We start from the raw sequence: 72089 nt of genomic DNA, 5'->3' as shown, positions 1-72089 counted from the left end.
TATTTTTCCGTTTGAGAGGTGAATTGAACATCATTGATGCTTGAAACTTGGAGTAGAAACTCCATTTGGATATATGCAAGGCATGAGCCTTTGACTAATCCTTGATATTTCTCTTATGATGATGATCATATGTCTTGGATCTATACTTGTACCCTTGCATGCTATCTAACCCTTGTAGGTACTTCGATGAATCTAAATCTAGGAGATTGCAACTCAATCACATCTTGAGCAATCTCTACATCACCAAGTCTCTACAAATCGGTGGTTGAAGACAAGGAAGCATGAATCCTTTCAACATATCCTTTGACAATTTCTATATATCAAATTTCAATTGGTATCAAACTTCATGCTTGTCATTTTGGATACACAAGTGCTCTTCCTTGCAAGACTAACCCGTGTAGGTAGATGAACTCAAACTACAAGTGGTGCTCCCAACTCATTGATGAGCTACATCTACCTTGAGCATCCTACACAAGTTCAACTACATGACCAAGATCAACACCACCACCCAAGGTATGTCATTCCATCTTAGAGAAGCTTTTACCCCAAGTCATGGGTCAAAGCAGCTCAACAAGATGTGAATACATCAAAATGCTTAAACGAAAAATGACAACACCATTTTGAGCTTAAACGATGAGTATGACCTACGATCAAGTGTTCTTACTTGACTCCTCAGTCAATATACTCTAACATAGGTGACTTTGTCGCCGACCAATTCTAGATGAAGTTCTCTAGTGTTTTTTTGTGTTCTTGCATTTGTCTCTTGCATGTTTATTCCCCTTTTCAAAAAAACTTCATCTAGATTTCTTTTCTTTTCTCTGTAATGTTCTGCATTCCCTGCATCCAATTCATTGCAAATCTTTGAGTTAATTCCTTGCAAATCTTTGTGAGATCTTATTTGCCTAAGTGAGCTGAGATGAACATTGTTTTCTCTCTGTGTTGAATTCGGCCTCACCGGTTTGTTTCCTTCGACTAAACCGAAACAACTTGGTGCCACCGAAGCAAAAGACTCGGTGTTACTGATTTCAATACTGAGAAAACACTTTGCCATTTGCATCCTGCATATTTGTTCCAGCTCCACTCGATGATTCTTGTCCTCTACGAGCATCTTAAATTACATGTTGCTTTGTAATGTGACTCAAGGACCAAACCTACTTGACTCATGCTCCAGAAGATCCCTTCTTGGAAATTGATGTCAAAGGGGGAGAGAGAGCACATCAAAGTTTATCACATAAGAGAGAATGCACACCTTAAGCTTCTCTAGATGCTTATTATCCATAGAGGAGAGAAGTCACATGTCTTCAAGAGGGGAAAGACATGTTAGTATGTGTTATAATTGTTGTTATGATTGTTTTGCTCTGATATTCTTTTACCCTATCTTCTCCCATTATCCAATATAAGATTCAGGGGGAGAAAGACATTTAAGGGGAAGGAAATCTTTGAGTTCATTGCATATCTTTAATCCTTGGGGACATGTCTATATCCAATAGAGTGCTAAGTACTCACTCACTACATGTCATCCCAATCTTGGTACTCTTGTGGTTTAACCTTGTTTACTTGCTTTGTCTGGTAGGTGTTCGTGTGTTATCTAACCTTGTTTACTCAGGTTCATCTCTTCCAAAGCCAGCTCAAGGCCACAAGGTAAGTATATGCATCACATTCATGTGCATGATGATTTCTTGCTACTGTACATATTGTTTGCAAGGAGGAATCATGAACATGGAGGTACATTCCCTACAGTCACATCATTTGCTCTGATGCATATAACCAAGAAACATGTAACTCATTGCTTGCTATGACATGCTTATGCATTCACATGCTCTTATATTCTATATTCACATGATTGCATACATGTAGGGGGATCCTATACATGTTACATGTCCTTCCAAATCTTTACTTGTTATTCTTCATATCTTTATCTAAAGCTTTGATGTATGTTGTCATCAATTACCAAAAAGGGGGAGATTGAAAGCACAAGTGCTCCCTGGGTGATTTTGGTAATTAATGTCAACATATCTCTTGTTGGACTAATATTTTCATCTAGTATATTTCAGATAAGTTCAACATTGGAGTAGCAGGACAAGAGGATGTGGAACCCCTTCAAGATGCTAAGGACAAACGTTGGCAAAAGCTCAAGACTCTACATTTTCATTTTAGTGGTCCAAGACCACACTGAGTCCATAGGAAAAGCCAATACCATTAAAAGGGGATGAGGTGTTGCTTAATGGCTTTTTTTGCGCATAATGTTGCTTAATGGCTTGCTTGCTCAAAGTGCTTAGTGATATGCTCCAAAGCCCTCAACCACTTTCTCATTTCCACATATGTCCTAAACCTAAAGTCAAACTCGGCCCCACCGATTTGATCCATCCAGCGCCACAGAGTTCACTTGACATAGCCACTGCCAGAAACCCTAATCAGTTCGGCCTCACCGATGGGATCTTGGTCTCACCGAGATGGGCTTGCAAACTCTCTGTTGCTTATTGCAATTATTTTGGTCTCACCGAGATATGCAGTCGGTCCCACCGAGTTTGCTTGACCAACTCTCTGTTTGCTTATTACCAAAATCAGTCTCACCAAGTTTGTGTAATCAGTCAAACCGAGTTGAGGTTTTACCCTAACCCAAGCACATCGGTCCCACCGAGTTGATCATGTCGGTCCCACCTAAATCTCTAACGTTCACATTTTGAACCATATCGGTCTGACCGAGTTTCACTATTTGGTCCCACCGAGTTTGGTAAATTGTGTGTAACAGTTAGATTTTGTGTCGAGACTATATATACCCCTTCACCCATCCTCCATTCATGGAGAGAGCCATCAGAACGTGCCTACACTTCCAGCATTCATTTTCTGAGAGAGAACCACCTACTCATGTGTTGAAACCAAGACATTCCAATCCAACCACAAGAATCTTGATCTCTAGCCTTCCCCAAGTTTCTTTCCACTCAAATCATCTTTCCACCATATTCAAATCTATGAGAGAGAGAGAGTTGAGTGTTGGGGAGACTATCATTGGAAGCACAAGAGCAAGGAGTTCATTGTCAACACACCATCCATTACCTTTTGGAGAGTGGTGTCTCCTAGATTGGTTAGGTGTCACTTGGGAGCCTCCGTCAAGATTGTGGAGTTGAACCAAGGAGTTTGTAAGGGCAAGGAGACCGCCTACTTCATGAAGATCTACCCAAGTGAGGCAAGTCCTTCGTGGGCGATGGCCATGGTGCGATAGACAAGGTTGCTTCTTCGTGGACCCTTCATGGGTGGAGCCCTCCGTGGACTCCCGCAACCGTTACCCTTCGTGGGTTGAAGTTTCCACCAACATGGATGTACGATAGCACTACCTATCGGAACCACACTAATAACCCATAGTATAGCGGATCAATTGTAGCCTTTTTCGATAAATAAGAGTTTCGAACCCAACGAGGAGCTAAAGGCAGAACAAATATTCCCTCAAGTTCTATCGACCACCGATACAACTCTACGCACACTTGATGTTTGCTTTACAGGAAACAAGTATGAAACTATTTTGTAGGTGTGATGCTAGAACTACTTTGCAAGAATAAAAGTAGAAGTACTTTGCAAGATAATAAAAGTTAGGTGTTTAGTAAAAGGGTTTGTGTCAACAAGAAAGTTATTTGTCCCTAGGCAATCGATAACAAGTACCAGTAATCATTCTTGACATTTTATATGAGGGAGAGGCATGAGCTAACATACTTTCTCTACTTGGATCATATGCACTTATTATTGGACCCCTAGCAAGCATCCGCAGCTACTAAAGATCATTAAGGTCGTGAAACCCAACCATAGCATTAAGTATCAAGTCCTCTTTACTCCCATACGTCATACCCCACTTACTCGGGTTTAAGCTTCTGTCACTCTCACAACCCACCATAAGTGAACCATGAACATATTGCAACACCCTACAGCAGGGGGCCCTCACGTTTGCGCGAGAACGGAGGGCACCGTAGGACAGCACCGTAAATAAAATATACAATCATACCAACCAAGATCACGATTAACCCACAGGACAAAATGGATCTACTCAAACATCATAGGATAACCATAGATCATTGGGAAATAATATATGGAGTTGAGAACCATGTTTAAGTAGAGATTACAGCAGGGGGAAGAGGTGTTACACCGGTGCATAGAGGGGGAGAAAGTTGGTGTTGATGGTAGGAAGATTGTTGATGTAGATCGTCGTCCTGATCGTTGCCCGGTGGCACTCTGGCGCCACCGGAAGCGAGGGGGAGAGAGCCCCCCTCCTTCTTCTTCTTCCTTTGCCTTCCCCTAGATGGGAGGTGAGTTCCCCCTCTAGTCCTTGGTCTCCATGGTGGCGGAGGGGCGGGAGCCCCTCCGAGATTGGATCTCCCTCTCTGTTCTCTTCTATTTCGCATTCCCAGCTCTGGCCGAAAACCATTTCTTATATTCCCGGAGATCCGTAACTCCGATTGCGCTGAGATTTTAACACGATTTTTTTCCGGATATAAGCTTCCTTGCGCCCGAAGTAGAGCTCCAACCGACGTTCGAGGAGGGCACAACCCACCACCACGCGCCAGGGGCCTCTGGCGCGCCCTGGTGTCTTGTGGGCTGTGTGGGCCTCCGTTTGCAATGATTCCAACTCCCAAAAATCACATATATTCCAAAATAATTCTTCGTTAAATTTTATTGCATTTGGACTTCATTTGATATGGATACTCTACGATACAAAAAACATGCAGAAAACAGGAACTGGCACTGGGCACTGGATCAATAAGTTAGTCCAACAAATCATATAAAAAGTTGCCAAAAGTATGTAAAAGTTGTATAATATTGGCATGAAACAATCAAAAATTATAGATACGACGGAGACGTATCAACATCCCCAAGCTTAATTCATGCTCGTCCTCGAGTAGGTAAATGATAAAAAAGATAATTTTTGATGTGGAATGCTACCTAGCATAAACTTGATCATATATCTAATCATGGCATGAATATTAAGACATAAGTGATTTAAAGCAATAGTCTATAATTTGACAAAAAGATATCAATACTCAGGCATCCCAACAAACAATCATGTCTTTCAAAATATCAACGCTAAAGAAATCTATCCCTACAAAATCATATAGTCTTGTCATGCTCTATCTTCTTAACACAAAGTATTTATCATGCACAACCCCGATGACAAGTCGAGCAATTGGTTCATACTTTTTAATGCACTTCAGCTTTTTCAACCCTCACGCAATACATGAGCGCAAGCCATGGATATAACACTACGGGTGGAATAGAGTATGATGATAGGGGTAAATATAAAGAATACAAAAAAGTAAGAAAGTCTCACACCGACGCGGCTAACCAACGGGCTATGGAGATGCCCATCAATTGATATCAACGTGAGTAGTAGGGATTGCCATGCAACGAATGCACTAAGAGCTATAAGTGTATGAAAGCTCAGTATGAAAACTAAGTGGGTGTGCATTCATGTCTACTACACAACCTTCTTCTTGTATACGTTGTTGGGCCTCCAAGTGCAGAGGTTTGTAGGACAGTAGCAAATTTCCCTCAAGTGGATGACCTAAGGTTTATCAATCCATGGGAGGCGTAGGATGAAGATGGTCTCTCTCAAACAACCCTGCAACCGAATAACAAAGAGTCTCTTGTGTCCCCAACACACCCAATACTATGGTAAATTGTATAGGTGCACTAGTTCGGCGAAGAGATGGTGATACAAGTGCAATATGGATGGTAGATATAGGTTTTTGTAATCTGAAAATATAAAAACAGCAAGGTAACTAATGATAAAAGTGAGCGTAAACGGTATTGCAATGTGTTGAACAAGGCCTAGGGTTCATACTTTCACTAGCAAGTTCTCTCAAAAATAATAACATAATTGGATCATATAACTATCCCTCAACATGCAATAAAGAGTCACTCCAAAGTCACTAATAGCGGGGAACAAAAGAAGAGATTATGGTAGGGTACTAAACCACCTCAAAGTTATCCTTCCTGATCGATCTATTCAAGAGTCCGTAGTAAAATAACACGAAGTTATTCTTTCCGTTCGATCTATCATAGAGTTCGTACTAGAATAACACCTTAAGACACAAATCAACCAAAACCCTAATGTCACCTAGATACTCCAATGTCACCTCAAGTATCCGTGGGTATGATTATACGATATGCATCACACAATCTCAGATTCATCTATTCAACCAACACAAAGAACTTCAAAGAGTGCCCCAAAGTTTCTACCGGTGAGTCAAGACGAAAATGTGTGCCAACCCCTATGCATAAGTTCATGAGGTCACGGAACCCGCAAGTTGATCACCAAAACATACATCAAGTAGATCACGTGAATATCCCATTGTCACCACAGATAAGCACATGCAAGACATACATCAAGTGTTCTCAAATCCTTAAAGACTCAATCCAATAAGATAACTCCAAAGGGAAAACTTAATCCATTACAAGAGAGTAGAGGGGGAGAAACATCATAAGATCCAACTATAATAGCAAAGCTCGCGATACATCAAGATCGTGCCAAATCAAGAACACGAGAGAGAGAGATCAAACACATAGCTACTGGTACATACATACCCTCAGCCCCGAGGGTGAACTACTCCCTCCTCGTCATGGAGAGCGCCGGGATGATGAAGATGGCCACCGGTGAGGCATCCCCCCTCCGGCAGGGTGCCGAAATAGGGCCCCGATTGGTTTTTTGTGGCTATAGAGGCTTGCGGCGGCAGAACTCTCGATCTAGGTTATTTTCTGGAGGTTTCTGTATTTATAGGAATTTTTGGCGTAGGTCTCATGTCAGGGGGGTCTCCGAGCCGTCCACGAGATAGGGGAGCGCACCCAGGGGGTAGGGTGCGCCCCCACCCTCGTGGGCAGCCCGGGACTCTTCTGGCCCAACTCTTTTTCTCCGGGGGCTTCTTTTGGTCCATAAAAAATCATCAAAAATTGGCACGTCAATTGGACTCCGTTTGGTATTCCTTTTCTGTAAAACTCAAAAACAAGGAAAAACAGAAACTGGCACTGGGCTCTAGGTTAATAGGTTAGTCCCAAAAATCATATAAAATAGCATATAAATGCATATAAAACATCCTAGATGTATAATATAAAAGCATGGAGCAATAAAAAATTATAGATACGTTGGAGACGTATCAAGCACCCCCAAGCTTAATTCTTGCTCGTCCTCGAGTAGGTAAATGATAAAAATAGAATTTTTGATGTGGAATGCTACTTAACATATTTATCAATGTAATCTTCTTTATTGTGGCAAGAATATTCAGATCCATAAGATTCAAAACAAAATTTTAATATTGACATGAAAACAATAATACTTCAAGCATACTAACAAAGCAATCATGTCTTCTCAAAATAACATGGCCAAAACAAGCTATCCCTACAAAATCATATAGTCTGGCTATGCTCTATCTTCATCACACAAAATATTTAAATCATGCACAACCCCGATGACAAGCCAAGCAATTGTTTCATAGTTTTGATGTTCTCAAACTTTTTCAATCTTCATGCAATACATGAGCGTGAGCGATGGACATAACACTGTAGGTGGAATAGAATGGTGGTTCTGGAGAAGACAAAAAGGAGGAGACAGTCTCACATCAACTAGGCGTATCAACGGGCTATGGAGATGCCCATCAATAGATATCAATGTGAGTGAGTAGGGATTGCCATGCTACGCATGCACTAGAGCTATAAGTGTATGAAAGTTCAAAAAGAAACTAAGTGGGTGTGCATCCAACTCGCTTGCTCACAAAGACCTAGGGCATTTTGAGGAAGCCCATCATTGGAATATACAAGCCAAGTTCTATAATGAAAGATTCCCACTAGTATATGAAAGTGACAACATAGGAGACTCTCTATCATGAAGATCATGGTGCTACTTTGAAGCACAAGTGTGGTAAAAGGATAGTAGCATTGCCCCTTCTCTCTTTTTCTCTTTTTTTGGGCCTTTTTTTTATGGCCTCTTTTTCTATTTTTTTATTTTATGTCCGGAGTCTCATCCCGACTTGTGGGGGAATCATAGTCTCCATCATCCTTTCCTCACTGGGACAATGCTCTAATAATGATGATCATCACACTTTTATTTACTTACAACTCAAGAATTACAACTCGATACTTAGAACAAATATGACTCTTTGTGAATGCCTCCGGCGGTGTACCGGGATATGCAATGAATCAAGAGTGACATGTATGAATGATGAATGGTGGCCTTGCCACAAATACGATGTCAACTACATGATTATGCAAAGCAATATGACAGTGATGGAGCGTGTCATAATAAACGGAACGGTGGAAAGTTGCATGGCAATATATCTCGGAGTGGCTATGGAAATGCCATAATAGGTAGGTATGGTGGCTGTTTTGAGGAAGGTAATGGTGGGTGTTATGGTACCGGCGAAAGTTGCGTGGTATTAAAGAGGCTAGCAATGGTGGAAGGGTGAGAGTGCGTATAATCCATGGACTCAACATTAGTCGTAAAGAACTCACATACTTATTGCAAAAATCTATTAGTTATCGAAACGAAGTACTACGCGCATGCTCCTAGGGGGATAGATTGGTAGGAAAAGACCATCTCGTCCCCGACCGCCACTCATAAGGAAGACAATCAATAAATAAATCATGCTTCGACTTCATCACATAACGGTTCACCATACATGCATGCTACGGGAATCACAAACTTTAACACAAGTATTTCTCAAATTCATAACTACCCAACTAGCATGACTCTAATATCACCATCTTCATATCTCAAAACAATCATAAAGAATCAAACTTCTCATAGTATTCAATGCATTTTATATGAATTTTTTCATTATATCCCTCTTGGATGCCCATCATATTAGGACTAAATTCATAACCAAAGCAAATTACCATGCTGTTATAAAGACTCTCAAAATAATATAAGTGAAGCATGAGAGTTCATCTATTTCTTCAAAATAAAACCACCGTCGTGCTCTAAAAAGATATAAGTGAAGCACTAGAGCAAATGACAAACTACTCCAAGAGATATAAGTGAAGATCAATGAGTAGTCGAATAATTATGTAACTATGTGAAGACTCTCTAACATTTAAGAATTTCAGATATTGGTATATTATTCAAACAGCAAGCAAAAAAAATAAAAAAAATGACGCTCCAAGCAAAACACATATCATGTGGTGAATAAAAATATAGCTCCAAGTAAACTTACCGATGAACGAAGACGAAAGAGGGGATGCCATCCGGGGCATCCCCAAGCTTAGGCTCTTGGTTGTCCTTGAATATTACCTTGGGGTGCCTTGGGCAGATAATTATGTAACTATGTGAAGACTCTCTAACATTTAAGAATTTCAGATCTTGGTATATTATTCAAACAGCAAGCAAAACAAAATAAAATAAAATGATGCTCCAAGCAAAACACATATCATGTGGTGAATAAAAATATAGCTCCAAGTTACCGATGAGCGAAGACGAAAGAGGGGATGCCATCCGGGGCATCCCCAAGCTTAGGCTCTTGGTTTTCCTTGAATATTACCTTGGGGTGCCTTGGGCATCCCCAAGCTTAGGCTCTTGCCACTCCTTATTCTATAGTTTTTCGAAGCTTTACCCAAAACTTGAAAACTTCACAACAGAAAACTCGTAAGCTCCGTTAGTATAAGAAAATAAATCACCACTTAGGTACTGTTGTGAACTCATTCTAAATTCATATTGGTGTAATATCTACTGTATTCCAACTTCTCTATGGTTCATACCCCCCGATGCTACTCATAGATTCATCAAAATATGCAAACAACACAATGAAAACAGAATCTGTCAAAAACAGAACAGTCTGTAGTAATCTGTATCATTCGAATACTTCTGTAACTCCATCAATTCTGAAATAAATTGGTGGACCTGAGTAATTTGTCTATTAATCATATGAAAAAATAATCAACCTAAAAGCACTCTCCAGTAAAAAATGGCAGCTAATCTCGTGAGCGCAAAATTTTCTGTTTTTTACAGCAAGATAGCAAAGACTTCACCCAAGTCTTCCTGGCACAAACACTAATTAAAACATAAAACCACATCTAACAAGAGGCTAGATGAATTATTTATTAATAGGCAGGAGCAAAAATCAAAGAACAAAAATAAAATTGGGTTGCCTCCCAACAGGCGCTATTGTTTAACGCCCCTAGCTAGGCATGATGATTTCAATGATGCTCACGTAAAAGATAAGAATTGAAACATAAAGAGAGCATCATGAAGAATATGACTAGCACATTTAAGTCTAACCCACTTCCTATGCATAGGGATTTTGTGAGCAAACAATTTATGGGAACAATAATCAACTAGCATAGGAAGTCAAAACAAGCATAAATTTAAAACTTTAAGCACATAGAGAGGAAACTTGATATTATTGCAATATGTAGAAGCATATGATCCTCTCTCATAATAATTTTCAGTAGCATCATGAATGAATTAAACCATATAACCAGCACATAAAGCATTCTTTTCATGATCTACTTGCATAGAAATTCTGCTACTCTCCACATAAGCAAATTTATTCTCATCAATAGTAGTGGCAGCAAACTCAACAAAATAACTATCATGTGAAGCATAATCCAATTGAAAATTAAAGTCATGATAACAAGTTTCATGGTTATCTTTATTCTTTATAGCATACGTGTCATCATAATAATCATCGTAAATAGGAGGCATGCTTTCATCATAATAAATTTGATCATCAAAACTTGGGGGACTAAACATATCATCTTCATCAAACATAGCATCCCCAGGCTTGTGGCTTTGAATATCATTAGCATCATGGGTATTCAAGGAATCCATACTAACAACATTGCAATCATGCTCATCATTCACATATTATATGCCAAGCATTCTATGTAATTCTTCTTCTAGTACTTGAGCACAATTTTCCTTCCCATCATTTTCACGAAAGACATTAAAAAGATAAAGCATATGAGGCAACCTTAATTCCATTTTTTTGTAGTTTTCTTGTATAAACTAAACTAGTGATAAAACAAGAAACTAAACGATTCGATTGCAAGATCTAAAGATATACCTTCAAGCACTAACCTCCCCGGCAACGGCGCCAGAAACTGCTTGATGTCTACTACACAACCTTCTTCTTGTAGACGTTGTTGGGCCTCCAAGTGCAGAGGTTTGTAGGACAGTAGAAAATTTCCCTCAAGTGGATGACCTAAGGTTTATCAATCCGTGGGAGGCGTAGGATGAAGATGGTCTCTCTCAAACAACCCTGCAACCAAATAACAAAGAGTCTCTTGTGTCCCCAACACACCCAGTACAATGGTAAATTGTATAGGTGCACTAGTTCGGCGAAGAGATGGTGATACAAGTGCAATATGGATGGTAGATATAGGTTTTTGCAATCTGAAAATATAAAAACAGCAAGGTAACTAATGATAAAAGTGAGCGTAAACGGTATTGCAATGCGTTGAAACAAGGCCTAGGGTTCATACTTTCACTAGTGCAAGATCTCTAAAAAATAATAACATAATTGGATCATATAACTATCCCACAACATGCAAAAAGGAGTCACTCCAAAGTCACTAATAGCGGGGAACAAACTAAGAGATTATGGTAGGGTACGAAACCACCTCAAAGTTATCCTTCCTGATCGATCTATTCAAGAGTCCGTAGTAAAATAACACGAAGTTATTCTTTCCGTTCGATCTATTATAGAGTTCGTACTAGAATAACACCTTAAGACACAAATCAACCAAAACCCTAATGTCACCTAGATACTCCAATGTCACCTCAAGTATCCGTGGGTATGATTATACGATATGCATCACACAATCTCAGATTAATCTATTCAACCAACACAAAGAACTTCATAGAGTGCCCCAAAGTTTCTACCGGAGAGTCAAGACGAAAACGTGTGCCAACCCCTATGCATAAGTTCACGAGGTCACGGAACCCGCAAGTGGATCACCAAAACATACATCAAGTAGATCACGTGAATATCCCATTGTCACCACATGCAAGACATACATCAAGTGTTCTCAAATCCTTAAAGACTCAATCCGATAAGATAACTTCAAAGGGAAAACTCAATCCATTACAAGAGAGTAGAGGAGGAGAAACATCATAAGATCCAACTATAATAGCAAAGCTCGCGATACATCAAGATCGTGCAAAATCAAGAACACGAGAGAGAGAGAGAGAGATCAAACACATAGCTACTGGTACATAACCTCAGCCCCGAGGTGAACTACTCCCTCCTCATCATGGAGAGCACTGGGATGATGAAGATGGCCACAGGTGAGGGATCCCCACTCCGGCAGGGTGCCGGAACAGGGTCCTGATTGGTTTTTGGTGGCTGCAGAGGCTTGCGGCAGCGGAACTCCTGATCTAGGTTATTTTCTGGAGGTTTCTGTATTTATAGGAATTTTTGGTGTAGGTCTCACGTCAGGGGGGTCTCCGAGCCGTCCACGAGATAGGGGGGCGCGCCCAGGGGGTAGGGCGCGCCCCCACCCTCGTGGGCAGCCCGGGACTCTTCTGGACCAACTCTTTTACTCCGGGGGCTTCTTTTGGTCCATAAAAAATCATCAAAAATTGGCACGTCAATTAGACTCCGTTTGGTATTCCTTTTCTGTAAAACTCAACAACAAGGAAAAAAACAAAAACTGGCACTGGGCTCTAGGTTAATAGGTTAGTCCCAAAAATCATATAAAAAGCATATAAATGCATATAAAACATCCAAGATGTATAATATAAAAGCATGGAACAATAAAAATTATAGATACGTTGGAGACGTATCATGCATCTAATCCTATAATGAAAAATTCCCACTAGTATATGAAAGTGACAACATAGGAGACTCTCCATATGAAAAACAGGGTGCTACTTTGAAGCACAAGTATGGTAAAGGATACTAACAATGCCCCTTCTCTCTTTGTTTTTTCTTTTTTTCTTTTTTCTTTTTTCCTTTTCTTTTTTCTTTTCTTTTTTTTTCCTTTTCTTTTTCTCTCATTGTCCGGAGCCTCATCCCGACTTGTGGGGGAATCATAGTCTCCATCATCCTTTCCTCACTGGGGCACTGCTCTAAAAATGAATAATGATGATCATCACACTTCTACTTACTTATAACTCAGAAAGGAATAAAAATTACAACTCGATACCTATGACAAAGTATGACTCTATATGATTGCCTCTGGCAATGTACCAGGATATGCAATGATCTAGCGTAACATGTATGAAAAATGATGAACGGTGGCTGAGCCAGAAATACTATGACAACTATATGATCATTCAAAGCAATATGACAATGAATGCTCAAGTCATCAAACGGAAGCGGTGGAAGTTGCATGGCAATATATCTCGGAATGGCCATGGAAAAGCCATAATAGGTAGGTATGGTGGCTGTTTTGAGGAAGATATAATAAGGCTTATGTGTGATAGAGCATATCATATCACGGGGTTTGGATGCACCGGCAAAGTTTGCACCGAGTCTCAATGTGAGAAAGGGCAATGCACGGTACCGTAGAGGCTAGCAAATTGCGGAAAGCTAATAGTGCGTATAATCCATGGTCTCACATTAGTCATAATGAAGTCATATACTTATTGCAAAAGTTTATTAGCCCTCGAAGCAAAGTACTACTACGCATGCCCCTAGGGGATAGATTGGTAGGAAAAGACCATCGCTCGTCCCCGACCGCCACTGATAAGGAAGACAATCAATAATAAATCATGCTCCAACATCATAGCATAACGAGAGACTATATGTGCATGCTTCGGGAATCACAAACCTTAACACCAATATTCTTACTAACCACAACCGTTTACTAGTACCTCCCACATATTCCATCTCTATATCGCAAAACTATCGCAAGGAATCAAACATATCATATTCAGTGATCCATAAGTTTTATGTAGCATTTTATGACTAACCATGCAATTGACCGATTCCTGTTGACTCTCTAAATAGATATAAGTGAAGCATGAGAGTTTAATTCTTTTTACAAAAGACCATGCTCTAATGAATATAAGTGAAGCAAAAGAGCATTCTACAAACAACGGTTTTCTATGTGAAGAGAAATAGGCAATCCAAACTTCAAAGGATATAGGTGAAGCACATGAAGCATTCTATAAAGCCACACTCAAAAGATATAGGTGAAGTGCAATGAGCATTCTATAAATCAACCATGGACTATCTCATACTAGCATGGTGCATAAAAGAAAAATGAAAAATAAATACAAAAGATGCTCCAAGATTTGCACATATCACATGAACGAAACGAAGATGAAAACATACCGATACTTGTTGAAGAAAGATGGGATGCCTTCCGGGCATCCCCAAGCTTAGACGCTTGAGTCTCCTTGAATATTTACTTGGGGTGCCTTGGGCATCCCCAAGCTTGAGCTCTTTCCTCTCCTCCTTCTCCTCATATCGAGACCTCCTCGATCTCTGATCACTTCATCCACACAAAACTCAATAGAACTTTTAGTGGCGGGGTTAGTGAATATGGCAGGCCAATCCCATCATGTACTGCTATAAAATTATTGTATAATTATAATCAAAGATTACCCATTGTATGTTATCACAATTCTATGGCCCCAAGTCAAGGAGGCTTCAACAAGAATTTAAACATAGGCAAATAATGAAGCTATAACAACAATCTGTGAAAACATGACAGTCTGTAAAGATTTGAACATCCAACATACTTCTGTAACTCTAAAAATTCTGAAAAATTAGGAAAAATAAACAATTTGTATAGAAAGACAGTACAAAAAGTTTCAAAATCGTTTGACGTTCCAGTAAAAAATGTAAAATCGTGCACTATAGCCAAAGTTTTTGTTTTGCACCGCACAAACCAACAAGCAATCTAAACATCCTAAAGGCAAACCTTGGCACATTATTTTTATAATACAATGGAATTTTACAAGGTGATAATTTTTTTTTGAAAAGTTTCTGTAATTAAGATTCACAAAGTTTCCGTGAGCATGAACAAAGTTCAAGGAGCTCCCCCACTTCAACAATGCTTGTCTCTCTCACTTCCACTTTCCTTTTTGAAAAGTTTTGTGTTCCCCTCTATATTTTTTTTGTTTTTGAACTTTATAAAAGCACTCAACAGAAATAAATGACTCTCTAAAACTTTCGGGTTGTCTCCCTGGCAGCGCTTTCTTTAAAGCCATTAAGCTAGGCATAAAGTGCTCAAGTAATGAATCCACCCGGATCCCAAGGTATATCAAAGCCAATTTGAATCAACGATGATTTAGCATTTAGTAGTGAGCACAAAGCAACATATATCATGCAATGACGAAGTCTAACTCTCTTCATATGCATTAGTATGTCATACAAGAACAATTCATGCACATCAAGTAAAGGCCAATACATAGCATAAGCAGTTTATTGCAATTTTATCGTGTTGGAAACATAGAGAGGTGGAGACATAGTTCCTCTCTCATAATAATTGCAAGTAGGAGCAGAAAGCACATGCATATTATATTCATCAAAATCATCATGTGCAACGGTAAAAGGCAACCCACCAATATAATCCTTAACAAGAGCAACTTCTCCGATATAGTGTAGTTGGGAGAATTCAAAAAGATAATAGGACTATCATGTGTGGGTGCAATAGCAACAATGTCATTCTTAACATAAGGACTATAGCAAGTTCATCTCCATAAGCATAATTCATATTGGCATCTTGGCCACAAGCATAACAAGCATCAAGTTCAGCAAAAAGGGATATTTCAAATGAATCAACGAGATCATAGCAATTATCATATCATTCATCCTTCGGTAAGAATGAAGGGGCATTAAATAATGTATGAGTTGAAGAGTTACTCTCATTAGAAGGTGGGCACGGGTAGTTAATCTGCTCTTCCTCCGTTTGTTCTTCGCTCTCCTCATCATCTTTTTCATCCAATGAGCTCGCAGTTTCATGAATTTCTTCTTCCATAAACTCCTGCAAAATATTAGTCTCTTTTGGACATCAGAGTTATTCTCAATAAATACATCAATATCGTAATTGTATTTATAATTATCATATCAATATTTAAGGATAGAAAAATATTCAGGTCTGTAAACTGAATCATCAAAATCTTCAAACTTTTTAAACAAAGATTCAATTTCACAAGCACCCTTAAAAGCAACAAATTCTTCAATTCATTCCACATCGTAGTAATCATATATACCATTAGCATAAGAAGCTAATGTTTCATTATCATTAAATTTGCATGAAAAGGGAAGATGTGGAGCATTCATCCTAGACCAACAAGTATAATCATATCTAGAGCATAGATTCCAAGCATACCACTTCAATATATGAATTTGATCCCATAACAATTTCCCTTTATGAGTCAAGCGATAATCCCTAAACTATTCACGTTGATCCAACGTTACTCCCATTATATAGTTGAATGGGGTTTTCTCAGGATTATCAAAGTAGTGCATAATATCTTTCACATATCGAGCATCGAGGGTTTTAGGAGGTTCCCCATCTCCATGAGTAGCAGGTACAACTAATTTTTTTGGTGTTTCATGTTCCATATCCATAACTAAAGATAGAGAACAACTTAGAACAAGAAATAAAACTACTTGGTGATAAAGAAAACAAGCACACAAGAGAATATTCACCCCACGCTATTGCTCCTTGGCAACCGCGCCAGAAAAAGGTCTTGATAGCCCACAAGTATAGGGGATCGTTTGTAGCCTTTTTCGATAAATAAGAGTGTCGAACCCAACGAGGAGCTAAAGGCAGAACAAATATCCCCTCAAGTTCTATTGACCACTGATACAACTCTACGCACACTTGACGTTTGCTTTACCGGAAACAAGTATGAAACTATTTTGTAGGTGTGATGCTAGAACTACTTTGCAATAATAAAACTAGAAGTACTTTGCAAGATAATAAATCTAGGTGTTTAGTAAAAGGGTTTGTGTCAACAAGAAAGTTATTTATCCCTAGGCAATCGATAACAAGTACCGGTAATCATTCTTGCAATTTTATATGAGAGAGGCATGAGCTAACATACTTTCTCTACTTGGATCATATGCACTTATGATTGGACCCCTAGCAAGCATCCGCAACTACTAAAGATCATTAAGGTCGTGAAACCCAACCATATCATTAAGTATCAAGTCCTCTTTACTCCCATACGCCATACCCAACTTACTCGGGTTTAAGCTCCTGTCACTCTCACAACCCACCATAAGCGAACCATGAACATATTGCAACACCCTACAACGGGGGCCCATCACGTTTGCGCGAGAATGATGGGCACCATAGGACAACACCATAAATAAAATATACAATCATACCAACCAAGATCACCATTAACCCACAGGACAAAACGGATCTCCTCAAACATCATAGGATAACCATAGATCATTGGGAAATAATATATGGAGTTGAGCACCATGTTTAAGTAGAGATTACAGCAGGGGAAGAGGTGTTACACCACTGCATAGAGGGGGAGAAAGTTGGTGTTGACGGTAGCAAGATTGTTGATGTAGATCGCCGTCCCGATCATTGCCCCGGTGGCATCCCGGCGCCATCGAAGCTAGGGGAGAGAGCCCCCCTCCTTCTTCTTCTTCCTTGGCCTCCCCCCTAGATGGGAAGAGAGTTCCCACTCTGGTCCTTGGTCTCCATGGTGGCGAACATAAGAGGGTTTTGCCCTGATGTGTTATCGTGGAACTAAAAAGAATGTTTGTGTTACCATGTAAAAAATTTATGTGTTGCAATGTTTTTTTGTTAATTTAATAGATACGTTTTGTCATGGCAACTGGAAACTTATGTTCGCTATGTAATTCTGGTTGTTTGAAACATATGTGTTTTCTCATGGCAACTAGAAGCTTATAATTGCCATGTCATTATGTTCTGTATTTGCCATGGCAACTAAATGCCTATTGAAGGAAATATGCCCTAGAGGCAATAATAAAGTTGTTATTTTATATTTCCTTATATCATGATAAATGTTTATTATTCATGCTAGAATTGTATTAACCGAAAACTTGATACATGTGTGGATACTTAGACAGAACACAGTGTCCCTAGTAAGCCTCTACTAGACTAGCTCGTTAATCAAAGATGGTTAAGTCTCCTAACCATAGACATGTGTTGTCATTTTATGAACGGGATCACATCATTAGGAGAATGATGTGATGGACAAGACCCATACGTTAGATTAGCATAATGATTGTTAAGTTTTATTGCTATTGCTTTCTTCATGACTTATACATATTCCTCTCACTATGAGATTATGCAACTCCCGAATACCGGAGGAACACCTTGTGTGCTATCAAACTTCACAACGTAACTGGGTGATTATAAAGATGCTCTACAGGTGTCTCCGAAGGTGTTTGTTGGTTTGGCATAGATCGAGATTAGGATTTGTCACTCCGAGTATCGGAGAGGTATCTCTGGGCCCTCTCGGTAATGCACATCATGATAAGCCTTGCAAGCAATATGACTAATGAGTTAGTTACGGGATGATGCATTACAGAACGAGTAAAGAGACTTGCCGGTAACGATATTGAACTAGGTATGATGATATCAACGATCGAATCTCGGGCAAGTAACATACCGATGACAAAGGAAATAATGTATGTTGTCATTGCGGTTTGACCGATAAAGATCTTCATAGAATATGTAGGAACCAATATGAGAATCTAGGTTCCGTTGTTGGTTATTGATCGGAGATGTGTCTCGGTCATGTCTACATAGTTCTCGAACCCGTAGGGTCCGCACGCTTAACGTTCGATGACAATTTGTATTATGAGTTATGTGTTTTGGTGACCGAAGATTGTTCGGAGTCCCGGATGAGATCACGGACATGACGAGGAGTCTCTAAATAGTCGAGAGGTAAAGATTGATATATTGGAAGATGGTATTCGGACACTGGAATGGTTTCGTAGTGGTTCGGGTATTTTTCGGAGTACCGAGGGGTTACCGGAACCCCCCGGGGAAGTATTGGGCTACATGGGCCATAGGGGAGAGAGAGGGGAGCCCGCAAGGGGTGGCGCGCGCCCTCCTCCAAGGGAGTCCGAATTGGACAAGGAGGAGGGGGCGCGGCCCCCCTTTCCTTCTCCCTCTCCCTCTCCTTCCCTTTCCCCCCTCCGAAAGAAAGGAAAGGGGGCCGACTAGGATTGGGGGTCCTAGTCGGTTTCCCCCCACTTGGGAGCGCCCTAGGGCCGGCCTCATCCCCTCCTCCTTTATATACGGGGGCAGGGGCACCCCAAAGCACAACAGTTGTTTCTTAGCCGTGTGCGGTGCCCCCCTCCACAGTTTACTCCTCCGGTCATAGCGTCATAGTGCTTATGCGAAGCCCTGCGCGGATCACATCACCATCACCGTCACCACGTCGTCGTGCTGACGAAACTCTCCCTCGACCCTCTGCTGGATCAAGAGTTCGAGGGACGCCATCGAGCTGAACGTGTGCTGAACTCGGAGGTGTCGTGCGTTCGGTACTTGATCGGTTGGATCGCGAAGACGTTCGACTATATCAACCGCGTTAACCTAACGCTTCCGCTTTCGCTCTACGAGGGTACGTGGACACACTCTTCCCCTCTCATTGCTATGCATCTCCTAAATAGATCTTGCGTAATCGTAGGAATTTTTTTGAAATTGCATGCTACGTTCCTCTACACCTATGTCGTCATTTTATTCTGTTGTTATTAAATAGATGTGTTTTTGCCATGGCAACTAAAAGCTTATGTTTGCCATGTAATTCTGTTATGTGTTTGCCATGGCCACTAGATGCTTATGTTGCCATGACCACAACATTCGTTGAGCCTTTTTTCCCACGCACTGATCGACATACTGGCGGGGACGCATTGATCGGCAATCTTTTTCGCCATTGCAACATTCTTCGGGAGTGGGCGACCCCTGCCATGGCAATTTTACATTTTTGTGAAATTAGCATGCATGTTGTCCTGGCCTTTTACAATTCTCTTTGTTTTCGGAGTTAGATGTATTACTCATGTTTTGATCTGGTATATATTGAGTACAACATGGCATTTTTTTAGAAAAATATTGCACATGACAATTCAGTAGAACTTGATATTGACTACAACATGGCAAATTATTGAACATTAGTAGATGTCCCATACGAGTTCACTGAATTATTTGTTTATTGCAAATGTTTATCTGGAACATGGAAGATTTTGATCCCTCCCCTACACCTCAGCTCGAGCTCGACCACCACAGCTTCACACTATACAAGGGCCGGCTTTGATCCCTCCCCTGCAGGTAGCATCCTTCTCAACCCTTTCTTTGCTACCCGCTCAACCCCTTTTATTTTATTTTCAGTTAATTATCTTCAAAATTGCCATGTATTCACCCAGTATAGGCACAATAGAGTTTTGTAACTATATAGTATCACTTTTAGCCACAATCAAAACTGACTGAAACAAGTTGTTCTTACCATGCGCATCTTAGTTTATGTAACACATTATTTTGCCATATTATTTAAAAAAATATGGCATTTTTTCTGAAATCGTTAGTTGATTTGTTCCATGGCTTTTAAGTAAGAGCAAATGCTGCTCTTCGTCTGATATGGCAATTTTTAGAAGGCTTATATGGCAAATTTCAGAACTTCTAGTGTGTTTTGAAGAATGATATTTCTTAGTTAAAATTTTATTCTTTCTATCACATGGCAATTTTTTGAAAATTCATATGGCAATTTTCTCTCAAATGACATGGCAATTTGAGAACAGTTTTGTTTACTCACGAATTTTCCATGTGTCCTGTATACTCAAATCCCTAGAACTACTAGCCATGACAATTTTACTTTTCAGTTGTTGTGGCAAAATTCTACTTTTTATTGCAAGAACAATTAAGTTTTGGCCGTTTTTTATTGCGATGTGTAGAATGGTAAATTTTATCATTTTTTTGCCATGCATAGTAACATGAGCATAAAATAAATTTGTTCTAAGACATGGCATACTTAGTTTACAAAAAAGATCACATGGTCCCAGACCTCATCCTCCGACATAAACTAGTTGTCCACTGACGGTGACTCGTTCAACATGAGCATAAACTAAGTTGCCATGATTTTGTAGTTAGCAACAATCAAAACCGACCAAAACTAGGTGTTCTAGGGATGAGTAAAATTTTGCCATGTGTCCTTTGTTTCTATGTTTCTCCATGTACCCATGGCAAAATGTTACTATGCATCGGATTATTGTGGCACAACACGATGACAAATGATCATGTGTTTTTTTCCTTTTTTTGTCATGACATTTTCATTGTTCATAGAACGACACATTTATTTGAGCATTCCATGCCAAAAAAATGTTTGTATGTACCACTCCAAAATTACTAGTAGGCTTAAACTTTCTTTTGTTATCATTTATGGGCATACGATAAGTTATAGTTTACAGTGTGCACCTACAAGTTCTAGATCTACAACTTTTTTGCGGATTGGTATTATGGCAATTTTCTACAAAAACAATATGTCTCATACATCATAGAAAAATTTGAAACATCTTTTTTTGGAAAATACACACAACAAATGTATGAGAAAAATGATATTCATAACATTTTTACCTTTTAAGAAGATGGCAAGTTTACTCCATGGCATGGTAAATTTACTTTTATAGCCATGACAATTTTACTTTACTATCGTGGCAATTTTTTTTGGCCATGGCAAATTTACCTTTTTATTGCCATGGCAGATATACTTTATTAGTGCTGCAAGTTTTTATTTCTTATTTTTTCCATGAGAATTTTAGTTTTATTGTCATGGTAAATATATTTATACATGCATGGCAATTTTTACATAACACACATGGTAATTTTTACTTTTCACTAAATCACGAACCATCGCAAACTCTTTCTCCATATCATGCAACACTTCCTCATGCTCTATCGCAATTTACTAAAAAATCATTTTGTGTATTTTTTTTAATTTTATCTAACATGGAAAAATTAGTTTATAGACCATGGCAAGTTTAATTCAACTACCATGGCAATTTTATTTTTGTGGCATGGCAAAACAATAAGTGGCAACTTTCCTTGTACAAAGCATGACAATTTTAATAACAATACCATGTCATGGCAAAAAAAATCTTTTTAAATATGCCCCTACAAGTTCTAGTTCTTTGAGCATATCATTGCAAAAAACTGTGTGCATTTGGACGAATGGGGGAAATTTTAAATTTTTGTCTCGTACATCATATCAAAATTTGAAACATTTTTTTTGAATAGTCACACGATAATGGATGAAAAAAATTCATCATAACATTTTAAATTTTAAAAACATGGCTAATTTTACTTTCTATCATGGTAACTTTTTACTTTATTGGCATGGCAAAATTGAGTTTTTTTTTCACGGCAAATTTGCCTTTATTTGACATGGCAAATATACATATATTACCATGGCAAAAACTTTACTTTTATTTCCATGTTATTTTTCACTCTTCTATTTGTCATGGCAAAATCACCAATATTGCCATGCCAAAATCACCAAAATTACCATGAGTTTTTAGTAATGTTGTAGGCATTGGCAATTTCTTGTATACAACATGGCACTAAATTTGGTACCCTTTCATGGCAACAATTACCATATTTGTCAATTGAGATTTTCTATTTTTCTTTATTAAATAGTTTTGGACAATATTTTACATTTTGGTTTAATTTTTGTGCAAAAGGAAATTGTGTTGGGTTAGGAGGCATAGAGAAAGGCCTAGCTGACCTGGAGGCTACGTGAAGGCCAAAGTTGGGCCAGAGGAGGATTTCGCTCAAAAATAAAATTGGGCCAAAGGATAGCGCAAGGAGGGGGTTTACATCGAACGAAAGCGTTCGTGGGGGTTGGTCCCTCGTACAAAATGCTACCTTTGATCTAGGGAGCTCCTAGACCGAATGTTCGTGTGTTATCAGTGTTCTTTTTTAGCAAAGCGATGGTACTCGGATGAAGGAAAGACCTCGTGTGGCCCTACCCGGGCAGAGCTTGGCCGACATGAGACGGTCCTCCGGGGTCTTTCCCATTACCCTCCTATTGGGATGAACTAACGCGGAGCTATCTCTCGCAATAAGCGCGGGAGCTATATCTCGCTCAATGCGAGTTGGAAGAACGTCTCGCTTGAAGGATTTCCTGCGAGCTACACAGTTGGGCCAACCCATATTCGTTGTTGCTCGATGTTGGTATTTTGTTTCTTCACCGTTTTTTTTCATCGGGTTTTTTTGGTGTTTTCTTTCCTTTCTTTTTCTCCTTTTTCTTTTTTTTGTTTCTTTCTCAGTTTTCTATGATTTTGTCCTTCATTTCCTATTTATTTTTTTCTTGGTTTTTATTGATTTTCTTCGTTTGTCTTGCCTGTTTCACTGGTTTCATTCTTTTGCCATGCTTTTAATTGGTTTTCTTTGTTTTGTTCTTTCTTTTGTCGGTTTTCATTGGGCTTTTTTCTCCTTCTATCCAGAAGAGAAATGTATTTTTATAAATATTAATATTATTTCCAATTACATGAAACATTTTCATATACATCAAAATCTTTTTTTGTACAGGTTGAACCTTTTCATATACATGATTAACATCTTTTTAAAATTTTAATTTGGTGTCATCCTTTTACATACACATTCAACATTTTTTGTATACACCAGGAACATTTTGCATATACAAGTTGAACATTTTTAATCAATACGCATTATACATTTTTTGTAACTATATTTATTTTTATGTCTAACTTTTTCCATACATATTATAATTGTTTTGTAACACTTTTAAAATATATAATAACATATTTTTAACATATGTTTTTTATGTCAACTTTTTTCCATACACATTTGACTCTTTTTTTGTACACAAGAAACATTTTTTATATACACATTTATCATTTTTCCAAATACATGATTAACATTTCTGAGAACAAGTAATTTTGTGCCTACTTTTTACGGACATGTTGTTCTATTTTTGCATACATCGGGAACTATTTTTGTACACAAGAATCACGCATTAACATTCTTCAAATATATTATTAACATTTTCTAAAACATAGATTTTTTTATTTCTACATTTCGCATTAATATTATACATTTTTAATACATCAGCAACATTTCTTATACACATATTTAATATTTTCAAATAAATAATTTGTTCTGCATACATGTTAAACATTTTGAAATAAAAATTGAACAAATTCTTAATGGAACGAAACATTTTACACTTTGTATTTTTTTTCCAAAGTCACAATCATATTTTACACTTGTTTAAGCGTCTCAAACATTCTTTTTAATGGTACGAGTATCCTTTAAAATTACATGAACATTTTTTACATTTGATAAAAAACATGGTACCGCAAATATTTTATTTGAAACCTATGAACATTTTTTTAAATGCGATGGACATTATCAATATTTTCTAATGTTGTACGAACATTGTTTTACAGCAAGTACACATTTAAAAATATGCGATGAATATTTTAAATTTTGAGTAAAGAAATTTTTGAAGTATAAATAAAAGTAAAAAAACGCATACGTAAGTTCCTACCGGGCCAGCCCTTTTAGAGGGTTCCTGCAGATGATACATGCTTCTTTATCGCCGCGGGCAAGACAAAGTCGCACCCTTGAAGTAATGCGCCTTGGTGTAACCCTCCACCTCTGTGGGCCCGGCTAAGCAATATTGTGCACTCTGCTAGGGGAAAGAGGAGGCTCACGGAGCTCTTTTTTTCCTAGGCCACTTACATTCTTGCCCATAGTTGAAACCTATCCGTGGGTTTTGCCCTTACTTTTTGACTCTTGGTTTTTTCCTTATATTTGTCTCACAGGTCGCTCGAATGCCCTTCCATCATGGCTCCGTGTGGTGAACGCCGTTTAGCCATGTTTAACCGAGAGGGCCATCATTTTGGACACTTTTGCCTCTAGTGGCGGGGATGAGGACCGTACGGTATAAAAAATATATTTGGCTATCACTTATAGGTGGGACCATATCAGCGAGGAATACAAGGATATTTGTACATCTATATGTCTATTAGTGATTAGCGGGCAAGTTGAAGGGCAAACACAAAGGTATCTTATGTTATTTGTTTCTAAACAAGAGTAAAAAGGAGTGTAAAAACCACTCATCAACGGTGCATGCCAAGGCCATCACGCACTAGATCGCATAAGATGAGCGATGTTGCGCCGAGGAGCACAAGGTAACCAATGAGGCGGCCTTGGCCGATAACGAGGAGGAGGAACGCTACTACATCGCCATTTTGTCACACAAGGATAACTAGGATTTGGTTCAATTATGTTTGTTGTGTGTTGTTATCTATAGTTTCTATTTCTTTGAGCATGTTTTTAGTTTTATTAGTCAACTAGGAGGAGTCTTATGTACTTAAATCAATCCAATCTATCCAACTCTATTATGTAGTAATGTTTCAGTATCTTGTTTAAATCTCTTGAAATTGATCCTATCTATCCAACTATGTATTCAAACCTCGAGAACGATAATTATTGCAAATGAAAAATGACAATCACATTCATGTTAAATTGAACATCACTAAATTCATTCAGAATGATCACATTTAGTAAACTGATATAGATCCTCCTACTAACTGCATTACATTGCTACTGCTTCTCAACCTGAATACAATACAGTGGCAGACATAACCCTCCTACCGCAAACATAATGGCACACAAGTCAAAAAACATGAAAATGACAAACAGTAACATCCTATCTCTACACATCATCCGATCCTTGTTAATCTTTGCGATCATCTTCTTCTGCACTATGTCCTATCCTTATGAGCCTGCTTCTACGCCTCCTTCTCTTTATTTATTTTTCAGCATCATGTTCCACCTTGCCAACTCACAAATGTCAATCCTTGCCCTCCAATCCCATTATGGGTCAGTTCACTTCAAATATGCATAAGCTCTAGAATCATGTACATGTCAACGACACATTACTCCGTTATGAACTTCATGTTGTAAGTGAGGGTGCTAATATACCTCACATTGGCACCTCAAAAACCTTATGCCTAGGTCACTCTTGTCTTTTGGCCACACAACGAGCAGGGTCAAGCATGTGACCACACTTCTGTGTACTCCGCTCAACTCTATTGAACTGGGCATCGAACTCGTAATATGGTAGCCCATTGTCAAATTTTGGCAACTCATCCTCCTAAAAAATCAAATCTTTCCTCTTCAGTTGTGAGTACCCATGCATATATGAGTAAGAAAATTTGAGGAATGAGAACTTTTGGAAGGTAGTCTTTGTCGGTGTACGAAAGTAGGGGCACTCCTTTTTCACCCCTTTACTTGTGCACGGGCAGTCGGAGTTGCGCCCACGGCCACACTAAGTAGGGCATAAGAGGGAAGCCGGAGCACAAGGCAACCAAAGCAATGCCAAGACCAGAGACACGAAGAGCCAGAGGGCGAGGCGGACTCCTCCGGCAAGACCCTTGCCGGGGAAACTTGCCCAACACCAGCGGAGCAAGCCACCCTTGAGCCCGAGGGTTCCAACACCACCAACAACCACATTGGAACCAAGGCTCGGGAGGCACCTCTGTGGTGGCATGCAGATCTTTGTCAAGATCATAAACACACAAGATCAGATGAGGACCAGAAGACGACGATCCTCGGCAGGATCCTAGCCGAAGAAATCCATGAGACCCCCGGCAAGACCCTTGCCAGCGACGACCACGATGCCGCGGCAAGACCCTTGCTGGGGCCCCGGCAAGGCCCTTGCCGAAGACACCTACGGGGCCGCAGCCAGGCCCGCGTCTGCCAAGGCTCCACCGCCGTTCTCATGTAGCTGCCAGCCCGACCAGCTGGGCAGGCAACTGCGTGGCAACAGGCAGCTTCCAGGCCAGCTCAGCAAGCACCTACGTGGTGGCATGCAAATCTTCGTGAAGACCCTACCACCACGCCATCTAGCAGCCTGCCAGCTTACATGGCGCTGCATGCATCGCTGGCCTGGACGCGTGTCGGAGCAAGGTAAAGCGGCGATGGATGTGACGGGCCCCGTTGCTATCCCCAGTAAAGGACCGGGACACCTAAGGGGGCGCATTAAATGCGTCTTGTCCCGTAATGACAGGCGATAAGCTTGTGTACTGTACACCTTTCCACCTCCTGTGTGCCACTGTGGCAACCCCTTTTGCCTATAAAAGGAGGCCCGAGGCGACTAGGAGAGGGATTCAGATCTTTTGGGCTAGACACACACCGTAGCTAGTTCAAGAACTCAAGAACACTCAAATACATACACCAAAGCAGGACTAGGGTTTTACGCATCCTCGCGGCCCGAACCTGGGTAAACGATCTTTGTGCTGGCTCCTAGACCTGCTCTTTGCACAACCCCGCGCCCGCCAACCGTAGAAGGGATCCCAATGGTCGCATAGGTGTCGTTCCCACTGACATCTTTGGCGCGCCAGGTAGGGGAGCGCGGTTGTGAGAATCTGGTCTGGCAGTTAGTCTAGCAGTTCTTAATCACCATGGCTCCTCACGGCAATCGGTTCGTCGGGAGCCGAACGGCCCGTACCAGTGCGGGCGAGTGGCGAGGCGGTCGCGGACGGAAGCCGAGGCGCGGTCCGCGAACACCCGCATCACTCCGGCAGTCAAAGCCGGGCGAGCGGCGTCGTACGTGCGCAAGACGACGGTCCGCACGCCGCCAAATCCAAAGACGGAGCCGGGCCCCCTGCATGCGGCGCGGGGCCCTCCAGGGGCGGTGTCGTGCCACCTACGGGCGGCGCGGCGACCTCCAAGATGCCTACGCCGGCGCCCATGACGCGCTCCTCACAGGTTGCGCGCGATGAGCAGCGTCACCACGCCGGTGACCATGGGCGCCGCCGCGGGAAGAGTCCTGCGCTTCATGCGCGGGACGTAGAAGGCTAGCATGCACGCTGAGACGCTGGCGAAAATGGCGCACAGCCGCCAGGCCATGATAGAGCTCCTTCTAACGTGGTTAGAAGTCGGAGCGCGTCACGGTCCACGCAGCTTTCGCCGCCACCCACGCCGACCGAAGCTTTGGCGCGCGCGCAGTTGCTCCTCGACTTTCCCCCTACTGCAGAAAAGCTTGACGAGTGGAGAGCCACCATCCGGAGCCTCGTCGGCGTTGCCAACAAAGATGAGCCACGACCAGCAGGGCCCTCTGGCCGGCGCTCCGTCGAGCCACCGCATGCCAGTGATGGAAGGACCAGAGGTGCTGCGGCCACGGTGCACTCACCTCCACCACGCCAGCCACCGCGGGTGCCGGTCCGTCGTGATGACGCTTGTGACAACATTTCCATAGCGTCGTCCTACCCACGGACCCACCGCGATCAGCGCCAAGTTCTTCGGGAGCGAGCCCATGAAGACGCTCGAACCACCATCGAGCGCCGGCGCGATGCGCGCCACCAGTCAGATAGGCGGGCGGGGCCCACTATGGACCACCCAGCGCCAGGGGGTTCTGGCGGCCTACCCTACGAGGTGGGTTGCCCAGCCTTTACCTGTGAGCTGCGGCAGTTCCAGTGGTCCTCCCACCGCACGTTCAAGCCCGACGTCAGCGAGAAGTACAATGGCAAGACCCATCCGTCGGAGTTCCTCAGCATCTACACCATCCCCATGCAAGCTGCTGGGGCTTGCGACGACAAGGTGCTTTCCAATTACTTCCCGTTGGCACTTAAACCCAATGTCATGTCATGGTTGATGCACTTGCCAGTAGATTCCATTTCTTCCTGGTCGGATTTGTGCCATGAGTTTGTTGGCGCCTTTACGGGAGGCCACCAAGCTCATGGCCAGGCAAGCGATTTGCATATCATCCCCCAGAAAGAAGGTGAAACCCTGCACAAGTACATACACAGATTCAGCCAGGTGCAGTATAACATCCCGGATGTTCATCCTGCCGCCGTGATCAGCGCATTCCACCAGAATGTGCGCAACTGCAAGATGCGTGAAGAGCTGGCGATCAACAAGGTCAAAGACGTAGCCGAACTTTATGTCCTGGCCGATAGGTGCGCTCGGGCTGGAAGGGAGAAAGTACCCCGGCGAGGACGCCGGTGCGAAAACCGACTCCACAGACGAGGGCACAGCCACCCCGACGAAGAAGGGCCGACGCCGCAACAGGAAACACAAGGGCAAGACTGTGCTTGCCGTCGAGGGATCCGAGGACACCGGCACTGCCAAGAAGGCCAAGGCAGACGACCCCGACAAGGAAATTGCCCGGTGTGCCGCTTGCCGGGCCTTGGCGGCTGCCGACAAGCCAGGAGGCTCCGACAAGCAGTACTGCAAGATCCACCGCACCAAGGGGCATGACCTCCAGAACTGCCGACAAGTTGAGCTGCTTGCTGAAAAGCAAAAAGCTGAGTATGAGAGGAGAGACAAGGAGAAGGGCCAGGATGGTGCCGAAGGATCCGGCAAGAAGCGTGGCGGCCAAGGGGGTCGCCACGGCAAGGATAGCTAGAAAGAAGACGACGATCATGACGAGGACGACGAGTCCGGCGAGCAGGAGTTTTAGAAAGCTACGGAGGCTATGTGCGTCGACGGTGGCGCCTCGCTGCACACTTCTCACCGCCAGCTCAAGCAGTGGGCGCATGAGATCACATCGGTGGAGCCATCATTCGATGCTCAAAAGCCACTGAAGTGGTCCAGCATGCCTATCATTTTTACGACGAGGACCACCCTGATCGCACAACTGCGGTCGGGGTGCTTGCCGTTGTTGGTTTCGCCAACGATATGCAACCTCAAGGTGACAAAAATGCTAGTTGACAGCGGGGCCGGTCTGAACTTGATCTCGCCTGTTGTGATCAAAAGGCTGCAGATTCCTGATGGAGACCTCGAAGAGACGGGCACGTTTCAAGGGGTCAACCCGGGAAGGAACCAGCCGAAGGGTAAGGTCATGCTGCCCGTGACGTTTGGAGGCGAGTTGAACTACAGGACGGAGAGGATTGTTTTCTATGTAGCCGAGATCCCCTTGCCCTACAACGGGATTCTCGGCCGCCCGGCACTAGCTAAGTTCATGGTGGCGTCACATTACGCCTACAACACGCTGAAGATGCCTGGGCCGATGACCATCATCACCGTCCCCTGCGACAAGAAAGATGCGCTGATTTGCGCTGACCAACTCTACCGGGAGGCAGTTGCAGCGACTGTCGCCAAGGCACTTGCTCCTGCCGCCGAAGCCCCGGGAGGGAAGAAGACCGACAAGGCCTCTCGCGCCCACTCCGGCAAGCGCACCTCTTCGGAGTGTTGTGCTCCCATCGAGGACGTGCCAGAGAGCTCCGCCGGCAAGAGCAAGAAATCCAGAGCTGCGCCACCAGAGACCAAGAGGGTGTCCGTCAAGGAGGATGGCACGGGAGGGGCTTTCACTGTAAGCTCCTCCCTTGACAGCAAATAGGAAAGCGCGCTTGTCACCTTCCTGCGGGCGAATGTCGATGTGTTTGCATGGCAAGCATCCGACATCCCCGGCGTTCCCAGGGAGGTGATTGAGCACCATCTTGCTGTCTGTCCTCACGCGCGACCCGTCAAGCAGAAGGTCAGGAAGCAAGCTTTTGAGCCGCAGGAGTTCATCACGGAGGAAATCAGGAAGTTAGAAGCGGCAGACTTGGTGAGGGGAGTACTCCATCCGACGTGGTTGGCCAATCCAGTGGTGGTGCGCAAGGCAAATGGGAAGTGGTGGCTGTGTATTGATTACACATACATCAATAAGGCTTGTCCAAAAGACCCTTTCCCGTTGCCACGCATTGACCAGATTGTTGACTCCACGGCCGGGTGCGACTTGTTATCGTTCCTCGACGCCTACTCAGGATACCACCAGATCTTCATGACAAGAGAAGATGAGGAAAAGACAGCATTCATCACCCCATGCAGTACATTTTGCTTTTTGCGAATGCCTTTCGGGTTGAAGAGTGTTGGCTCAACGTTTGCAAGGGCAGTCCAAATTGGTTTTGAGCCCCAACTACATAGAAATATGGAAGCTTATATGGATGACATAGTGGTCAAAAGCAAGGATAAGGCAACACTCGTGCAAGATTTAGAAGAGACGTTTGCAAACTTGCGCAAGATCAACCTCAAGTTGAACCCTGAGAAGTGTGTCTTCGGTGTTCCGTCGGGCAAACTTCCCGGGTTCTTTGTGTCATAGCGCGGGATAGAGGCGAATCCAGATAAGATCAAGGCCATTGAGCAAATTGAGGCACCTAAGCGGATCAAGGATGTGCGCCGGCTCACTGGCTGTGTTGCCGCCATGAGCAGGTTCATTTCCAAGTCTGCCGAGCGTGCCCTCCCCTTCTTCAAAATCTTGAAGAAGGCAGGCCCAATAGAGTGGACCCTAGAGGCCGAAGCAGCGCAGCAGGATTTGAAGAAATACCTCTCCTCTACACTGATACTGGTTGCGCCTAAACCACAAGAGCCATTGCTGTTGTATCTAGCGGCAACGAATCAAGTGGTCAGCGCCGCGCTAGTGGCACAGAGGGAGGTCGACGAAGAGGCAGTAGCAACGGCAGGATTGGCGGATGGCGAGCCAGAGCTCCCCCCGGCAGGGCCTGGTGCCGGCAAGGCAAGGCCCCCGGCAGAGCCTGACACCATCAGGACGGGGCCCGCGCAACCAAATGAAGTGGTGCAGAAGAAGAAAATGATGCAGCACCCAGTTTACTTTGTCAGCTCCCTCTTGCAGGGGGCTAGGTCAAGGTACTCCGGTGTGCATAAATTGCTCTTCGGCCTCCTTATGGCCTCGAGGAAGCTGCGTCATTACTTCCAAGCCCACGAAATCACCGTCGTCACCCGCCTCCCATTGCAACGGATACTGCATAACCCAGACGCGACCGGGAGGATCGTGGACTGGGCCTTGGAACTGTCGAGCTTTGGTTTGAAGTATGAAAGTACTTCGACAATCCAGAGCAGAGTCTTGGGCAGAGTTCATTGCGGAGTGGACCTCAACGCCAGATGAAGAGATCCAGGAGACCACTCTCCCCGGCAAGGAAACAAGTCACAACTGGATTATGTACTTTGACGGGGCTTTCTCGCTGCAAGGCGCCGGTGCTAGTGTGCTACTCGTGGCACCCACCGGAGAGCACCTCGAGTATGTAGTCCAAATGCACTTTCCCAGAGAGATGTCGACGAACAACACTGCTGAGTACGAGGGGTTGCTTGCCGGTCTCAGGATCGCGGCAGACCTTGGAATCAAGAAGCTCATCGTCAGGGGTGATTCGCAGCTTGTCATCAAGAAAGTATCAAGAAGCTCATCGTCAGGGGTGATTCGCAGCTTGTCATCAAGAAAGTTAACAAAGACTATCAAAGCCCGTTGATGGAGGCCTACGTGAATGAGCTGAGGAAGCTGGAGGAGCGTTTTGACAGTATACAAGCGGAGCATGTTCCCCGAGTGGAGAACGACACCGCCGATTACCTGTCAAAGCGCCCTGCACTCAAACTACCTGTGGAACCAGGTACTTTTGTGCTTCGGTTAACTCAACCATCCGTTGAACCATCAACAGAGCAGAACAAGCGCAGGAAATCAGGCCCCGGCAAGTACTTTTCCGCCGAGCTCCAAGGAGCCGCTGGCAAGGACGATGCCGCGGACACCGAGCCTGCCATGGGGCCACAGACTTCGGCAGGCCGTCAAGCCCTGGCCATAGAGACAGCCGCTCCCATGGCAGAGGAAATGCCTTTAGTCCTTGTCGTCGAGCCCCGGGCTCCGGCATGGGCACAACATACCGTCCGGTTCCTCCAAACCGGGGAACTCCCTGAGGAGGAGGAAGAAGCGGAGAAAGTAGCCCGTCGGTCTGCCATGTATCAGTTCGTCGACGACGTCCTGTACAGGAAAAGACCGAACGGTGTGAAATTGAAGTGCATTCCCCGGGAGGAAGGACTGGAGCTGTTGACAGAGGTACACGGAGGCACATGTGGTTCCCACATAGGGTCGAGGGCCCTTGCCGGCAAGGCATTCCGGCAAGGTTTCTTCTGGCCCACTGCCCTCTAGGATGCAGAGTGTGGAGCGTGTCAGTTCCATTCGAAGAAGCCTCATCAACCAGCTCAAGCCCTTCAAACAATTCCTCTCTCCTGGCCATTTTCGGTCTGGGGGCTCGACATACTGGGCCCTTCCCCCCGCGCTGTCGGGGGCTTTGAGTACTTGTACGTTGCAATCGACAAGTTCACAAAGTGGCCGAAGGTGGAAGTAGTAAGGAAGGTGACAGCGCAGTCAGCCGTGAAGTTCTTCAAGGGGCTAGTCTGCCGTTTTGGTGTGCCAAACAGAGTCATCACCGACAACGGCATGCAGTTCACAAGCCACTCCTTCATGCAATACATCCAAGACCTCGGCAACAAGGTCTGTTTTGCTTCCGTGGCGCACCCACGGAGCAACGGCCAGACGGAGAGGGCAAATGCTGAAGTACTACGAGGCCTGAGGACAAAGACTTTTGACAGGCTGCACAAGAGCGGAAGGCGCTGGATTGATGAGTTGCCGATGGTACTTTGGTCGATCAGAATGACGCCAAATCGAGCCACCGACCAGACACCCTTTGCCCTCATAGACGGGGCAGAAGCAGTTCTCCCCACGGAACTCACATATGGGTCACCTCGAGTGCTCGCTTATGACGAGCTTGAGCAAGAGCAATTGCGGCAAGATGACACAACGCTCCTTGAGGAAGATCGTCTTCGAGCGGCTGTGAGAGCAGCGTGCTATCAGCAAGCCTTGCGCCGCTACCATAGCCTCAAGGTTCATGCCTGAAGCTTTGAGGAAGGCGACCTTGTTCTTCGGCGCGTTCAATCAGCCAAGAATTCCAACAAGTTGACGCTGAAGTGGGAAGGCCCTTATCGGGTAATACGAGTCACCAGGCCCGGCGCAGTCCGCCTGGAGACCGAAGATGTTATTCCAGTGAGCAACTCCTGGAACATTGAACATCTTCGCAAGTTTTACCCATAAGGCGCGGTTGCCGGCCCCCCGGCAAACCACCTTTTGTACAAGCCTTGCCGGCAAGGCATGTAACCCTCTGTACAAAGCCATGCGCAGACCCTGAGCATAAAAAATGAAGTGCTGGCGCCCTAAGTTTTAGCATGCATGCTAGGTCAAGTCTCTCCCTTGGTTAGGGTTGATAGTGCTTAGCGGCGACTAACCCCTAGCATAGAGGTCGAGTGTGCGTCTCTCTGTTCCTTTCCGTCCTCTTTGGTTCGCAGGGTACACAGACGTTTCTGCTGAGCTGTTTGGAAGAAAGAGAACAAGCCGGCACAACGGCCCCGGCAACCCAAGGTTGCCGGGGGCTGCAGACACAAGAATCCAACCACGGCAAGACAAGGCTGCCGGGGGGCTGCAGATCCAGATAAGTCTTTTATCCCCTATTGTGCATTCCCGTATGGAGTTGAGATGTATGAAACCTCGTTTTATTCCTAGGCCACTGTGCTCCCCCCTTTTCCTGTACCCGAGAACTATTCCCTGGGTTAGAACTGGGTCGTAGTTGTGGTGGCAGGGAAATAAACGAAGGGCCTAACTATACTTCGCCCTGCCTCCGCCAAGAGCGTGAGAATGGTTGAATGAAGTAAGGGGACGACAAGGCCTATTGCCGGGCGACGATGTTTATCTTAAAAATAACAAGGATTCACTCCTTGGCATGGGCCTCGCTCACGCACAAAGAACCCGGCAAGCACCTTTTTTCATTAAAAATGTCCCGTATAGGTACAGTTCATACGGAATGAAAAACATGAGCAAGGGGATTACAAGTTCTAAATTTAACAAATGCCCGCAGGCTTACAAACTAAAAACAGATAAGATGCCCGTATCCCTTTCTTATCCCTCTCCTCAGAAGATGGAACAAGATAACAGGAGGGCAAAAAGAAAGCCTAGGCGAGGTATGAGCAGCAGAAGACGCCGGGAGAGGGGCCAAAAGATGAGGCAGCGGGCCGGCAATACGCGACGAAGGCGTCGGTGTCCGCGTACTCCGACTTGACGGCCCGCCACCCACCTTCTCCGGCCTTCCTACGCCAGCCACCCAAGGAGGCGACGAGGAATGCGCCGATGGAGAGCTTGATGAGGAAGGCCCTCGGCAGGGCGCGTGGCCGAGGGAGGGGCGACGCGGTCAGTCGGAGTCGAGGTCGGCGTCCCCCCGCTTGACCCCCTCGTCGTCGCTGTCGCTGTCCTCCTCGTCGCTCCCGCTTGAGGAGGAGTCTTTATCATCGGAGGAGCTCTCCACGTAGCACTTTAGGCGAGTTCCAAGGTCCCCAAAGACCTTGACGGAGAGCAGGCCGTTCTCCATTAATTTGAAGTAAAGAACGAGCCCCGCCATCAGGCTATGGACACGAGCGAAAGTCTTCCATCCACGACGAAGGTACATAACGTGAGGAGCGGGAAAGTCGACGTCGACCCGCGTGCCGCCATTCCCGCAGCCCCTTATATGCAACCTGAGGGTCTGTGGCGGGTCGAGCTCCATCTCCCGAGTGAATGGAGTGGGGAGACAAAGACGACGACGCGGTGGCCGGCGCAGCCTGATGAAGAACTCACGGGGCTGGTCCCCGACTTGGCCCTCCATTGGGGGAGGCATCGCCGGCGGAGGCAAGGCCGGTGCGCCGCCCCGTCCCCCTCTTCCCCGAGCACTACGGCGACCTCGGCCTCGCCCCCTCCCCCTTCCTCTCGTGGCCGGCTCCGCCGCCACAAGCTCTTGGGAAGGAGGGATGCGCTGTCGAGTAGAGACCCTCGCCGCCACCGTCGAAGGGCCGGCGCCTCCTCTCGCCGCAGATGGAAGGAAGGAGACGAGGTGGAAGGAGATGGATGATGATAGAACGCGGGATGCCATCCCCTCCCCCCTCTTATAAAGGGGCGGGATTGGGGCTCGGCCGCCCTACTCAACCAATCCGGCCGTCGGGGCGCAGGGAATCGAGACCGACCCGCTGCTCCAATCAGCGACGGCCCGGTTTCCCGCCTCCACCGCCTGCCACCTTAGGGGCGTGGGGGACACACGGTGAGCAAGCAGAAATTGAGGGGACAGCTGAGGCAACCATTCTCCACCCCGTGATCGTGGGGCGCGGACGCCTTGAAGACCATGACCCGAGTCCACTCAGTAAATGAGCCGCGCCTCTGCGTTTCCCTCTTTTTATGGGGAAGGCGCGAGCCGCCTCTTTACTGCGATGTGACGCATGAGGGCAGCGGTCGCCCCACGCATGCCCCCCACGTCACGCACGACCCTCCACGATGTGCATTCAACGCGGGTCGTGGGGAAGCGCAAGGAGCGAAGAAATTACTGCGGTAAAAATCCCGCCCCACCTGCCCGCGCACCGTTCTGGGCCCGGCCCAACAACGCGTTGCGCTTATGTGTGGCCCAGGCCCGGGGGCTCCTGTCGGTGTACGAAAGTAGGGGCACTCCTTTTTACCCCTTTACTTGTGCACGGGCAGTCGGAGCCGCGCCCACGGCCACACTAAGTAGGGCAGAAGAGGGAAGCCGGAGCACAAGGCAACCAAAGCAACGCCAAGACCAGAGACACGAAGAGCGAGAGGGCAAGGCGGACTCCCCCGGCAAGACCCTTGCCGGGGCGGCCTCCGCAGCCCCGGCAAGAGCCTTGCCGGGGCAACTTGCCCAACGCCAGCGGAGCAAGCCACCCTTGAGACCGAGGGTCCCAACACCACCAACAACCACATTGGAACCAAGGCTCGGGAGGCACCTCTGTGGTGGCATGCAGATCTTTGTCAAGATCATAAATACACAAGACCAGATGAGGACCAGAAGACGACGATCCTCGGCGGGATCCTAGCCGAGGAAATCCACGAGACCCCCGGCAAGACCCTTGCCGGGGACGACCACGATGCCACGGCAAGACCCTTGCCGGGGCCCCGGCAAGGCCCTTGCCGAAGATTCCTACGGGGCCGCAGCCAGGCCCGCGTCTGCCAAGGCTCCACCGCCGTTCTCATGCAGCTGCCAGCCCGACCAGCTGGGCAGGCACCTGCGTGGCAACAGGCAGCTTCTAGGCCAGCTCAGCAAGCACCTACGTGGTGGCATGCAAATCTTCGTGAAGACCCTACCACCACGCCATCTCAGCAGCCTGCCAGCTTACATGGCGCTGCATGCATCACTGGCCTGGACGCGTGTCGGAGCAAGGCAAAGCGGCGATGGATGTGACGGTCCCCGTTGCTATCCCCAGTAAAGGAACGGGACACCTAAGGGGGTGCATTAAATGCGTCTTGTCCCGTAATGACAGGCGATAAGCTTGTGTACTGTATACCTTTCCACCTCCTGTGTGCCACTGTGGCAACCCCTTTTGCCTATAAAAGGAGGCCCGAGGCGACCAGGAGAGGGATTCGGATCTTTTGGGCTAGACACGCACCGTAGCTAGTTCAAGAACTCAAGAACACTCAAATACATACACCAAAGCAAGACTAGGGTTTTACGCATCCTCGCGGCCCGAACCTAGGTAAACGATCTTTGTGCTGGCTCCTAGACCTGCTCTTTGCACAACCCCGCACCCGCCAACCGTAGAAGGGATCCTAGTGGTCCCATAGGTGTCGTTCCCACCGACAGTCTTCAACCCCCAATAGTAAACAGGCTTCACCTTCCATTGTCGCTCCTCGAGCTTCTATCCATTAGCACCGCGCGTATCACCATAGAGCAGAGAGACAACAAGGAGAGAGATGTCAGCGTTGTCAGCCTACTATTTGGTCACGGCTCGCCAACGGTGGGCCACATAAGAACCTATACACAATAACAATGAACTTTTGTTTTTGAGGATACGACAATAGAGAACTGACGTCATATTCGAACGTTAACACAAGTTTATGCACTCAAACTATGTATTTTACAAGTTTTAGCTATACTATTAATGGGGAGTTGGTGGTCGTATGTCCGTTGGTGAAGCCTCCCCTCCTCCACGTCTTGTATTAACTAAATCGAATCAAATCTTTTTGCAGTGTCCTCATTAGTGGGTGTAAAGTGATATCAATTAATCAATCAAATCAAATGATTCTAGCTGTATGTCGGACATGATCAATCAAATCTTGCGCATTAACTCAATCAAATCAATTCAAATCACTTGCATTAAAATACGACGGTTTTAAGATACAAGTCAGACATTATTAATGTTGAACCATTAGAAGATACATGCCCCGTTACAACACATTCAGGCTGGGCATAAAACCTGATACCTGAAGCCTGAACCCGAAAAACTTAAACCCGAGCACATTCTCAGGTAGCAATTTTGAAAACCCGAATTATATTTAGAAAATTCAGGTTTACACTCATAGAATCCAAACTACCCGAAGTAATAGGAGCCCCGTAATTTTTTCTTCCAAAGGCCCAAATGGCCAGCCTAGCCAAAATTAGGGCATCTCCAAGGCGGACCCGCAAAATGCTCGCATCCGTCTGGACCGCGCTTTCCAGACCGCCGAAGCCATCCAACGCGGGCTTGTCTTGGTCCGCGGTGCGGTCTGAGCGCGTTTTCTTTCGCAAACTGGAGACAAATATGGGGGAGCTTTGCAGGAGTCCGCACACCAGACACGTAGGACTCCGACACCCCTAGCCCCGCCCAACACCTTTCTCAGACTTTGCGCCTCTATCCTCCCCATTTCCTCTTCTTCCTTCTTTCTCTCTTGTCATCGCCGCTGCTCCACCACCCCGGCCGCCACGCCACACCCCTTCTGAAACTCTATGTCTCCGTCATCTTCAACGTACCAACACGGCTCCTGTTGGGAAATGTAGCATGCAATTTCAAAAAAATTCCTACGCTCACGCAAGATCTATCTAGGAGATGCATAGTAACGAGAGGGGGAGAGTGTGTCCACGTACCCTCGTAGACCGAAAGCGGAAGTGTTTGACAATGCGGTTGATGTAGTCGAACTTCTTCTCGTTCCAACTGATCAAGCACCGAACGTACGACACCTCCGAGTTCTCCTAATCTAACAGGTGGGTCTTGTCCATCACGTCATTTTCCTAATGATGTGATCCCGTTCATCAAATGACAACACATGTCTATGGTTAGGAAACTTAACCATCTTTGATTAACGAGCTAGTCTAGTAGAGGCTTACTAGGGACATGGTGTTTCATCTATGTATCCACACATGTATCAAGTTTCCAATTAGTACAATTCTAGCATGAATAATAAACATTTATCATGATACAAGGAAATATAAAATAACAACTTTATTATTGCCTCTAGGGCATATTTCCTTCAGCTCGACCCAGCTTCTCCTCCGTCGCCGTTCAACCGCTATCCTTCGACCGCCCCGCCAGGTACCATCTGCTACTACTACACTCACCATGTCCAGTAACTGTTCGAGAATCACCAGAGCTAGAAATACTTTTCCCTTCTTCTTTCTAGCAATGGATTCCGACTTGGAGTACATATATGAGCAGTATGTCGAGTCGTCCGACGGCTCATCGAACGAGAAGGAGTACTCCGATGAGACAGTGATGATGCAGGTAGTCCTTGAAGACATGGAGTGTGCGGAGGAGCATGTTCTCAATTTCAAGGGCTCGATCAAGGGTCATCGAGTACTCAACCGCAACAGGGCACGCAACCATTTGACACTGATGACCGACTACTTTGCCCCTGATGCATTCTTCGCTGACCATTTTCGCCGGCGTTTTCAGATGCGCAAGACTATCTTCGATCGTTTGTACCATGGCGTCCGGTCCTATAATGACTACTTCATCCTAAAGAAGGACGATGTGGGAGCGATTGGGTTCTCTGTTTACGAGAAGTGCATGGTCGCACTCTAGATGCTTGCATATGGCATGGCTGCTGATTCGTGGGACAAGTACCTATGGATGTCTGAGAGGACATGCGGACATGCCATGGTCAGGTTTGCAACTGCCATGGTCGAGGTGTTTGGATCTCAATACCTGAGAGAACCAACTATGGCAGACACTGAGAGGCTCTTGGCAATCTCAAAAGCAAGAGGGTGGCCAGGTTTGCTTGGATCTCTTGATTGCATGCATTGGAAGTGGAAGAACTGCCTGAAGGCTTTACAAGGGCAATATCAGGGTCATGTTAAGAAGCCCACCATAATTCTTGAAGCAGTTGCATCACAAGATCTTTTGATTTGGCACACTTTCTTTGGCATGCCCGAATCTCACAATGACATCAATGTGCTGCAGCGATCACCATTGTTTGTGAACTGATTGAAGGAAAGCTCCTCCTTGCCACTATACTATCAATTGACATGAGTACAACATGGGCTATTATCTGGCTGACGGTATCTATCCTCCGTGGGCTACCTTTGTCAGCACCATCTCTAACCCACTTGGCCAGAAAAAGGCTCACTTTGCGCAAAGACAAGAAGCAGTTAGAAAGGATGTCGAGAGGGCATTTGGAGTTCTACAGGCCCGTTTTGCAGCTGTTTGTGGAACTGCTAAACAATGGGATCCGGAGACCTTGTGGGAGGTGATGACATGTTGTGTGATCAAGCACAACATGATCATCGAAGATGAGGGTGACGTTGTTGCTGCAGTTCTAGAATATGAGAACATGGGTGATCCTATCCAACTTCAAGACCAGAATTCGGCCACATTTGAAGAGTTTATTCAAATGCATAACAAATCCGGCATCAACCAACTCACGAGCAGCTGAAAGAAGATCTGATTCAGCATTGGTGTATGGTTGAAGGGGAAAATAATGACGGGATGTAATATTGGAACTTTTTAAATTTGAACTGCTGCTGGATGGAGCTATTTGATTGTCCATGCCCTATGTATGCGGTCATTTGATCGTGCAGACTTAAAAAAATGATGAAGGTCGGATGTATGTGGCTACGGTTGGATGGCTGATGACCCACAAGTATAGGGGATAAATTGTAGCTCTTTTCGATAAGTAAGAGTGTCGAACCCAACGAGGAGCGGAAGGAAATGACAAGTGGTTTTCAGCAAGGTAATGTGTGCAAGTGCTGAAATTATAAGCAACGGAGTAGTTTGATAGCAAGATAATTTGTAACGAGCAAGTAACGATAATAGTAACAAAAGTGCAGCAAGGTAACCCAATCCTTTTGAGGCAAAGGACAGGCCAAAATAGTCTCTTATAGTAGGCAAAGCGTTCTTGAGGGTACACGGGAATTTCATCTGGTCACTTTCACCATGTTGATTCAATTTGTGTTCGCTACTTTGATAATTTGATATGTGGGTGGACCGGTGCTTAGGTGTTGTTCTTACTTGAACAAACCTCCTACTTATGATTAACCCTCTCGCAAGCATCGGCAACTACGAGAAAAGTATTAATAATAAATTCTAACCATAGCATTAAAATTTTGGATCCAATCGGCCCCTTACGGAATAGCGCATAAATTAGGGTTTAAGCTTCTGTCACTCTCGCAACCCATCATCTAATAACTACTCCACAATGCATTCCCTTAGGCCCAAATATGGTGAAGTGTCATGTAGTCGACATTCAGATGACACCACTAAGGGAATCACAACATACATACTATCATAATATCGAACACATATCAAGTTCACATGATTACTTGCAACATGATTTCTCCCGTGACCTCAAGAACAAAAGTAACCACTCACAAATGATAATCATGCTCAAGATCAGAGGGGTTTTAAATAGCATATTGGATCCGAACATATAATCTTCCACCAAATAAACCATATAGTAATCAACTAGATGTAATCAACACTGCCAGTCACTCATAAGCACCAATCTATAGTTCCAGTAACAAGATTGAACATAAGAGATGAACTAGGGTTTGAGATGAGATGGTACTGTTGAAGATGTTGATGAAGATTGCCCTCCCCAAGATGCGAGAGTTGTTGGTGATGACGATGACGATGATTTCCCCCACCGGGAGGGAAGTTCCCCGGCGGAATCGCTCCGCTGGAGGGCAAAAGTGCTCCTGCCCAAGTTCCGCCTCGAAAGCGCTCGGTCCGGAAAGTCCTCTCTTTATTTTTTAAGGTAAAAATGACCTATGAAACATATGAACACCGCTGCACTACCCGCCATTCTGGAGGCTTTGCGCGCGCTCAGCTTCCTCATCCGTTGGATTTTTTAACCGTTCCCTGATTTTACTTGCTGGCATTTGGTCAGCCGTTGGTCCTTCTGTACATCAGTAGCAGCTTCACAGGTCAATGCCAGGTGGGGCTCGTTACCTGTGGGGTCAAGAGAATCATGTGAGGTTGCCTTGGTTTTGCGTGAGTGAATTGGGGCGATTGATTTCACCGCGGTGGGAGGATAGGAACGTGCGGTCCCCGTCCTCCCCACCAATCCCCCATTCTCCTCAAGCCCCGCACACCCACGTCGGGCTGCCGCCGTTTCTCCATAGCCCTCTCTTCTCGGTCTGCTCGAGGAGAGGAGGAATAACACCCCCCCGCATCTCATCCGAAGAGGTCGGCCATGAGGAGGTTCACCAGTCTGTTTCGTCGTCCTCGTCCCTAGGCGTCTGTTGCTGGAGAGAAGGACGCCAAGGCCCAGCAGTTTGTGACGGCCCCAACGGACGACGGACCCGGCGGGAGCGGGCTCTAGCTTTCTCTCCCTTCTTCTTCATCTGGACAGAGAATGGTGAGATCCTACGTACTACATCATGTTGATTTTGTCTTCTTGTTCATGGCTAGGATTTGCAGTGTAATTTGGTGGTTATTCTTTTGCTGGGACTCTCCTGCAAAGACTCTGCTCAGATGCATAGTCAGGCAACTCACCGGACAGAGCTAGGATGGAGGCGACTCTGAGGAAGATGAAGGCCAAGAGCGGTGCCGCCGCCGGGGAGAGGAGGGCGGTGTTGTCGAGGATGATACTGCTCCTCTGCGCATGCAGCTTTGTCCTTGGCGTGCTCTTCACCGACCGGTGAGCCCTCTCCTCTCCCCCTAGATTCGTTTTCGCTTGACCCTCTTCCTAGCAGAGTCATTGCTCTCCCCGCTTTCCTTTTCTTGGATTCGTTTGAAAGCTCGTCGATGGAGTGCTCTGCTTGCCGTAGGCCTAGCTGATACGTGTTCTATGGCGATGGTTTGGTCAGGTTCAGATCAATGCCGGATTTAAGGAGCCGGGTGGTGGCGCAACTGCGGTGACAAGAAGAGAAGCTACAGATCGTTTCTGAAGATTCTGTTGCCAAGATGGTATGCAAGGGCGTCTGACTAATCAATCAACCTTATTAGCCTGCTGCTCTCCTACTTATTTTCTGCTGCATTTAAAAAAACTATTACATGTTTGTAAACTTTGACATCATTAATTTTATCAATGTAGAAACGACTGTAAACACCCATTGATACTTCGATCGACAGCATCCGTTTTTTGGCTCCTGGTTTATATCAGAAAAAGAACAAAAGAGGTTTTTGAAGATAATATAAAATTATTTTTTACAAGAGTGAGTTACGGAGTGAAAATGGATATTTTAATAAGAAGATAATCCTGATGTTCTTCATTTTCCTCTTTGGTTTGTAATTTTGTGAACATCCTTTGATGGGGAAGTGGCAAAGACTCATGAGGCCATACAATACGTCAACTTGAATATTGAAAAATAATTTGAATTTGTTTGCATTTTTTGCATTATATATCTATTGGGGGACTAATTGGAATATATCATAATTGTGTCTACATATTTAGACAAGTCGATAGCCACGCTGCAGATGGAGCTGGCAGCGCGGCGCAGCAAGCATGAGCTGCTTGAGAGTGCGGATGGCAAGGCAGGAAAGGAAAAAGGCTCTTGTGGTGATCGGGATCAATACCGCCTTCAGCAGCAAGAAGCGCCATGATTCTGTCAGGGAGAGATGGATGCGTCAAGGTTCATTACTTTGCAATGTTGTCTCCCTTGTTTTGGCTATTTTGGCCTAGCTGTTGCTTTCTGCATTTCTTGTTCTTAGTTAGACGATGCAGAGGAATGTGTATTTAATCAACTAGGGTTATGACGTGCAGATAGCAAGGAAATAACAGAGAAATGTGCAAGTACGAAATCAAGGGATCAAATAGGATCATCTATCGTCCCGGCAAATAGAATCAACTAAATGTGATTTTTTATCATCATAACAACTAGAATAATCACATAGGTTTATTTAACATCATAGCTGCCTTGGGTCATGCAGTTTGTTTGTTGCCTGCATAGTTTCTGCTAAGAGTTGAGCTATTTGGATTGGGGTGGATAATTTAGTTGTCTGACATTTATTTTTATTTCACCACATATATCTCGTCGTTGTTTATCAGATGAGATACTCAAGAAATTGGAAGAGGAAAAGGGAGTCGTCATTAGATTTATGATTGGGCATAGGTAAGGTTACTGCCGCTAAGGTTCAATATTTAATAACTTGTTTGTTGAAAAGAAAATCATAAGATGAGGTCCCGTAAAAGACAAATCATAACATAGAATACATATATTGTAAATATCTCCATGGAAATCTTACATATTTTAGACAAGAAAAGGATCCGGTAAAGCCTCAATGTTATAAACAGGTGCAGATGGGGTTTCCCTAATTCCCTATCTTTAAACAAGACACCACTTGTCTAATTGCTACAGAGTTAGAAAGTAATTGGACAGTAAGTAGATAAGGACATAAATCTGCTATGAGTCAAGTGTGCATGAACTGAAAAGGGAAGATTGAACAAGTTCTGAGCTGTTATGTGGAACCATAAGTATGCAAGTTTTACAAAATAGTTTGGATGAAAAAGCAAAACAATACAAGGAGCCTGCGTAGATGCACATATTTTTGATGAATAACACTCATTTTAGTGTTAAATATGTAAGCTTGTATGTCAGTAAGTGTGTAAATTTAGTCTAACACTCGCTTTTCTTTTTCCTCAGATCAAAAGCCATGGATTTGTTGGGTGATAGCTTGATTCTAAGGCATTTATAGATTTACCACAGTTCCAAAAACTTACTGGCATTTTGTATTATATTTATTCAAGTCGCTGATTGAGTCTTGACCATCACTTGATCAACTATATTGATTTTCTAATACAAAGCCACTTCGCTAATTATCTTATGACTGATGCAGGGTTTAGAATGTGAGTATGATGTGCGTGGAGAGATTGCCATCCATGCTCAGGAATTTCAAGTGACCAACAAGTGTTATTTCAGTAATTTGAAATCTCATGTATTCAGAGTTTAGTCAACTCTTAGTCGTGTTCTTTAATAATCACTAGGTCTAATAAAATTTTAGTACGATGCACTATTTTTCTGAATTTTGACAAGCAAGTGCATCTTTGGTTGAGCCGATCGGATCGGATTCGATGCGTACATTGGTATTGATGGATTGCTGACCACTTCATCTGGTGTTTCCTCTGTCGGTTGAGGTGCATGTTGTTTTGAGAGATTGAAGCAAGCAGAAAGCTGATGGAGGGTCTTAGGGATGACGAAAGCGTCAGTGACGACATCAGGCGAGAGAGGTATCGAGACTGCAAATCGCTTTCCTGTTTCTGCATTTCTTATTGTATATGTAACTTTGTCAGTATTCAGATCGTATAGCCTATGGGGAGCAGTTGAAAACATAATTTGTTGATGCTTAAAATTTGGAGTGATATGTTTGATACATCTGCACTGTTGACACGGTCTTCTTTAATGAATAACAAGGTAGACAAGTAGAATTGTAACTTTAGAGCCCTACAAATTGTCTTTGCAAATTTTGATCCTGGTTTATAGAACTAAATTTGTGGTGTGCCTGTATTTTATCTTAGTTGTAGGTTTCTCGGAAGCTTTATTGTGGACTGTGTTACTTGCCAAACAAGTTCTAAGCACAAGTCAGATCCTTTCATGGCTTCCCTTATAAGATGATATACAAGGAAGTTTATTGCTTAGTGTAATTAGACAAGTGCTTGGATTATTCTGTAGTGTAAATAATGTGATTTTCCATCTTCTTTATGTTCTTAGATGAGCTCACCTTAGGCCTTAGCCATACAAAGTAATGTGTGAAGATATATGTTCCTTAATTTGATCTCACCTTCCCTGCTTAAACATATGTCATTGCTCGATTTGATTATTGTATTAGTGTCTCTTAAGTTTGCTGGAACGCTTGATGTTTCCTTTGAATTTAGAAGAAGAGGTTCCAGCCATAAGATTCTTAAGTTCGCTGGCTCTGCGGCCGCATCATGGCAAGACGGCCACAAGGCAGTTGTTGCTTCCAGGCGCACAAAGGCCACTGATCGGATCAGCGTGAAGAAACACGTTCAGATCGCCGCTGCAAGCCTCGCCTCATCAACAGATCAACCTCTGCACCTACATCCACTTCGACAGGCCGTCAGTCAAAGCAGGTCCATTTTACCCTCCTTCATGCAGATGAGTCTGATCAAGTTTATTTCAAATTCCAATCTAGAGTAGTTACACTTTTTTGCCTCTGCGTGCCTGCTTCTTCTAGCAGAGTTGCATTTCTCTGATTTTCACAGCTTCAAATAACTACCTACAAATTGTGTACGTGATTCATCATCGTTCAATTGCCCTGTACCCTATGTGAATTATATTCTGAAGTACAAGTTGACAACAACCTGCTAGTTGTACATACTTTTCTAGCTGGTACACAGTAAAAAGAAAGGGCATGATTAAACCAAATAACAACATGGAATTTCCTTGCAGAAAATGCATGATGTTATCTGCATCAATGATGATAGCGGATCTTCTGAATCACTTCCTCAGCTTAACAACTTAAGCTCACTCCAGCAACACAGGAAATACAAACCAGCTGTTATCAACATCGGTGATGGTAATGATAAGTGCAACCTGCTAATTTTCCCTTTTTAACCTCCTACTTATATTCACCTTTTAGGCATCTTACTGTCCATAACTACATAGGCCCTTCACATCATCGCAAGAAAGCCAACAAAGACAAGCAAAAGAAGCACACATCCGTTGGTACAGAACCATCTACCTGTGCCACTGTAATACCATTAGGCCTTATTTAATTTGTCTTCCTATAGATGCTAATATTTCATAAACCTCCTAGTAATTATAAACATCAGCACCTGCAGTTTAGCCCATAATCCCTACGTGCAAACAATGTTTTCATTTGATCTTCTAATACCAGTACATACTTATGCTTACACCAGCCATTTTAAAAATCATTCATAGGGGAACCCGCTTGGAAGCTTTGATGATCATTGCACATGGGGTAACAAAGTGAAGCTTTACAAAGATCAAGTCAGAAAATTGAAGCGTCTCATCGCTGCGGAAAAATTACACATCAATTGTCACATTTTCCACATGAGCCTTCAAGTACCTATGGAAGTATACCATGCAAGCATTATGCCACAATGACACTCTACTTATTCGTACGTTCACACCTTCTGAAAACCAGTCAGACTAACAAGATGACTAAATAAGCTTTACAACTGTCTATGTATGTGTTTCTGTAAAACGATCTACCTCACTCTACTATCTATGATAAATTCACATTGCATTATGTTTGTAGCTACATCCCCTACATATTCACTACTAACATTGCTACTAACTGGCTTCTTGCGCCATTGGTGCAACCGGGTCATCAGTATACCAGAAGATGGGCACCGGAGGTGGGCCTGGGTGAGCACAACTCATCAGGGCGCGCCTGCGCTCCCTGACGCGCCCAGGTGGGTTGTTCCTACTTGGTGGGCCTCCTCTGGTATTTATTGGCTTCATTATTCCTTAAATATTTCATAAAAAATCTCCGTGAAGTTTCAGCTTGTTTGGAGTTGTGCAGAATCGGTAGCCGAATCGGTAGCCTGACGTAGCTTTTCCAGGCCCAGATTTCTAGCTGCCGGAATTCTTTCTCTTTATGTGTACCTTGCAAATTATAAGAGAAAAGGCATTAGAATTACTCCAAAAAGCATTATTATGGATAAAAACATCGTAAATAATAGTAGGAAAATATGATGCAAAATGGACGTATCAACTCCCCCAAGCTTAGACCTCGCTTGTTCTCAAGCGAAAACCGAAATCGAGAAACATGTCCACATGCTTAGGGAGAGAGGTGTCGATAAAAACAAAATATGAACATAGAAGCATCATGTAGATTATTATAACATCAACAAATATAAACATAAGAATTTTATCATAGACTTTCCATGAATAAGTGACAATTCATCACACAATTTAAGTATAAAGCATAAACTCTATTAGAAACCAACAAACTATGTTTTCAGTCAACTTTGCAACTACAATTCATCATCTTTTCAGGAAGGGTCACGTATCGGAGCCTTTAGGAAAGTCCACATACTCAACCATCATATAGTCTTCTATGATTGCTAACACTCACCGCATACACATGAGCAAAACATTTCAACCGGACACATAGAAAGATAGGGGCTTATAGTTTCGCCTCCCAATGTATTCACCTCAAGGGTGATGTCAACAATAATAACTCATGTCACCCATATTCAACTGGACATATGTGCCTAGATCTTTCCTCACCACATGACGCTTGCCAAAGGAGAAAATAAAAGGGAATAGAGGGAAAAACTTTGACTCTTGCATAGAAGTAAATACTTAAGGGTAAAAGATAGGCCCTTCACATAGGGAAGCAGAGGTTGCCATACGCTTATTTGTTTGTATGCTCAACTGCTTAGTGCAAAAGAACGTCATGTTGTATTGCCCCTTGTGATGGCAACCTTTATTATGCAGTCTATCGCTTTTATTCTTCACCATCACAAGTTCGTACAACGCTCAATTTTCTCTTACACTAAATGATCTCACACTTTTAGAAGCAATTTTTATTGCCTTATTGCACCGATGACAACTTACTTGAGGGATCTTTCTCAATCCCTAGGTAGGTATGGAGGACTCTTGAAAATAAGATTTGGATTTAAGGGTTTTTGGATGCACAAATAGTATCTCTACTTAGTGCGGAATTTTTGGCTAGCAAAGATAGGGGCAAGCACCACATGTTAAAGGATCTATGACAATATAGCTTCTATGTGAATATGAACAAACATAAATCATTACGTTATCTTCCTTGTCCAACGTCAACAATTTTGGCATATAATATTTTGATGGGGGCTCACAATCACAAAAGATTTTTAGGATAGTGTATTTATATGTGAATCTTCTCTTCCCTTATTAATTCTTTCATGAGTTGCATCATTGACCAATGTTATGTTTGTCAATCTCTAATAAAATTTTCTACTTATACATTTCCTTATGTGGTGTCATCACCTACCATAAGATTAGCATATGATTTTTTATTTATTTCCTTTCTTTTTATTGCAACATGAAAGTAAAGAAAGCAAAACTCAAACTAAACTTTATTATATATCTTGCACACGATTACAAGGATAGATCACTAAGCAAACTCTCGAAAAGAAATGATCGAACTAAACTTTTATTCATCTAACACTACAAAAAAATACACTTCCGTGATGATACGTGTTTGTCACAGTAGGTCACGTTTTTTGTCATGTATGTACATCCATGACAAATTTATGACAGAATCAAGATAGTCATACCTGTGCTGTCGTAGAAGTGTTCCATGACATTACCAAAATTATCATCACGGAAGTGTCCACTTCCATGACGATAAATCGCACGTCACAGAAGTGCTTTCGTCAAGGGTGACCGACACGTGGCATCCACCGTAACGGAACGCCGTTAAGCTATCGGGTCGGGTTTTGGATCCGATAACCCGTTAACAGCCCCGACCAATGGGGATTTTTCACGTGTAAAATCATCATTGGCTGGAGGAAACACATGTCGGCTCATCGTTGGGACAGATGTCATCCACTCATTGGACAGAAGGCGCCTATGATACGCCGACACGTGCCACGGCCCAACAGAGGCCCATTCCTGTGAAAAGGCCGGCCCGTTTGACTTGGTCAAAAGGTGGCGGGCCGGCCCATGGAAAGCCTGTTAACAGCCTGTTCGCATATAGCCCATTTACAGCCCGCTAACCCAAGGCCCGTTACGCCCTATCCGAATTAGGCCCAGTAGCATCATCTGAGCCATCCAATATGATTCCAGCCCGCTTTCACTTCTGGCCCATGTATGGCCCATGACGTCTTTCGGCCCATATGAGGCTCTATGTAACTCTTGGCCTATTAACGGCCCGTGGTGAAACTGGCCCGTAATGAACAGTGTATCACTTTACACCCATTAACGGCCCATGGTGAAACTGGCCCGTAATGAACAGTGTATCACTTTATACCCATTAACGGCCCGTTATTCCGTTGGGCCGTTTCCAGCCCATGTTATCTTTCGGCCTTCTCAGAACCCATTTATTCTTGGGCTCATTTCCAGCATTCGTTTACTTACGGCCCGTTACTGTAATGTTCTGCTTGTGGGCCAAATTCAGCCCGTGGTTACAGTCGGCCCGTTTGTGGTCCGTTAATACATTGGGCCGTTTTCATAGCGTCATCAAATACGGCCTATTAACGATGGCCCGTTATGGTCGGCCCATGAACGGACGATTCCAACTCTAGCCCGTTTACGACCATAATGCGGTCTGTTTGGCCCATGTTTGGCCAATCAATCATACGGCCCGTATAAGGCCCATTGATGATACGGCTCGTAGAAGGCCCATTGTTTCTACGGCCCGTAGAAGGCCCATTGTTTCTATGGCCCGTAGAAGGCCCACTATTTCTACGGCCAGTAGGAGGCCTAGTGTCACTACAGTAAATATTAGCCCATGGTTATTGTGGCCTAGTTTAAAAAAATAGGTTATTGCAGCCACTAGCTAACCGCGGAAAAAAAACTGCAATGACTACAAGCAAACAAATAAACAAGACAACAAGGAAATAAATAAGCAAACAACTAACGCTAGGCTATCACGGCTATTACACATATTACATCCACTGGGCATCAAAGTTCGCCACTAGTGCAAATATAGGGAACAAAGCAGCATATCATATACACTGGTTGTCAAAGTTGGCGACCAGCGCAAATAAACGCCGCAGCAAAACAAATCCAGAACTGAAACCACTTCAGAAGATCTCAAGAAACAATATCCTGGATACCCATAATGTTGGCAAGATGCTTAGCAAGCTTATTAACTTTCTCTTGTTTGGCGCTTAAATCCTCCAGCGCTTGCTGTTGCACCAGAAAATATGCATCTGAATTCTGCAGGGACTTCCTCAGTCCTTCATCTTCTTGTTGCAGCACATCTGATCGATGTCTTTCAACTTGAAGTTGAGACTCAAGAAGACGAATTGATTCAGGCAGCGAGTTCGAAGAGCTTGTGCCAGCAGTAGTGGCCAGTAACTCGAACACTACACCAAGACAGGACTTTTGGGTTCCCTCACTGTCGTCAAGATAGTTTTTATCAGCTTTCTTGGAGATCAACAGGTATGTCTCACTATCTTGAACCTTATCTGCATTACTTCCTTTACCATTGGATAACGCGGTACTGTTCTCCAATATTTTGTCCACATTCTAAAAGAGAAACAAGCAGACACATCACATGTTTACCATGTTGTATATGAAACTCATTTTGGTAAATGAGTTCAGTAGTAAAGTGGACAAGATAACAGCATGAAACAAACATATATCTATATACCATTGTCACTTTATGGTCTATATCATTCTAGTTTTTGTTGCCAAATCAAGATAGAGACACAGTTCAAATAATATTTGTTCAAGACAAAGCAGAATAGACAGAATATAAGTGTGGGTAACTATAGAGCAATAACAACACTTGTAATGTGCATGACATGAGAACATAACTGTTTATTCAATTGAAACTGAAATCAACATAGAGCAGGTTACAACAGCAAACCAGTTAAAGAAACAGGTTTAAAACATACCTATTGCGCCATTGGAGTTTCAATTCCATCCTTCAAATTTGAAAATAGTTGGTATGAGTAAATACAGTAATGCAAGAGCAAAGGAGTATGAACCATAGCTACAGAACCTGACCTGAGAACAAATCTTCTTCTCCTTTAAGCGTTGAGTTGGGATTCGGAGTGGTGGTCCTCGTGCTTTGGGCACTGCAGTTCCCTTACTAACTGCTCGTGTTTGGGTGCTCTGTGGTGGAGACGGTGCTGTGTCAACTGGAACTGGGTTACTATCTGTCGGAGTTGGGGTTAGAAGGGGTGTAGCTGGTTCTCTGTCCAACTGGGTAGGGGTACAATCTGCGACAGTCTGGGTTATGTGTGGTGGATCTGGTCCTTGGGCAAGTACAACCGTGGTTCTATCTGCATCAACTGGTAGCACTATCTTTTCTGAAGACTGTGTTGTTACTCCCCTAGATACTGCCATCACGCTCTCCAATTCAAATGGCTGATAAATAAGAAAAGTAATTGAAAGTATAGACATTGTATGATAGACAGGTGCAATGGATAGTGGGGAATAAAAGAGGGCATGAAATAATTCATATTTATGTTGTCTAGCCAAACAAGATAGCATGACACAATTTCACATATATGATGGCTAACTAAACAGGATAGCATAACACAATTTCACATTATGATGGCTAACTAAAAAAGATGGAAAGACATAGTTCAAAATATGAAACTATGTAAACAGGATGACATGACATAACTATATAATGTGTTTATTAAATAGGTTGGCATGCCATAATTCACATACATTCATGGATAGAATGCCATAATTCAAAATATGATGACTGTAAACACTAAACAGGATGAGATGATATAATTCTATGATGTCTTTATTAAATGGGTTGTCATGCCATAATTCAGATAGATGATGTGTATGTACTATGTAAACATGATGGCATTATATAATTCAAATATATGATTTATATAGTAAGCAAGTAAGCAGATGGCAATCCATATATGATGTAAAAACTAAGCAATGCAAGACAACATGCATGACATGGGTAATATAACCCTGCCAAGTTTGAGCATAGACCTCAGGGGGGAAATAGGACTGGTCATCAGTCTCTGAATCCTCCTCTGAGGAGCTCTCTGTAACCAGCAAGATGTCTGCTTCAGCAGGTAGCATTATCTGCTCTGAATACCCTGTTTTCACTCCAGATACTTCCATCACCGCTTCAAATGGCTGATGCACAGGAAGAGTAGTTGAATATACAGACGTTGTCGACAAATGGAACACGTAATACAAAAAAATGATAGCATGATATAATTCACATACATGATGATTGGCTAAACAGCATGGCATTGCATAATTCACATATATAATGCCTTTGCAACAAGATAGCATTGTATAATTCACATATATAATGTCTTACAATAAGATGGCAATGCATAATTCACATATATGGTAATTAGACACTGAACAGGTGGCATTCACACAAAGCATGTCTAAACTAATCAAATGACATAGCAATGCGAGACACCATACGCACGATATGAGCAACATAACCCTGCCAAGTTAGAGCATACACCTCGGGGGGGGAATAGGACTGGTCATCTGTCTCTGAATCCTCCTCTGAGGAGCTATGCGTAACCAGAGAGATATGCGCTTCGTCAGATAGCATAGTCTGCTCTGAAGGCCTTGTTTTCACTCCAGAATTTGCCATCACCGTGTCAAATGGCTGATGCACACGAAGAGCAGTTGAATGTACTAACATTGTTGACAAATGTAATATGTAACAAAAAAAAGGATGGCCTGATATAATTTACATATAAGATGACTGGCTAAGCAGGATGGCATTGCAAAATTCACATATATGATGCCTGGCTAAACAAGATGTCGTTGCATAATTCACATAAACGATGAATAAACTGAACAGATGGCATTCGCACAAAGGATGTCTAAACTAAGCAGATGACATATTTGATGTATAAAGTAAGCAATGCAAGACACCATATGCATGATATAACCAACATCAGCATGCCAAGTTAGAGCGAAGACCTCAGGGGGTAAATAGGAGTTGTCTTCTCCTTCTGAATCCCCCTCAGAACAGATATCTTCCTCTCGATTACAATCCAAAATGCGTGGAGGGGGGCTGCCTTTGCGCCTACTGTGGAGCGACGTCTGCATGAAATTTTATTGCCACGCAAGGCTCGTCTCTTTTGCTCTACATGTTCAGTTCCATTGTTTACAATAACATGCATAGGAATAAAACATAGTGAGATTATGTAAGGAGTGCATGCAGAAATCCAGAGTGATGGTAGCAACCTGTGGATAGACCCCAAAACCAATAATAGCAGGCAGATAATGGCTTCAGTTAAAAAATACAGATAATGGCTTCTTTACTGTTTGTTTTCCACCCAACATGAAACTCATAGTAGACACCGGAGATTAACCAGATAGTAGATATATACTATTTATAGCGGCCCCGATATGTACCCCACAACCATTTAAAAACTCAAATTTGACCATTAGTTTGGAGCTGACTCAGAGTCTAATCGGTGAACAGGACGATAAAGTAGCATGTAATATTAAGCGATGCATAACGTAAGCAGACACGAAAGAGTGTGACCTCTCTTGCGGACCCGTGTAGTCCTCGAGGTCATCTGCTCGGTTGATGATGGTAATGCAGTTTCATGGCTGCCAGCGGCGGGGAAGAAGATCTGAGGCGGCGAAAGACAGTCTGGAGGCCGGATCCCTGCTGTGCTGGACCCTTCTGTCGTTGGAGCAGCTGAGCTGGGGTGGACGACGGCGCAGCAGGAGCGGGACAAACCACGCAAGGTTTTCTTTGACAACTATCTGTAAGAGAAGTAATTCTATAAGGGCTCGTTTGAATTGGAGGATTCCAACAATGCAGGGATAGGAAATAGACAGGAATATGATAGGAATGCACATGCAAAACAGAGAATTTAAAAACACAGGATTTCTGCCAATCTGGGTGTTTGATTCACAACAATTGGAAGATCACAAGATGCAAAGAAGCATGGTGAGATTAAGTCAAACCACAAGAAAATGTACGGTTATAATGCTATTATGCTACTATCTCTTAGTCTTGTGCTTCATGAATAGGAATTTGAAAAGGAGGACAAGTGAAAATTAAAATTCCTACGTTTTTTCTTTCAAGGAGACACTAAAGGAACAAATTCGTGTGCTCAGTGGACAATATATATAACATGTAGAGTAAAAAAGAGATGCAACAAGTGTACAACCTCTTTGGCGAAGCCATGTCGATCTCAGCGTGATTGGGTTGGCCGGTGAGGATGCTCCGGCTGACTTTGCTGTCGGAGGAGGGGAAGAAGATCTTAGGCGTCTGGAGATGGAGGCCGAGGTACTGATCCGCTGTGATGGAGGGTTTCGTCGTTGGAGCAGCTCCGGTGAGTTGTACGACGCCGAGGCTGAAGCAGGATAAGAGAGACAACGAACAACATTAACCTGAGTGGAATTCTAATAGCATCTCCAATACATGACGTAAAATACATAACCACAAAGTGCTAGATGTAAAATACATCAGCCGCTCATCTCTGAACTTAACTGTCGAAACTGAACTTAACTGTCGAAACTGAACTTAACTGTCGAAACTGAATTTTGCTGTCGGAACTGAACGCACTAGCAAGGTGAGGCTACACGTCGGTCGACTGACTTTTTCATCTCTGGTCAGTCGATTTTGCAGCCATTGGATACGAAATCAAGGGCCTGCGGTTCATCTTCGACCTCCACCCCCCTGAGCCGCCAGCCACCACCGGCCAAACAGCAGCCCACCGCCGCCCGTGGCTGGCGGTGCGCCGCCCCGCCCGCCCCGAAAACACTCCCCACCGCCGGTCCGCCGCTGCCCCGGCCATCCCTCTAGCCCCCCCGTGCCGAGCTTTTTCTCCGGCGATCCCCACGCCACCGCCCCGCCATCGCCGGCGACCACCGCCCCATCCTGAATCCTAAGATAGATAGTGGGGTACCTCTCCGGCGAGCCCCCTCCCCGCTGCGGCTGGTTCTTCCTTCACCCCGGCGAGCCCCTCCCCCTGAAAATCGACTGACCCAAAAGTCGATTCAGTCGGCTGAAGTGTAGCTAAATCGAAGCAGCATCGCAAGCAAGAGCAAGAGCGAGAGCAGCAGCGCGAGCAAGAGCAATAGCAAGAGCAGACCAGGCAGGGACCGAGAGCAAGAGCAGAGCAGCAGCGCGAGCGAGAGCTAAAGCAGCAGCAGCTCCTACTGATGTGGACGTTGCCGTGAGGGAGCGACGCCGTGGAGGAAGTGGCCGGCGACGCCGCCATGGATGGAGCCGCGCCGTCTCGGCTCGGGACTGCACCGTGAGATCGAATCAAGAAGAAAATGAGGCGATTAGTGTACAACCTCTTTGGTGGCGCCGATTAGGCTGCAGCTTCATCCGAGGAAACGGTGATGATGATGCTCTTCCGGTGGTGCAGGTGAAGACGGCGGTGTGGGAATGGAGGTGGCGCGAAAGACGAGGGGAACGTCGGGCCAGCTCCTTGGAGGTGGAGGACGGGGTGGTTGAGCCGGCGGGATGATGAGATCAACGACGGATCCTCATCCGGTACGGTGGATGAGGGACGTCGAGGTGTTGCTGTGGACGACGTCATCGGGGAAGAGGCTCCGGCTGGGTGGCGGACGAAGCAGGGTGTGGGGTTTCGTCGCGGGTTTTCACGGCCTCGGTGTACGAATGGGTTGGCGGATGGGATCGCGGTGGGGAACCATGGCTTAGAGACGCGCTTGTCCGAAATGTGGGGTAAGTTACGAAAGTACCCCCTCCAATTTGAGGCGGTTCTTTCGGTTCAGGGGTACCACGGGCATTTCGCGTGTCGGGATTTCACAGGAGGTGGGAGTTTTCGCGCGCGTTATAATTTCGGAATAGTAAGGCGCGGGTTGAGATGGAGGGAGTTGTCGGAGCACAACGAGACAAAGATATATCTTAAATATTTCGGGCTAACAAGGCGCGGGTTGAAATTTCCGGACAAGCCTAACGTGTACTTTACCAAATCAATGCGCACTACAAATGTTATTCAAAACTTTGAATTCATGTTATGTTCAATTAAAATATTTCGCTACGTGTATAATGCATGCAACCTACTACTCAAATGAACGTCTTAGTGCATTCCAAACGTATATACTACCGCTTTAATATGAACTAAATTTGAATTCGTTTCTCTATTTGAATAAGATCTACAGTAATGATTGTTGTGAAGTCAAAGCATTTGAATTCGTTTCTCTCTTTTAATAAGATCTACAATCATCATTATTGTCAAGTTAAACCATCGTTTGTGTATTATCTTCACAGCACACCACATGATTAGTCTCGAGTTACATATGAACTATGTGTACTATATGAACTCGAACTAGATTTTTTGAATCCACTTTATTTTGATTTCAAATCACATTACATTTCTAGCTCTAGCTAGATCTTCATAATCTAAACCATGTCTCATATGTATAATGTGTTTATCACATTATGTATGGTGCCCCGCCCCCTACGCCTACAAGTATTTAGATGTGAGTTGCAAACACCACACATTACCACAAATTCAAATAAAATGTGAGAATGTTCGATATATAGTATTGTTTAGATTGTTTGATATTTAGTTGTAAGCTGCAAACGCCACACATTACCACAAATTCAAATAAAATGTGAGATTGTTTGATGTATAGTATGGTTTAGATTGTTCGGCATTTAGCTGTGAGTTGCAAACGCCATGCATTATCACATTATGGTATAACATGTGCACATCACGTGTATCACCGCTATATTCATGCATGCAATGATATCAAATTATGATCTTTGTTAGTCTCTTACACCCACACAATCCTCTAACCTTTGTAGCTACCACTAACTTTCTCTCGTGCATGCACACGCCCTCCTCGCCCTCCCCCTCCCTCGGCATTCTATCTACCGGGCACATTGATTTTTCTCTTTAGGTCGTTCTCCCAGAGTCTCCACAACTCCTTTCCGACACACACCGATCGATAAACCTCTCCAGCGATGCCTGCCTACAACATACACACACACCTTCAATCTCCTCCTTTATGTGTCCTTGCCTCGTGTCTCTCATACGGTCAGACACACGTGTAAACTCTCGCCCCTCTTTTCATCGATCTCACAACCGCACACTCCTCCCCCTATCTAGCTAGTAGTTGGGCCTCTCGCACCACCTCCTAGCTCCATTCTCTCTGTCTATCCGTCTCGCTGGGCCTTATTTGCCTCTAACAAATGGACGTACACCGACCGATCTCTCGCTATACATATAGCTAGCTAGGTCCTTATAACTCGTTTTACCCACACGTCAATCGATCTACCTCATTAGTTGTGTCTCTCCCTTCCTCCGACAAACAACAATTGATCTACCGATCTAGTTAGGTTTGCTTACCAAACACATGGTTCCCCTTCATCATCCATGGATGCGTCCCGACAGATCTATCACGCACAGGCACACACAGAAACACATCCCCACTCTTATTGATAACATTGCAGTTCCACCCTCAGTTTGTCTAGTAGGCCTCTCCCACCATCTTCGAGAAGCAACTCCATCACCCATCCAGCACTCTACCCCTCTCCCTCCCTCTCCCTCCCTCTCGCTCTCCTCTCTCTCTCTGTCCCATCATATTTCCCGTCCTTCAGTTATGTATGGATGTCGACCGATCTCCCTCAAGACATAGCTGGGTCTCTCCTTCTCAACACATATACGAGTCGTTCTACCTCTATAGTTAGGCCTCTGCCTACCCCTCCCCCCACCCCCCTCCCCCCCCCACACACCGATACATCGAGCGCTCTAGTCATGTCTCCCTGCCACACACAAACTTGACATGTGCCCTCTAACGTTCCGGTAGGCCAGTCGCCCTATATCTTTGACTTGCACACACACACAATTTCGATGGCTCTCTTCATCGATCTCGCACCCACCCACTTGATCCTCTCTTCGACTCTATCGATAGCTATTACCCCTCCCTCTCTTCTCGTGGATTGCCCGACCCTCTATGTATGATATGGATAGGCCTCCATTTCACACACATTGCATGAAAAATTTTGTTTGAGATGTCATCGACACATATTCCCACAAATAATTCACGAAATCAACCCCCACCCCACCCCCACCCCAAAACAAAAAACACTCACGAACGCGGTTTGTATCTCTCACACACACCCACATAGGTGGGGGACGTGCACGAAGAGAAGAGGTGCATGCACGGCGCACATACTCCCGTCTCTTTCCCAACCACACCCGCGCGGGTACACGGTGGAGCTCATTTATGTATGAAAAAGGCAGCCCACGTGGTAATTTGGCACGTGTACTAGTTGTCCACTTGGTGGAGGGAGGATCGTCTACCACGGGTGAACAAACAAATTGCGACTTGACGTGTTATGTTAAAAAAAGAGGCAAACCATGTGGGGCCTACCTTAGAGGCAAGGCTCTATACACTGGAGTACTTTTGATGTGTCCCGTCAACTCACAGAACGAGGAGAAGCTTGCTTAGTACGCCATCTCCCCCGCCCACGGGCGCGGTGGCTCGCAGGATGAGGTGAAGCTTGCTCCGCCTTACGCCCGCTCCCTCGCCCATGCGCGCGGTGGCTCGCAGGACGAGGAGAAAAATTTACTACTCCCTCCATTTACTCCTCGTCCCTACTACCTTGGTTATAGAGATTATATCATATTGTTTGGAATATATATGTCCTTTAGTAGATTTCAATATGAACTACTAGTACATACTCCAAACACTGATGTATATAGACGTATTTTAGAGTGTAGATTCACTCATTTTGCTCCGTATGTAGCACTCTCCCTCGCCCCTCGACCCTCGCCCACGTGGTGGACGTGCAGCAATTCATTCGGTCTCATATAGCCAGAACGATATATACTGCACTACCATTATTGCTCGACTTCCTGAAGAGGCGAAGAGCCAATCACAAGGTTAATATTTTAGAGATGCCAAGCGCAAGGTTATAGGAGAACGAGTAGTAGGTGCCGCGTCATTTATAAATAAAGTTTTTTTCTTCAGTGGCACGTATGCAATATGATAGGTTCATATGGAGAGAAAAGGAAACCGCTCCACTATATACATAGTCAGGACGGGCCAGCCTACACGGTTGCTTGCTGGGGTTGCTCTCTTCACACTCTCTCGCACAAAACGGCTGTGGCCACATCTCTAAAATCCCGGCGGATCACGTCTGCTTGGGGAAGGGGTGGATGCTTAGTGTAGATGCGGTGGCCGTCGCCGACGGCGAAAACCCACTGTCGGCATGTCCCGATCAGGGGTCCCCGCCGTTCTCTCTCACAAAGCCGGTGAGGTTGCCTTCGTCCCTTGCTCACTGCCGCGACGTGGGCAGTTGCCGCCTCCCGCCGCCCTCCTCAAGGTTGAGCTACGTCCCTCAGGTACAACTCCCTTTACAGCCGGCTTGCACCACTGCTCGAGCTGCCCACATCACTCCCTGTGGATATTTCTCTACTTCTTTGCCCCGCACATACCTCTACTGGCTTCTACGTACTGTATTTGTGATGAGTTTATGTCTCATCAACTAGTCCCAGTAATCTTATTCTAATCACACTTCTTCAATTTCTTTGCCACAGGGATGCTCATCTCGATTTTAGTGAAACTGCACAAAATGATCCGATGGTCAAAAGGTTGCAAACTTCATTTATTAGGAAGCTCAAACGTTGCCAGCAAATTGAAGCCTGGTCAGGGTTCACGGTTTAAGGGCTAGGGACTGCATGGATCTTTTTTTCTTTAGCTGCCTCTGTTCCAAAATAAGTGTCAACTTTAGTAGTAGTACAACTTTGTACTAAAGTTTGCACAAAGTTGGGACACTTATTTTGGAATGGAGGGAGTACATATTTGCTATGATCTGTCAATCATTGAGATGCAATAGCATGCATGTTAGTCTCCTTTGTATTTGATGAAATGTTGCAACGGGCAACCTTGGACGCAAGATACATGTAACAGAAGCTGGAAGCTTCATAGCATTGTACAAATTTATCTCGCTGATAAATTACAGTACGTACTATACTAGTACTTCCTTCGTTCCTAAATATAAGTCTTTGTAGAGATTTCACCATGAACCACATGCGGATGTATATAGATGCATTTTAAGTGTAGATTCATTCATTTTGCTCCGTATGTAGTGGAATCTCTACAAAGACTTATCTACTAGTAATAGCTAGCCCCCACTACTAGGAATTCTCTATCCTCTCCTTGAGCCACATCATCAAAATTGATGTAGCCGTTAGATGAAGTAAATCAGTCCATAATAGCCGTCTAATCTAGATGTTGAGAGGCTCCGCACTAAGCCACATGCAAGCATGCAGAAATACCGTGGCACATGCATGTGAGTGGGTTTTAAATCACATCAACATGTCTGCATGCAAGCATGCACCGGTAGCATGCATGTAAGTGAGCTTTTAAGTCCCATTAACATGTCAAAAAGAAAAATATAATCCCATTATGCAGTAGGAGTTGGCTGATCTTTTTTCCTTACGTGGGATGATCTAAATGATGATGGGAGTTTATTTAGTTTGGCTACCACAATTGTCATGCGGTTATAGAGTTTTTTTAGTTCTATGAAATCGATAATTTTGCGCAGAGAGATATACCGCTGTTCCGCGGCAACGCGCGGGGACTCATCTAGTAATATTTAGGAACGGAGGGAGTACTATGTAAAGAGTTAGGTGTCGCACGGTGATAGTGCGAGGTGGGCCATGTAATCACTGAGCCTGTGTGTTTTCACTGCTCTTGCACGCCTCCGCTGTAAGAATGGAGAAAATTGTAATCTAGTAGTAGTACCTCCTTTCACCGAAAGGGTGGGACATCCAGCAGTCCTACCACCTCAGTAATAAAGACCAATGAGCCGTCAAATCACATAGACCCAGCAGTAAGTTGGACGGACGAAGCAACCATCACTCTTGCGCCAGTGAGAGGTTGCATCCGCTCTGCCCGGGCATGAATGCGGCACCGATTCTTTGGAGTGGCGCTGACCGTTTCGGGCGGGAAGCGCGCGCGGGCGATGGAGGGGCTTTGGGTGGCCAGGCTGGTCAGGAGCGGGCGTGGCAGCTGTCCACATGTCCCTACCGGACACGCCCGGAAACGAGAGGATGCACCAACTCTCGCGGCTAAAATCGTACTACACTACACAACATCTCTCTGTAGGAGTAGGTCGATATGTCGCTCTCTCTAACACACACATGCTGTTAAACACAAACACACACGCGCGCGCGCGCACACGCATGCACCTTGGTCCCGTTGCACCTTCTAACGTGACTTATTACACCTAGACGGAGGGAGTAGTAAGAATACGAGATACGGTGGCACACTGACTTAAGTCGAATACAAGTGCCCAAAATTTGTGTGCATGTTATAATAAGGATTCACTTAAAATAGTACGTGAGCGAACAGAGGGATCAATTGGACAGTGTTCCCGAGCAGTAGCGAGATGTGTGAGGTAAGATACACCGCTGGCGCTTTTAATTTTTCTTATTAATTTGTTTGTTTCACCCTCTGACTGGTGGGACCCAACGTACTACGTGGAGAGAGGTAAGGTAACTAAGGCTGCATTATTTCTGCATCACTGTGGATAGTCTTACCACCAAAGCCACATGACACGATTATGATTGAAATCCCAATGACTCCCACACACAAAAAAAACACGGCATGCTTGTCACACGAATGCAGGAATGTATAAAAGGTTATTTCCCTCTCGTTGAACATAACGGGAGGGTTGTGTAGCTGGTTAGCCTGTTCGCTCATCAAACTTGAGGTCTCGGGTGGATTCTTTGACTGGTCAAAATGTTTTCTAGGGTTTGCACGCTTCACACTCTCTCTCTAGTATATATATATACACGCTGGAGCCTCAGCGCTTGTAGTTGCTCTCTTCACACTCTCTCGCCATCTCCCGCTGGAGCCTCAGCGCTTGTAGTTGCTCTCTTCACACTCTCTCGCCCTCTCCAGATCTAAACAAGACTTCGTTGGCCTCTCTCTCCCCTCACTGCTGCTCAAAGAGCCGGCAGGATCCGTCCGTCGGGAAGGGAAGGAGGCTTAACGCTGTCGCCGTCGGCGAGGGACTACCGGCGCAGCTGTTCACTTTCCACCCAGCGGCAGCACGGGAGGGCCTCCGACCCCTTCTTCTTCGCCGCCGCCCCGTCGCCCACCGAACCACGCCCCAAGAACCTTAAGGTATAATTTACTTACTCCACATGCATTGCTCTAGCTGCATGTATACCATGAATCTAGGACGTGGTTCAAAGAGGAAAGGAGTGGGGGAAAGTAGTGGGAAAAGTTGTATATAGCATGAATCTAGGACGTGGTTCAAAGAGAAAATGAAGGGGGAAAGTTGTATAGCATGAATCTAGGACGTGGTTCAAAGAGGAAAGGAATGGGGGAAAGTAGTGGGGAAAGTTGTATCGCATAAATCTAGGACGTGGTTCAAAGAGGAAAGGAAGGGGTGAAAGTACTAGTTCAAAAAGGAAAGGAAGGGACAAGGCTGTAGAGTTTGAGCAGGACTAGATTTGCTGCGCTCACATAGGGAAAGGTGTCTAAAGATAACAAAACTGGGACCAACACAAATATGCTCCTTGGTTGTTTGTTCTTTGTTGCAACAGACTGTGCATGACCACAGTACATCGGTAGATGCACATGGTGCTGGTGCGTCCACTGTCCCGTGCAACTCATTAGCTGTTGTTAATCTAAGGCCCTGTTTGGTTAAAAACTCCCTAGTCCCTACCTGCTTGGTTCCACAGACTAAACATGGACTAGAGGTTATTAAATGACATGCTAAAAGACCATGTTACCCCTAGTAATGAACTAATAGAGACAAGGTGCGATGCGTGGCAGGGCAACTGTTGGAAAAAGTCCCAAAAAGACTCCCTCGGGGTCTTCTTTCTTTAGTCCCAAATGCCCACTTTTAGTCCCTAAAAGTCCCTCCTGTTTGGTTTAGATGGGACTGACACGGAGTTTTTTTAGTCCCTACACCAAAATGTCCCTGTAAACAAACACCCTCTAATAATGCCGCTGGAAAATTGATGCAATGCCACAGTTAAAAGCAAATTACATGTTTAACGAATTTTATTGTTAATATAATCTCTATGTTAATATTAATCAATGCCACCGTTTGAGAAATGCTACTGTCTTGCTTTCTTTCCCATTTAGATAAGGTAGATGTTTCTTTTTGTTGGCTTCTGTGTCATCCACCGTTATTGACCACTAATTGTTTCCTTTGCACCTCTGTGTAAACAGGGTTATCTACTTCACCTCGTTGCCATTGTGACCTTTTGTTGCACTGCACAAAACACTTTTGTTTTAAGAGTGTTTTGTGCAGTTCAACCAAAATGTCACACCGACAACGTTGCTTGATTGCTTGATCTTAGTGGAACTGCACAAGAGGAGATCTTACTTCCTATCCGTTAAGGCGAATTTGGTTCAGATCTTCTTCTTGTGAGTTGTTTGAATTCCGCATCATGAGAGGTCAGTACTAGCCTTCTTTCACCTGATTCTGCAGTGTGCTTTCATATGTTGTGCTACTTGTACGATAATGTTGCTTGATTTTAGTGAACTGCAAAAATGGAGACAAGACTTCCAATCTGTATGTGCACCGTAATATCCCATTGAGGTAAGATAAGGATATTTCACAACAGCTGGCCTGTATTTTGCCACTTTCATCAGAAAATTAAGTTTAGTACTATACTTGTGCTCCCTAATTGACATGCCAAATCTTACATTGAAGGCGAAGCTTGTCTGTTATTGAACCAAGTGATGAAGGGGAAGAACAAGCGGAAGAAAAACAAAAATCAACTCCCGGTGCTGTAATGAAGCACTAGAACTGTGATGACACAAGTAATGATATAGTTTTGCATCTTAATTTATTTCTATGGCTGGAACGAGCAATTGTTTTGCCACTGATTTGATGCCACTCTTAATGTAATATGTAATTATCTCTAGTTGTGCAAACAGGGTTCTTCTTTGAAGATACCATATATTTTAGTGGAACTGCAGAAGAAGATGTTGGAAACATTAAATTAATCGAGGAGTATATAGTAAGAATGGCCACCACCGTAGATAGCAACAGATGGTTCCGGAGAAGTGCTTCATCTGTATGCTCTACACAATAAGCCTCCTGACAAAGGTTGGTACTCGCCCACTGATTTCATCCATATGATTGAGCTTTGTCATCACTATTGGTGTTGTGCTACTGTTTAGATACTGTCATGATAAAGTGGTATTGTCCTTGAGAAGTGCTTCATCTGTGTTGTTTTAAATATTTCCTTTCCTTTTTTCGAGCAAACAGGGATGCTAGCATTTAGTAGTCCTCTTGTCTTTGCACAACAGGATCATCTTCCTATGAAGAAGAATATGGAGTACGTGAAGTGACTAGTTCCGATTATGCCAGGATGAAGAAGCCCTGTCTATCTTCTCATCAGAAGGAGCAGTTGAAGGATGGTTACATTACTCCCCACAAGACCAAACTAACTTCAGCTCAGAAGGACTGACAAATCTCCATTTTTTTGCTGTGATGCACGAGTACAATGTTGTTCTATGATTCTTTCTGGCGAGTTCCATTTTTCTAAAAGTGTGCTCTACATGGACCATGTATGTGCCTGTTGAAACTGTCAATTCATAGTACAGTTTGCTTTATACTAATCACTTTTTTGTATTTGTGCAAACAGGGGTGCTCAGCTTGATTTCAATGGGAACTGCACAAAATGTTCATGAATACATCGAATCATTCATTTCCACCACAAGAAAGGAGGTGCCGATAAGTTCAAGGCGTTGCAACATATAAGGGCGAAATCATACAAGCTACGCGCGAATTTGGTTGATTTTGGTGGAACTGTACAAAAAGAACAGCTGGTTTATTTAGCACGAGGTGCCATGTCAATGTCCAAACTGATGGCAAACCCTGCCCATTCCACAATCGTAGGCATTTGATATTTTGGAATGGGACAACCTTGTCAAATTTTGCTCATTGATTTTAGCAAGACATGCGTTTGATATTTTCGAATGGGACGCCCTTTGCTGTCAGCAGCGTCGATCAATTTTTTCTTTATTCTTTAGTTGTGAAGTAAATATTGCCTCTGACATGTGAGTCGCTGAGATGCATAATCATCGATTGTTTTGAATGTTCTCTATGAATTGCCAGGCCTGTGTGTTTGATTGCAATGTACAGAAATGCTAAAAAGCTGCTCAAACTCTTTGTAATCCTTCTGTTCCTTTTTACTTCGCATATTGTGAAAGTGCATACTTTTTTGTATAAGATTGGTCAATGTAGAGATACTTTGACTGCAGACAAAACTTGTATGCAGACTAGAAAGGACCGGAGGGAGTACATGTGAAACTGCTGCAAACGAGGTGATCACCCTGGGAATAATGCTAGTACGTATTGTTTTGCATGTTCATCCAATGCCAGTGATACAGGAATTCGAACTAATCGAAATAAATTCATTCATACACGGTCGGATTTCATATAAACATGCCGGATTTCATTACATTTCATACATTCTTCAACTAAAAAGGGGTGCGCTGGAGGTATAATTAATTAACCGAAGCTACCCACCTGTGTCCCGCTGAGCCAAACAGAAGCTTCAGTGACTTAACTGCAGGTGCAGTTGCGTAACTGACATGTGGCATGTTGGGCCCACGTGTCAGTCAGCCAACTGCACCAGCAGTTAACTAGAAGCAGCGTTCTTCTCCAGTGCAGCTCTCCGACTCCACGTCGCCGCCAAGAAGCTAACCGGCCGTCAATGGTCAACCCGCCTAGCTTGGCTTCAACCGGAGGGTAGCAGCGGTGGCCTTACTTGGACCCGAGCGGCGGCGACCTACCGTGTTCTACTCTTCCTCGTTTTCTATGTGGCGTGGCCTCATTGGCAGCGGGGCGGGGCCTTGGCGGAGCCGGCGATGTCCTCTGTCTCGTTGCCGGCGGGCGGCACCTCAGCGGAGCGGTGGGAATCCTCCCCCACGTTGCCGGCAGGGTGGGGCCTCGGCTGAGCCGGCGATGTCCTCTGCCTCGTTGTTGGCGGGGCGGTGCCTCGGCGGAGCCGGCGGTGTCCTCTGCCTCATTGTTGGCGCCGCGGGGCCTCGGCGGAGCAGGGCCTCGTCGACGCCAGCGGAGCGGGGACTCGTCGGAGCCGGCATTGTCCTCTGCCTCGTCCTCGGTCTTGCCAAACAGCGCCTCGCCCGCTTCATCGCCCTCTTTGCTAGCCTCTTTATAGGCGGCCGCAACCTCCGCCACCCGCATGCGGTACCGCCAGCGCTCGAGGCGGCCCTTGCGGGCGGAGCGGTACGAGTCGAGCAGCGCCTCCTGCTCCGCCCGCTCCGCGGAGATCTGCTCCTCCGCCTGCAGGTGCTCCTGGAGGAGATGGTGGTTGTAGGCGGCGTCGGCCTGCGCCTCCCGGAACTGCTCCTCACGCATTTGCCTCACCCTGTCCATATATTGGGCACGGGCCTCGCGGATGGTCATGGTGCAATGCACCGGCGAGGATGGCGTGGAGGAGGGGGTTGGCGCTGGATCGTCGACTACCATGTTCTCCATTGGGACGTCGTCGTCCTCCGGCTGCCTGCCGGCCAGCCGGTCGGCAGCAATGGCTGCCATCTCCTTGTGGTCCGTCGTCCGCCCGTCCTGAAGAGCGCTGGAGCGCGAGGAAGCCAGGGTGGGCAGTAGTGGTGTGGACAGGAGAAAGGGAACAGATGCGGATGACTGCGGCTATGGCCGGCGCAGCAGTTTATATAGCAATGGTGGGCGGGCGGAGGGACGGGCGTGTGGCACCGGAGTAGCCGCCTCGGCAACCGCGTATCATTAATGTGGGTGGCAGATGGACGGACGGACGGCACTTGTGTCGTTTGAAGGCGGAGCAATCGCCTGCACCGGGAAACGGGGCGGGCGGCGCTGACTGTTTCGCGCGGAAAGCATGCGCGGGCGAGGAGATGACTTTACTTGGAGAGGATGACAATGGGGACCCACCAGGTCCATAGCCTCACGTATGCAAGTGCCTCCTTATTATTATTATATATATAACTATAATTTATTTTGCTTCCTTCTGGTTTCCTGACATCACGGTCCCACACCATTGTCAACCTATGTAGTAGTCAATAAACAAGAGAATTGCACAAGAAGCGGCCGACAGCTGGGACCAAGCAGCTTGAGCAGTATTTGTGTTTTTGAGGTGTGAGCATTGCAGAGTTTTTCGATGTTTAGCCCAGATATTAATTTTTCTCCTCTGAACAACAACGAAAACATCGCTGCAGGTATTAACTGGGCGGGCTGTGGCCCGTCTAGCCCAGGCCAGATATCCGGCCCAGATATTAATTTTTTTCAAGCTGAAAATGGCTAGCCCAGCTATACTTTTTTTAGGAATACCCAGGCAAGGTCAAGTTGTTATTCTCCGCCCTGCTGGGCTGCAAATCTTTCCTAGGACGGATGCATTAGGCTTAACAAGAAAATGGGCTTTAAGAAATAATAAATGGGATGTAATTATAAAAACTGGGCAGTAACTATAAAAAAATGCACCAAACACGTGATTACTTTATAAAATATTATTTTTGGATATTGAAAATTTTAATTTCATTAATTGTTGCAAGCACAATGTTTTGTTGGATTTTTACGTAATATAAATTTATATTGAAATTGTATTTAATCCGACTAGAAATTTTGGGATAAAAATATTTCGGATCCCATCAAAATGTGGGAAATTTTATTAAATTCTGTTTTGAACGGTTGGTTGAAATGGGCTGTACTTTTAACAAACTATAAATGGGCTGTAGTAAATTCCATTAGAATTCAAAAATGGGCTACACATTCTTACAAATCTCAAATGGGCTATAAGTTCTCTGCCACACACTTCTGGCCTTACTAAGTTGACGCGTCCCCTAAAAAACAGAGTTGACGCGTATGCAAGGCTTTGTCAACTTACAGTCAACACACGGTTCTAGCAGCAGTGGCCGTTGGATGTCCATCCAACGGATGCCGTGCTTCTTCTTCAATCTCGGATATTCTAGCTTCACCCGCCCAAAAAATGATTCCTCCCCCTGACATCTGGGGCGCACCGTTTCGGAAGCTGACCTGTGGGCCTACTAAGTCGACGTACCAAGGGCTTTGTCAACTTAGTCAATATAAACGATTCTACCTGCAGTGACCGTACGATGTCCATCCAACGGTCGTCGTGCTTCTTCAACCTCTGGTCTTCTTGCTCCAGCCGCCCAAAGCAGCGCCGGTCGTGCCGCCTGCTCCTGCCTCCCGTGGCCGGCTGTGCTGCCGCGGAGGCCTCACCACCCCCTACTACTCCCACCGCTGGCCAGGCCATCCCTCCACTCACCCACACCCCCTGTTATTCTACGGCAACGGCAGCGCAGCCGAACCAGTGAACCCTCGTACTCCTCTCCGCGTGTGCATCCACTGCCGCATCTTCCCCGGCTCCGCGTCGTCCCCTTCCTAGGCCTCGCCGTCGTCCACCGCCCTGGTGCTCTCGGCGCGGCGTGGTCAACGTGGTCAAGGAACGACTTCCATCGGACGTGGACTGTACGTGGAGAGGCTGACAGCTGGGTCCACGGCAGCCGCAAGGAAGTGCCTCCTTATTACGCGGAAAATAATTATTCCTCCACCTGACAGCGGGGACCCACCAGACGGGCCACCAGTATTTTGCGAAAAAATCGTTTCCCCCTGACTGTTGGGACCCACCGGACGGGCCACCGTATTTCGCGAAAAAAACGTTCCCCCCGCTGTCAGCTCGGACCCACCGGAAGTGCCTCCTTATTACGCACAAAAAAATGAATACTCCCCCGGCTAGCTGGGACCCACCTTGGTGGGAGGCTGACTTGTGGGCCTACTAAGTTGACGGGGATGAAGGGCTTTGTCAACTTAGTCAATATGAACGATTCTAGCTCCAGTGACCATACGATGTCCATCCAACGGCCGTAGTGCTTCTTCAACCTCTGGTCCTCTTGCTCCAGCCGCCCAAAGCAGCGCCGGTCGTGCCGCATGCTCCTACCTCCCATGGCCGGCTGTGCTGCCGCAAAGGCCTCACCGCCCCCTACTATTCCCACCGCTGGCCAGGCCCTATGGCGACGGCAGCCTCACACCGCAGCCGAACCAGTGAACCCTCGTACTCCTCTCCGTGCGGGCTTCCACTGCCGCGTCTTCCCAGGCTCCGCGTCGTCCCCTTCCTAGGCCTCGCCGTCGTCCACCGCGGTGGTGCTCTCCGCGCGGCGTGGTCAACGTGGTCAAGGAACGACTTCCATCAGAAGAGTACTGTACGTGGAGAGGCTGACAGCTGGGTCCACGGCCACAGCCCAGTTTTTTTATGATTTGCCAAGTAAGTCGCTTTGTCAGGCCTGTTGGGCTGCAAATCTTTCAAGACGAGGAAAGCTTTCATTCGGCTGGCCGAGAAAATGGCCCATCAGTAATGAGAAATGGGCTGTACATTTTTAAAACACATCAAACCGACAATTAGTTTCAAATATCTTTTTTTCATTTCAAGATTTTAAATTACATTAATTTTTATGCGTGGAGAATTTGTTGGATTTTATATTGATATACATTTATTTTTAAAATCAGTTTGAATGTGAGTCGAAATTTCGGGATTAAAAACAGTTCGGACCGCACCGAAATATGCAAAATTTCGTATAATTTTTTAACCGTGGCCACAATATGGGCTGTAATGCTAACAAAAAGAATATGGGCTCCAAAAAAAACTCAAGAATTAGCAAATGGGCTGTAAATTATTAGAAATAATGGCAGATGGGCTGTATGCTGTTTTCCACAGATTTGAGGCTTTCCTAAAAAAAAGGTTGACGCACAAGCACTGACTGTTGGATGTCCATCCAACGGCCGTCGTGCTTCTTCAATCTCTGCTCTTCCTGCTCCAGCCGCTCAAACAAGCGCCGGCGGGACTGCCTGCTCCCTCCTCCCCGCGGTCGGCTGTGCTACCGCGCAGGCCTCACCGCCCCACCGTACTCCCATCGCTGGCCTAGCCATCCATCTACTCACCCACACCTGCTGTTATTCTCCGGCGACGGCAGACGAACTAGTAAACCCTCGTACAGTCGTACTCCCCTCCACGTGGGAAACAACTGCCGAGTCTTCCCTGCCTCCGTGTCGTCCCCTTCCTAGGCCTCGCCGTCGTCCACCGCCGTGGTGCTCTCGGCGCGGCGTGGCAATGTAGTCAACGACCAACTTCCATCGGAAGAGTACTGTGCATGGAGACGCTGACAGCTGGGTCCACGGCCGCAGCAAGGAAGTGCCTCTTATTACGCACAAAATAATTATTCCTCCACCTCACAGCGGGGACCCACCGGACGGGCCACCGTATTTCGCGAAAAAAACGTTTCCCCCCTGACTGCTGGGACCCACCATCTACACCTTCGCACGCAAGGAAGTGCGTCCGGGCAAAAAAACAAAATGATTCGCCCCCCTGACTGCTGGGACCCACCAGCTACATCTTCGCACGCAAGGAAGTGCCTGACAGTCGGGACCCACCTGGTCGAAGCGTACGTAGCGTTGTCATTCTGGTCGCGAACGTGTACGTACATATATACTGGTGGATGTAGAGGCGCGCACGTGTCGTAGTAGAGGCGCGTACATGTCGTAGTAGAGGCGCGCACGTAGAATGTACACGTACGTACAGCGGCCAGGGTGCAAGAAAGAAAATACGGCCACGTATGTGTACATACGGGCGGGGTCTCGAACGCCTACTCGCGCATACGTATGGCCAGGGCTCGTGTACATGGCTGGGTCGGAACGGAGAAACATCGTCGTCGTGTTCATGGGGAGGCAACGGAATGCGTCGTGTTCATCGGGAGGCAACGAAACGCGTGGGAGCCAACCGGCTGGGTCGGAACGGAATGCGTGGTCGTGTTCATCGGGAGGGCTTGGACGGAACAGGCGATGGAAACGAGGCCTGGCATACCGCACAACGGAGGAAACAGATCTCCTACGTTCGAAACGGGGTCCTGTTGATCGGGAGGGGTCTGGCGTACCGCAAAACGGAGGAAACGGACTTCCTACGGTCGAAACAGGGGTCCTGTTGATCGAGAGGGGTGTGGCATACCGCAAAACGGACAAAACGGACCTCCTACGGTCGAAACAGGGGTCCTGTTGATCGGGAGGGGTGTGGCGTACCGCAAAACGGACGAAACGGACCTCCTACGGTCGAAACGGGGGTCCTGTTCATCGGGAGGGGTGTGGCGTACCGCAAAACGGGACTCCACGGGATACTGTTCATCTCCACCGTCGACCTCCTCCAGCCTCCACGGGCTACCGTCGACCTCCTCCAGCCTCCACGGGCTCCTGTTCATCCAGCCTCCACCGCGGGGTCCTGTTCAACCACCCCTCCACGGGCACCCCTCCACCGTCTACTGTTCATCCAGCCCTCCACACCACGGGGTCCTGTTCAACCACCCCTCCACGGGCACCCCTCCACCGTCTACTGTTCATCCAGCCCTCCACACCACGGGGTCCTGTTCAACCACCCCTCCACGGGCACCCCTCCACCGTCTACTGTTCACCCAGAGGCAACGCCACCGCTCACTGTTCATCCAAACCCCCCCGCAACGCTCACTGTTCATCCCAGAGGCAGCATCGATCGGCTTCAGTTAGCAGCAGTAGCGAAGGAATCGCTCGATCGGGTTCAGTTAACAGCCATCGATCGATCGCTCGGGTTCAGTAACGCG

General features: G+C 45.2%; 1 protein-coding gene and 1 long non-coding RNA gene across 10 annotated transcripts; both read left to right on the top strand.

Moving 5' to 3' along the window:
- Nucleotides 1-39534: 39534 nt before the first annotated feature.
- LOC141027056 (uncharacterized) lies at nucleotides 39535-39921 on the top strand. Its single transcript, XM_073503976.1, has one exon. The coding sequence runs from the start codon at nucleotides 39535-39537 to the stop codon at nucleotides 39919-39921; it is 387 nt and encodes a 128-aa protein (XP_073360077.1).
- Nucleotides 39922-41909: 1988 nt separating this feature from the next.
- On the top strand, nucleotides 41910-47106 carry LOC109750674 (uncharacterized). Of its 9 annotated transcripts, none has more exons than XR_012190392.1 (10): nucleotides 41952-42292; nucleotides 42398-42574; nucleotides 42744-42843; nucleotides 43331-43508; nucleotides 43925-43988; nucleotides 44520-45103; nucleotides 45752-45964; nucleotides 46284-46410; nucleotides 46500-46559; nucleotides 46776-47106. It is a non-coding gene; the product is annotated as an uncharacterized lncRNA (long non-coding RNA). The 9 variants fall into 9 exon arrangements; XR_002229937.4 differs by having other exon boundaries at nucleotides 45749-45964; XR_012190391.1 differs by having other exon boundaries at nucleotides 45749-45964; nucleotides 46500-46585.
- The last annotated feature ends 24983 nt before the right edge of the window (nucleotides 47107-72089 follow it).

Source organism: Aegilops tauschii, chromosome 7 (assembly GCF_002575655.3).
Source record: "Aegilops tauschii subsp. strangulata cultivar AL8/78 chromosome 7, Aet v6.0, whole genome shotgun sequence".
Classification (NCBI taxonomy): Eukaryota; Viridiplantae; Streptophyta; class Magnoliopsida; order Poales; family Poaceae; genus Aegilops; species Aegilops tauschii.
This window is presented reverse-complemented; position numbering and strand designations above follow the sequence as displayed.

Bases quoted from the DNA above. Each gene is read 5' to 3' on its own strand.
- LOC141027056 (XM_073503976.1), top strand. From the start codon at position 39,535: ATGGCTGCTGATTCGTGGGACAAGTACCTATGGATGTCTGAGAGGACA.